The sequence below is a fragment of the Carassius auratus genome, chromosome 3, assembly GCF_003368295.1.
Source record: "Carassius auratus strain Wakin chromosome 3, ASM336829v1, whole genome shotgun sequence".
Lineage (NCBI taxonomy): Eukaryota > Metazoa > Chordata > Actinopteri > Cypriniformes > Cyprinidae > Carassius > Carassius auratus.
The window spans coordinates 9,942,081-10,014,169 of record NC_039245.1 but is presented as its reverse complement, the minus strand read 5'-3'; the positions used below and the strand labels follow the sequence as shown (position 1 = coordinate 10,014,169).

General features: G+C 36.6%; 4 protein-coding genes across 7 annotated transcripts; 3 read left to right on the top strand and 1 right to left on the bottom strand.

The window, feature by feature from the left end:
* The first annotated feature begins 25,902 nt into the window (after positions 1–25,902).
* On the top strand, positions 25,903–32,526 carry LOC113053966 (zinc finger protein 385D-like). The gene is made up of 7 exons (XM_026219134.1): positions 25,903–25,932; positions 26,016–26,340; positions 27,080–27,267; positions 27,981–28,079; positions 30,034–30,114; positions 30,195–30,284; positions 30,870–32,526. Exons 1-7 carry the CDS (start codon positions 25,903–25,905, stop codon positions 31,095–31,097), a joined length of 1,041 nt encoding a protein of 346 aa, XP_026074919.1. The 3' UTR covers positions 31,098–32,526.
* A 3,039-nt stretch (positions 32,527–35,565) lies between these two features.
* nkiras2 (NFKB inhibitor interacting Ras-like 2) lies at positions 35,566–38,466 on the bottom strand. Of its 3 annotated transcripts, none has more exons than XM_026208894.1 (4): positions 38,372–38,466; positions 38,031–38,185; positions 37,714–37,955; positions 35,566–36,678 (listed from the first exon to the last, which is right to left on the bottom strand). In XM_026208894.1, the coding sequence occupies exons 2-4, from the start codon at positions 38,122–38,124 to the stop codon at positions 36,436–36,438; spliced, it is 579 nt and encodes a 192-aa protein (XP_026064679.1). In that variant the 5' UTR covers positions 38,125–38,185; positions 38,372–38,466; the 3' UTR covers positions 35,566–36,435. The 3 variants fall into 3 exon arrangements, with proteins under 3 accessions (XP_026064679.1, XP_026064681.1, XP_026064682.1); XM_026208896.1 differs by having other exon boundaries at positions 38,031–38,166; positions 38,372–38,457; XM_026208897.1 differs by having other exon boundaries at positions 38,031–38,130; positions 38,372–38,431.
* A 1,346-nt stretch (positions 38,467–39,812) lies between these two features.
* On the top strand, positions 39,813–61,016 carry LOC113047298 (dnaJ homolog subfamily C member 7-like). Its single transcript, XM_026208659.1, has 14 exons — positions 39,813–39,970; positions 46,472–46,560; positions 46,878–47,002; positions 48,387–48,500; positions 48,615–48,689; positions 48,767–48,885; positions 55,740–55,893; positions 56,720–56,884; positions 57,068–57,159; positions 57,236–57,309; positions 57,388–57,534; positions 57,700–57,849; positions 58,758–58,829; positions 59,452–61,016. The coding sequence occupies exons 1-14, from the start codon at positions 39,813–39,815 to the stop codon at positions 59,487–59,489; spliced, it is 1,572 nt and encodes a 523-aa protein (XP_026064444.1). The 3' UTR covers positions 59,490–61,016.
* Positions 61,017–61,264: 248 nt separating this feature from the next.
* Positions 61,265–68,317, top strand: odad4 (outer dynein arm docking complex subunit 4). Of its 2 annotated transcripts, none has more exons than XM_026208680.1 (12): positions 61,265–61,496; positions 61,616–61,747; positions 64,086–64,239; positions 64,343–64,404; positions 64,557–64,704; positions 64,804–65,028; positions 65,302–65,418; positions 65,509–65,587; positions 65,689–65,775; positions 65,878–66,074; positions 66,338–66,438; positions 68,175–68,317. In XM_026208680.1, the coding sequence occupies exons 1-12, from the start codon at positions 61,380–61,382 to the stop codon at positions 68,208–68,210; spliced, it is 1,455 nt and encodes a 484-aa protein (XP_026064465.1). In that variant the 5' UTR covers positions 61,265–61,379; the 3' UTR covers positions 68,211–68,317. The 2 variants fall into 2 exon arrangements, with proteins under 2 accessions (XP_026064465.1, XP_026064464.1); XM_026208679.1 differs by having other exon boundaries at positions 61,266–61,496; positions 65,290–65,418.
* The last annotated feature ends 3,772 nt before the right edge of the window (positions 68,318–72,089 follow it).

The following is a 72,089-nucleotide window of genomic DNA, read 5'->3' as shown; positions in this document are numbered from 1 at the left end:
TTTAGTATTCAAATTTTTCGTCAAAGTTGTGGGGGCTTTTGGGGTCCTTAACATACTCAAAAACTCTTGAAAATTTGCGCACAGTTTGGAATCTGTGGCCTTTAGGAGCCTGCAGAGGCTGGGACCCGGGCGTGGCACAGGGGCTCTACGGCGCCCCCTGGAACACAGTCAGAAATGTTGATGTATAGCTCACACATACTTGCACATATTCATATGAAACTCAGTACACATATAGATCTCATCGTGCCGAACAACTTTCGTATTGCATGTCATAGGCTCCACCCAACAGGAAGTCAGCTATTTAGAGTTATGTAAAAAGCGCATGCTCTGGAATTTGAAATACTTGTCATAGGTTTTTTTCTCGATTGCCGCCAAACTCGGTCAACATGATCTCAAGACACTGGGGATGAAAAATTGCCAGGGGATTTTTGATATCTCGAACGGTTTGCTCGTGGCGAGGCGTTGAAATTATGGCGAGAAATTAGAAACAGGAAGTGTCTAATACCATCCACATACATTTCCTGATTTTAATCAAACTTCATCAGATTATTCGTTGTATGATGTCGATCGCATATATGTGACTATTAGGAGTCAAAGTTATAGCGCCACCAACTGGCAGAAGGAAGTGTGTCATTTTCAAAATGATTTGAATTCAGCATCTTATTATTACTCGATTTGCTTCAAACTTCATCAGAATAATGTTAAAACACAGCTGATATAAATCTGCAAGGGGGATATTGATATCTAAAAAATTGTTGGCGTGGCAACATGTCAAACTGGAATACTTCTCAGGTGATTTTGAGGCAAATAACATACTTAGAATTTCACAAAACTCTGAACACACATCAGTATTTCTGATAGGAACTTAAATTGTGAATGGATTTTGGATAGCTTGAATGGTTTTGCCGTGGTGATTTTTTTAAATGACCTTACAAAGGGAATCATTATTGTATTTTTAAATTGCAGCTTCCAAACACGTCAAAGAATTTTTTCATACAGATGAAAAAGTCATTCTGAGGAAATATGCATAGTTTCACGACTTTACAACACTGTATGGATAACAGAAAATTAAAAAAACTGTCAGACATCTCATCTCACTCTGTCCCTCTGTTTGAGTATATGTGCTTCAGACTTCCATTGTCTGAGAGAAATTGCGCCCCTACAGGTTCAATTCCCGGACTTTTACTTTCACTTTTAAATCGGTTAAAAATACAAACAAATACTTAGATTTAATTCACACTGACAAGCTAAACCAACATATCTGATTATTACCGGTTCAGGGCTCATGGATAAATTATTTCTGGCCAGAGATACGTGAGAAATAGGAGAGATGAATCACCGCTGTGATCACGAGCGTCTGGAGTAAAGAGCTCAGAGAAAACGAATTTATTCCTGTTTTAAAGCTTTTAAAAATAAATTATTACAGCGATATCACACAATCAACCAATTAGAACACACCAAGAGCTAAATTAAGATGTTTTTGAACTGTTTGTGTGAAAATGAAATATTTGCAGCTGCCTATCTGAAATCACCGCCTCCGATCAGCGCGTACAGTGTCCAGCTCAAAACAAACGAATTTATTCTTGTTTAAGAGCTTTTTTAAATAAAATATTACCACAAATGCACACAATAAACCCATTGTAACACAACAAGAGCTAAATGCAGGTGTTTGTGACCTGTTTAAGTGTGCAAGACTATTTGAAAGCGCGACTGGCAGAATAACATGTATCTCTCGAGCTGCAGGATTCTGCCTTTCGTCGTACGAACGAACACATAACGGACAAGATTATTTCAAAACACATAATAGCTTGGCGAATATAAACGAAAACAGCCACGTGAACATAAACTGGATCTACTGGATTTGAATATTAAAGTGACCACATTTACCACTTGCTTCTGTCTTCAATTTTAATCTATATAAAAAAGGAAACTCATTCGACTTGGCTGCTTTTTTAATGTGTGCGTATTTATTTATTTATCTTTTTATACATTTTGTATAATTTCATAGTTTGTGTATTACAATTATAAAAACAAAAATAAAATTAGCCACTCACATAGAAATAGCTTAGGCCTTAACCTTTTTCTGACAGTTTTAGGGATTTTTAAAAATCCTAAAAAAACCTTATTTGTGCTGCAAATAATAATTTCAAACTCATTTGATACTGACCTATGACATCCTGTGACATTATATTTATTTGAATTTACATAATCTCATGGATGTAACAGTAAATCTGTTCAGCTCACAGATCAATACTAAGCTGTAATACAAGCAGAACTTTCACAAATGCTTATGAGTCATTTAAGGATTTGATAACACTGTAAAATAATGTCTAATTTGTTAACATTAGCAAATGCATTGATAACACTTTATAATAACTGCACTCATTATTAAATAGTCAGTTCATGCTTTATAAAGCCTTGTCCCAATATTAATAGTCAGTAGTAAGCAGTTTATAAATACAGCTATAAATAGCTTGTCCTTGGTTTATAAGCACATTTATTAAAAATGAGAGTAAGGTAGTTATCTTCCTATGAAAAATAAAAGATAAAAATAAACAAACAACAACACAGATTGATACAGAACTCAGAAATTTTATTGTGGATTTATGATAAAAGCCTGCAAATGAATTCATACTCCTACTCATACTACTCCATACTCCTTTTTCAACATGATGCCAATATACTGAGATGTTAAATTGTGAATCGGTTTAGGATAGCTTAAATGGTGTTGCCATAGAGATTTATTAAAGTAACATAAAAAATACAATAGTTATTTTACTATATCTTTACAATTTTTCATTCTAAATCTTCATATTTTTTTATATAAGTAGAAGTCCTCATTTGAAGGAAGCACAGTAAGTTTCATAGCTTTATCATTTTCAAGAGCCAGCATAAAATTAAAACTATCATAACTTATAAATCAAGCTTGCAATTCTTAGTACCTATAATGGCCACCAGAGGGAGCTATAGGATTACTTTTAAATAATTATTGGAGAAACTAGTATGATTTAAATAATTTATAGAAATCTTTCAAATAAAATAATATGTATTTTAGGAATTTTACTGATAAAATGACCCTCACTTAATTAGAATAACAAGCTGAAGTATTGTGAACTGTATATTAAGAATAATTCTTAATAGGCTTTATGGACAGATACGTTTTAAGTGACTCTTGAAGGTTCAGCACCACATCCTCTTTTACCACTGTTTAAAGAATTAATCTTACAGAACAGGTGTGAATGAATTTTGGATAGCTTGAATGGTTTTGTCGTGGTGATTTTTTGAAATAATAGTAAAAAAGGAACCAGTAAAAAAAAGTGCAGCTTCTAAACACTTCAAAAAAATTTACACATAGAAGACAAGTCATTCTGAGGAAATATGCATAGTTTCATGACTATACAACATTATATGGATGACAGAAAATTAAAAAACATACATCTGATGTCACTCTGTCCCTCTGTCACTGTGTGTGTGTGTTGTGTGTTTTAAGTGAATTAGGTGTGAAACTATCAGTGAGCATTTAGTCTCCAGTGCCAACATTTTACAGAACTGCCACTTTCCTGGAGTCTCAGAATTACAATGTGTCAGGTTCTGAGAGATCTAAGATTCCAAAAAATTATTTAATTAGAATACCATGAAGTATTGTGAAATACTATATATTAAGACTTTATATATAGGCTTAATGAACAGATTAGAGTGACTCGTGAAGGACCAGCACCACCTTCCTCTTGTCCGATGGTTTGAGGAATATATCTTCCAGAATCTGGGATTAAGATTTAGGAGCTCATTTTTATTCCACCTCCTTTCCTGAAAGTCTGTCTTGCAGAATTGACTAAAAATTAATCTTCACATTAATTCCTAATTCTTTTGCAATTCTTTTGTCAGTTCTTCTTGACCTGTTTTTCTCTTCCAGCTTTCCTGGACTATTGTATAGCACTCATAAATGATTAAATAAAAAATAATGGTAGTTATTAAGATTGATATGGTTTGGAATTGGTAAAATGTGCTTGGAAAAAAATCACAATAAAACAATGTTTTAATGTTTAAGTTTGGAATATTAACTGACATGAATGAATGCTATATAAATATTGTTCATGTTAACATAATGTTTATAAATGAAATCTTATTGTAAAGTGTTACTAAAGTTATATATATATATATATATATATTGTTCTGTGAATGTGATTTTAAAGTCTAGATGATTCGGATTAACCCTTTAACTGCCATATCAAGTTCAAGTTCAAGTTCAAGTTCAAGTTCAATTTATTTGTATAGCGCATTTACAACAGCCTCCTGGCTGACCAAAGTGCTTTAACATAAGAGCAAGAATATTACACATACATAAAAATAGACCAGACAAAAAATTTAAAACCACCCATTTCAAAATGTAGCATAACACAGTAGTCAGTACACTAAGGAAAATAAAAAAGTTTTTAGCAAAGATTTAAAAATAGACAAGGAAGGGGCCAGTCTGATCTCTAAAGGCAGGGTATTCCAGAGTCGTGGCCCAGCCACTGCAAATGCACGCTCCCCTCTACGCTCCCCTCTATCCTTTAAAACCTCACTGCCAGAGGGATATTGTGAATGCATGTGCCCGCTGGGCACAGTTTACCTGATGCCACCGGGGTGGTGATGGCATTGGTGGCTTGAGCCCGCCATCGCTGCTTGCAGCTATATTTTATTATTATTATTATTTTTTTCCAACGTTACGGGGGCTTTTGGGGTCCTTAACATGCTCGAAAACTCTTGAAAATTGGCACACACCTTGGAACCTGCGGCCATTAGGGCTGGGCAGAGACAGATATACGGGCGTGGCACAGGGGCTCTACAGCGCCCCCTGGAATACTGAGGGCCATATATCATGCATACTTGCACGTAGACACACGAAACACGGTACACATGTAGATCTCATCAAACCAAACAACTTTCGTACTGCATGTCATAGGCTCCGCCCAACAGGAAGTTGGTTATTTAGGGTTTAGTATTCATATTTTTCGTCAAAGTTGTGGGGGCTTTTGGGGTCCTTAACATACTCAAAAACTCTTGAAAATTTGCGCACACTTTGGAATCTGTGGCCTTTAGGAGCCTGCAGAGGCTGGGACCCGGGCGTGGCACAAGGGCTCTACGGCGCCCCCTGGATCACAGTCAGAAATGTTGATGTATAGCTCACACATACTCACACATATGCATATGAAACTCAGTACACATATAGATCTCATCGTGCCGAACAACTTTCGTTTTGCATGTCATGGGCTCCGCCCAACAGGAAGTCAGCTATTTAGAGTTATGTAAAAAGCGCATGCTCTGGAATTTGAAATACTTGTCATAGGTTTTTTTGCAGATTGCCACCAAATTCGGTCAACATGATCTCAAGACATTGGGGATGAAAAATTGCCAGGGGATTTTTGATATCTCTAACGGTTTGCTCGTGGCGAGGTGTTGAAATTATGGCGAGAAATGAGAAACAGGAAGTGTCTAATACCATCCACATATATTTCCTGATTTTAATCAAACTTCATCAGATTATTCTTTGTATGATGTCGATCGCATATATGTGACTATTAGGAGTCAAAGTTATAGCGCCACCAACTGGCAGCAGGAAGTGTGTCATTTTCAAAATGCTTTGAATTCAGCATCTTATTATTACTCAATTTGCTTCAAACTTCATCAGAATAATGTTAAAACACAGCCTATATAAATCTGCTGGGGGGATATTGATATCTAAAAATATTGTTGCCGTGGCAACATGTTAAACTGGAATACTTCTCAGGTGATTTTGAGGCATATAACATGCTTAGAATTTCATCAAACTCAGAACACATATCAGTATTTATGATAACTAGACACTGGCAAAAGTTCATAAGAGGGCGTGGAAGAGGCACTCTATAGCGCCACCTTTTGTCAAAAGTGGGGGGGTTAGTTTTAGCTACAGACACCAAACTCGGTACAAAAATTGTTCTCATCAAGACGGACAACTTTCTAATTCACAGTCATCAGCTACGATCAACAGGAAGTCAGCTATTTTGATTTGAATGTGGATTTTTTTTTACATTTAGCTGTGAATTAATGCATACTGCTCAGAGGAGAGTAACACTATACACACCAAATTTTGTCTACATGATGCCAAAACATTTTAAACAACTTAAATTGCCAATAGATTTTGGATAGCTTGAACGGTTTTGTCTCTGTGATTTGTTTTAAATGACATTAAAAATGGAATTATTAATTTTCCTGCATTTTTTAATTCCAAACACTTCAAAACCTTTTTTCATACAGACAAAAAGTCATTCTGAGTAAATATGGATAGTTTCACGACTTTACAACACTGTATGGGTAACAGAAAATTAAAAAACTGTCAGACATCTCATCTCACTTCTGTCCCTCTGTTTGAGTGTATGTGCTTAGACTTCCATTGTCTGAGAGAAATTGCGCCCCTACAGGTGCAATTACCGGAGTTTTAGTTTCTCTTTTAAATCGGTTAAAATACAAATAAATACTTAGATTTAATTCACACTGACAAGCTAAACCAACATATATGATTATTACCGGGTCAGGGCTCATTAATAATTGATGTGTGGTCAGTGATACGTGAGAAACAGGAGAGATTAATCACCGCTCTGAGCAGGAGCGTGTGGAATGACGAGCTCAGAAAAAACGAGTTTATTCTTGTTTCATAGCTATTAAGAATAAAGTATTGCAGCGATATCACACAATTCACAAATTAGAACACACCAAGAGCTAAATTAAGATGTTTTTGAACTGTTTGTGTGAAAATTAAATATTTGTGCCTGTCTATCTGAAATTACCGCTCCGATCAGCGCGCACAGTGCCACAAGTTCAAAACTAACAAATTTATTCTTGTTTAAGAGCTTTTAAAAATAAAATATTGCCATAAATGCACACAATACACACATTATAACACAACAAGAGCTAAATACAGGTGTTTGTGACCCGTTTAAGTGTGCAAGACTATTTGAAAGCGCGACTGGCACAATAACATATATCTCTCGAGCTGCAGGATTCTGCCTTTCGTCGTACGAACGAACACATCACGGACAAGATTATTTCAAAATACATAATAGCTTGGCGAATATAAACGAAAACAGCCACGTGAACATAAACTGTTGAGAAATAAATCTGAAGTGGATCTACTGGATTTGAATATTAAGTGACCGCATATACCAGCTGCTTCTGTCTTCAATTTTAATCTATATATATAAAAAAGGAGACTCATTTGTCTTGGCTGCTTTTTTAATGTAGCGTATTTATTTATTTACTTTTTTATACATTTTGTATAATTTCATAGTTTATGTATTACGATTATAAAAACAAAAATAAATTTAGCCACTCACATAGAAATATCTTAGGCCTTATCCTTTTCTGACAGTTTTAGGGATTTTAAAAAATCCTAAAAAACCTTATTTGTGCTGCAAATAATAATTTCAAACTCATTTGATACTGACCTATGACATCCTCTGACATGCTATTTATTTGAATTTACATAATGTCATGGATGTAACAGTAAATCTGTTCAGCTCACAGATGAAGACTAAGCTGTAATGCAAGCAGAACACTTATAAATCATTTAAGGATTTGATAACACTGTAAAATAATGTCTTATTTGCTAACATTAGTAAATGCATTGGTAACACTTAATAATAACTGCACTCATTAGTAAATAGTCAGTTCGTGCTTTATAAAGTCTTGTCCCAACATTAATAGTCATTAGTAAGCAGCTTATAAATACAGCTATAAATAACTTTTTCTTGGTTTATAAGGACATATTTTAAAAAGGAGAGTAAAGGGTCAGTTATCTTCCTAAGAAAAATAAAAATAAACAAACACAACACAGATTGATACAGAAATATTTATTTCAATATGCAATAAAAGGAAACTGTACACTTGAATTATATATATATATATATATATATATATATATATATATATATATATATATATATATATATATATATATATATATATGTATATATATATATATATATATATATATGTGTGTGTTGGTATGTGGGAAGCACAGTTTTTGAGTGCACTGTAGACTTGCTCTCCAGGTGGATTCTGGTTGTATGCAGTCCATAAGGTATGGCTTTGTGTGTACATGTGAACAAGGAGAGGACACAAGACGTTTGAGATCATTTTTAATGGAGTTCAAGTAATAAAGAAAGACATTTGTTATGCATCTACATCCGTCTGCATGGACTCTGTACGTGTTTTAAACTTGCTAACCCCTATTATCAATGGCATTGGAAAGCCAATACACACACACAGACACATGTATATATATATATATATATATACTTGATAAAAAAAAAAAAATATATATATATATATATATATATATATATATATATATATATATATATATATATATATATATATACTTGATAAAAAAAAAAAAAAATTAAAAAAAAAAAAAAAAAATTATATATATATATATATATATATATATATATATATATATATATATATATTTTTTTTATCAAGTGTACAGCTGTACAGTTTCTTTTTATCCATCTTGAAAAAATATTTCTGTGTTCTGTATCCCTCTGTGTTGTGTTTGACTTTTTAGTTTGGTAGATGAATGTTCCTTTAAATCTCATTTGTGAATGATTTAAATGTATAAATAGTCTTTGCTTTAGATGAGCTCACAAAGGACTGTCACCATTAGGACTCCCTATGCATAGTGCATGTGCAGCGCCCCTGCTGACAACTAGAATAATGTTATAATACTTAAAGTATGAAAATACAATGATTGAACTTTATAGCTTAAGAACAAAACATTTATAGCTGTATTTATGAACTGTTTAATAATGCCTATTAAAGGAGTGCCATTATTATTTTTCAAATTTAGTTATACTGTAATGTTGTTGTTTCAGCATAAAAAAAAGTTCTGCAAAGTTACTAAGCTGAAAGTCCAATTCAAAAGGAGATATTTTATTTAACAAAAAACACTTTTTAAAAACTATAATGAACAAATTGTTTGGACTACAACAAATATTGTCCAGGATTTGTGATTTCACAAATATGGACGAATGGGATGAGAATTGGTTGAGCTGCACTATAGAAAGCAACGAGTGTGATACATATGTAGTTGACCATGAAGCCTGGAAGAGAAAAACAAAACTCCTTATATTCAGGTGTGAAGAATTATTAGGCATTTTTTCCTTTACTGATAAAATAAGCCCAAAAAAAGGTTTAACTCAGATTGAAAAATGTGTTTCTAAAGTTATATATATTGTTCTGTGAATGTGATTTCAAAGTCTAGATGATTCGGATTAACCCTTTAACTGCCGTATCCCTTAAAACCTGACTGCCAGAGGGCTATTGTGAATGCATGTGCCCGCTTGGCACAGTTTACCTGATGCCACAGGGGTGGTGTTGCACTGATGGCTTGAGCCCGCCATCGCTGCTTGCAGCTATATTTAGGGCCCGAGCACCGATGGTGTGAGGACCCTCTTGGAATTGCTCCGTTTATTATTATTATTAGGGCCCGAGCACCGATGGTGTGAGGACCCTATTGGAATTGCTCCGTTTATTATTATTATTATTCCGCTTCTCCAAAATGAATCGCATTTTTGAGGGCCTAAACATGCTCAAAAAGTCACCAAATTTTGCAGACGCCTCCGAACTGGCGAAAATTTACGTCTGATATGGGTTTCAGAAGTGGGCGTGGTAAAATGGCTCGACAGCGCCACCTATGCACATTCAGCGGTGTGCGCCTCGAGCTACCTTTCACGTACATGTATGAAAATCGGTACACACATGTAACACATCAATACCTACAAAAAAGACTCTTGGAGCAAAATTCTAAACCCAACAGGAAGTCGGTTATTTTTAATATTATGAGCAAATTTTGTGTCATTTTTGCCATTTCCATGCGTTGTATTTTAACGAACTCCTCCTAGAGATTTCTTCAAATCAACACCAAATTTGGTATGCCTAATCTAAAGGCCTTTGCGATGTTAAATTGCGAAGATTTTGAGTTTTCGTTGAAGGGCGTGTCTGTGGCGGCCTGGCGAATTTCGATGACTCGCCATGAAAAATGAAGTTGCTATAACTCAGACATACAATGTCCAATCTGCCCCAAACTTCACATGGTTGATAAGACTCTGGAACAGAATAGATTGACATGCCCATATGCAGTTATAGTCATAGCGCCACCTATTGGCAACAGGAAGTGTCATATTTTATGCTGCGAAGAACTACTCCTAGAAATTTTATGACATCAATGTCTTTTTTGTGGTCAGTCTAATCTAAAGGCCTGTGCGATGTTAAGTTGTGAAGATCTTGAGTTTTCGTTAAAAGGCGTGTCCATGGCGCCGTCACGAAGTTTGATGTCTCGCCATGGGAATAAAAGATGTTATAACTCAGGCATAAAATGTCCGATCTTCCCCAAACTGCACATGTGTGATTAGAGTCCTGGCCTGAACGCATCTGAAGGCTAAAATTCCATGAGGTGTGGCAAAATGGCTCGATAGCGCCACCTATACACTTTCAACAGAGTGCGCCTCGAGCTATGTTTCACGTACATGTACAAAAATCGGTATACACATGTAACACAGCAATACCTACAAAAAAGTCTCTTGGCACGAAATCCGAATCCCAACAGGAAGTCGGTTATTTAGAATTTTCTCTGCAAAATTGGCGTTGTTTTTGCCATTTTCAGGGGTTGTACTTTAACGAACTCCTCCTAGAGATTTATTCAGATCAACAACAAACTTGGTCAGTGTAATCTTAAGCCCTTTGCGATGTTAAATTGCGAAGATCTTTAGATTTCGTTAAAGGGCGTGTCCATGGCGGCCTGACAAATTTCGATGTTTCGCCATGAAAAAGGAAGTTGCTGTAACTCAGACATACAATGTCCAATCTGCCCCAAACTTCACGTTAGATAAAACTTCCGCCCTTAACAGATCTACATGCCCACATTCAGTTATAGTCATAGCGCCACCTATTGGCAACAGGAAGTGACATGTTTTACGCTGCGACAAACTACTCCTATAATTTTTTTGAGATTAACATATATTTTGTGGTCAGTCTAATCTAAAGGCCTGTGCAATGTTAACTTTTGGAGATCTTGAGTTTTTGTTAAAGGGCGTTTCCATGGCGCCATGACAAAATTTGATGTCTTTCCACAGCAAGAGAAGTTGTTGTAACTCAAGCATAAAATGTTCAATCTTCCCCAAACTTCAAATGTTTGATAAGAGTCCTGGCCTGAACACATCTGAAGGCCAATATTCCATTATAATGATAGCGCCACCTGCTGGCAACACAAAGATTGGCACATATATGGGATATACTTTGATATATTCCACTTATATTTAGGACATTAAATGCATATTTCTCAACGTTCACCTTTTTACTAAAGCAACACGATGGCGGTGAGCCCGGGTGCGAGGGCCCGTTCATCGCTGCTTGCAGCTTTAATTATTATTATTATTATTATTATTATTATTATTATTATTCTTCTTCTCCAAAATGAATCGCATTTTTGAGGGCCTAAACATGCTCGAAAAGTCATGAAACTTTGCACACACCTCAGAACTGGTGAAAATTTACGTCTGATATGGGTTTCAGAAGTGGGTGTGGCAAAATGGCTCAACAGCGCCACCTATACACGTTCAACGGTGTGCGCCTCGAGCTACGTTTCATGTACATGTATGAAAATCGGTATACACATGTAACTCTCCAATCCCTACAAAAAAGTCTCTTGGAGCAAAATCCGAAACCCAACAGGAAGTCGGTTATTACTAATATTATGAGCAAATTTTGTGTCATTTTTGTCATTTCCATGCGTTGTATTTTAACGAACTCCTCCTAGAGATTCATTCAGATCAACACCAAATTTGGTATGCCTAATCTGAAGGCCTTTGCGATGTTAAATTGCGAAGCTTTTGAGTTTTCGTTAATGGGCGTGTCCGTGGCGGCCTGTCGAATTTCGATGATTCGCCATGAAACAGGAAGTTGCTATAACTCAGACATACAATGACCAATCTGCCCCAAACTTCACATGTTTGATGAGACTCCTGACCTGAACAGATTGACATGCCCATATTCAGTTATAGTCATAGCGCCACCTATTGGCAACAGGAAGTTACATATTTTACACTGCAATGAACTACTCCTAGAAATTTTATGACATCAATGTATTTTTTGTGGTCAGTCTAATCTAAAGGCCTCTGCGATGTTAAGTTGTGAAGATCTTGAGTTTTCGTTAAAAGGCGTGTCCATGGCGCCGTCACGAAGTTCGATGTCTCGCCATGGGAATAAAATATGTTATAACTCAGGCATAAAATGTCCGATCTTCCCCAAACTGCACATTTGTGATAAGAGTCCTGGCCTGAACACATCTGAAGGCCAAAATTCCATCAGGTGTGGCAAAATGGCTCGATAGCGCCACCTATACACTTTCAAAAGAGTGCGCCTCGAGCCATGTTTCACGTACATGTACAAAAATCGGTATACACATGTAACACACCAATACCTACAAAAAAGTCTCTTGGTACGAAATCCGAATCCCAACAGGAAGTCGGTTATTTAGAATTTTCTCCGCAAAATTGGCGTTGTTTTTGCCATTTTCAGGGGTTGTACTTTAACGAACTCCTCCTAGAGATTTATTCAGATCAACACCAAACCTGGTCAGTGTAATCTTAAGCCCTTTGCGATGTTAAATTGCGAAGATCTTTAGATTTCGTTAAAGGGCGTGTCCATGGCGGCCTGACAAATTTCGATGTTTCGCCATGAAAAAGGAAGTTGCTGTAACTCAGACATACAATGTCCAATCTGCCCCAAACTTCACATGTTAGATAAAACTTCTACCCTTAACAGATCTACATGCCCACATTCAGTTATAGTCATAGCGCCACCTATTGGCAACAGGAAGTGACATGTTTTACGCTGCGACAAACTACTCCTATAATTTTTTTGAGATTAACATATATGTTGTGGTCAGTCTAATCTAAAGGCCTGTGCAATGTTAACTTTTGCAGATCTTGAGTTTTTGTTAAAGGGCGTTTCCATGGCGCCATGACAAAATTTGATGTCTTGCCACAGCAAGAGAAATTGTTGTAACTCAAGCATAAAATGTTCAATCTTCCCCAAACTTCACATGTTTGATAAGAGTCCTGGCCTGAACACATCTGAAGGCCAATATTCCATTATAATGATAGCGCCACCTGTTGGCAACAGGGAGATTGGCACATAATAAATGACTTTGATATATTCCACTTATATTTACGATTTGAAATGCATATTTCTCACCGTTCACCTTTTTACTAAAGCCACACGATGGCGGTGAGCCCGGGTGCGAGGGCCCGTTCATCGCTGCTTGCAGCTTTAATTAGGGCTCAAGCCCGAAGGGGCGAAGAGCCCTATTGTTCTTCTAAGGATTATTCTTCTTATTATTATTTTTTTTATTTTTTATTAAACCTTCCGGGGGTTTTGGGGGGCCTTAACATGCTCAAAAACTCTTGAAAATTGGCACACACATTGGAATCTGCGGCCATCAGGACGCCACAGAGACTGGGACCCGGGCGTGGCACAGGGGCTCTACAGCGCCCCCTGGAACACCTTCAGAAATCTTGAACCATAGCTCACACACACTAGCATGTATTTATATGAAACTCAGTACACTTATAGATCTCATTGAGCTGAACAACTTTCACACTTTATGTCATAGGCTCCGCCCAACAGGAAGTCAGCTATTCAGGGCTGTTTAAAAAAAGCATGCTCTGGAATTTGAAATACTCCTCTGAGGTTTTCAACCCGTTTGCCACGAAACTCGGTGAACATGATCTCAAGACATTGGGGATGAAAAATTGCGAGGGGATTTTTGATATCTCGAACGGTTTGCCCGTGACGAGGCGTGGAAATTATGGCTAGAAATGAGAAACAGGAAATGTCTAATAACATCCACATACATTTCCTGAGTTTGATCAAACTTCATTGGTTTGTTCGTTGTATGATACCGATCGTATATATGTGACTATTAAGAGTCAACATTATAGCGCCACCAACTGGCAGCAGGAAGTGTGTCATTTTCCAAATGCTTTGAATTCAGCATCTTATTTTTACTCAATTTACTTAAAACTTCATCAGAATAATGACAAAACACGGCCGATGTAAATCTGTTTTGGGGATATTGATATCTGATATAGTGTTGCCATGGCAACGTGTCAAACTTGAATGTTCTGTTATGGTGAGTTTGAGGCAGACAACAAGCTCAGATTTACATGAAACTCAAAACACATATCAGTATTAGTGATAGCTAGACAATGGCAAAAGCTTTTAAAAGGGCGTGAAGGAGGCACTCTATAGCGCCACCTTTTGTCAAAAGTGGGGGGGTTAGTTTTAGCTACAGACACCAAACTTGGTACATAAATTGTTCTTTTCAAGACGGACAACTTTCTAATTCACAGTCATCAGCTACGACAAACAGGAAGTCAGCTATTTTGATTTGAATATTTAAATGGAGCTCTGATTTAATGCATACTCCTCACAGGAAATGTTCACTATACTCACCAAACTTTGTCTACATGTTGAAAAAACATTGAGGAACTTAAATTGCGAACGGATTTTGGTTAGCTTGAACGGTTTTGTCGTGGTGATTTTTTGAAATGACAGTAAAAAGGGAATCATTAATTGTCTTGTATTTTTAAATTGCAGCTTCCAAACACTTAAAAAAAAATTCATACAGAGATCAAATCATTCTGAGGACATATGCATAGTTTCATGACTTTACAACACTGTATGATTAAAAGAAAATTTAAAAACTGTCAGACATCTCAACTCACTCTGTCCCTCTGTTTGAGGAATGTATGTGTGCTGACTGAGTGTGTGTGTGTGAGTGGGGGATGGGCATGAGCTGAGTGGCAGACACAATGAGAGAGAGATAGAGAGAGAGAGAGAAAGAGAGAGAGAGAGACTTAATCATCTCTTTAATCACCAGAAAAAAATGTATTTTAAATTGTTATTTTTTGTTGCTGTTGCTAACATTGCTGTTTTCATTACAGCTTAAGAAATCTCTCAGGCCGTATCCTTTTCTGACAGTTTCAGGAATTAAAAACAAAATTCTAAAAATACTTATTTGTGCTGCAAATAATAATTTCAAACTCATTTGATACTGACCTATTCCATCCTGTGACATGACATTTATCTTAATTTACATGATCTCATGGATGTAACATTAAAACTGTTCAGCTCACAGATGAAGACTAAGCTGTAATGCAAGCAGAACTTTCACAAATGCTTATAAGTCATTAAAGGATTTTATAACACTGTAAAATAATGTCTAATTTGTTAACATTAGTAAATGCATTGGTAACACTTTATAATAACTGCACTCATTAGTAAATAGTCAGTTCATGCTTTATAAAGTCTTGTCCCAACTTAAATAGTCATTAATAAGCAGCTCATAAATACAGCTATAAATAGCTTGATCTTGGTTTATAAGCACATTTATTAAAAAGGAGAGTAAAGGGTCAGTTATCTACCTATGAAAAATAAAAAATTAAAATAAACAAACAACAACACAGATTGATACAGAACTCAGAAATGTTATTGTGGATTTATGATAAAATCAGCCTGTAAATGAATTCATACTCCAAGAAGACACAAGTAGTTCACACCAAACTTTTTCAACATGATGCCAATATACTGAAGATGTTAAATTGCGAATGGGTTTAGGATACCTTAAATGGTGTGGCCATAGCGATTTATGAAAATAACATAAAAAAAATACAATAGTTATTTTACTGTATCTTTAACATTCTTCATTCCAACTCTTCATATTTTTTTATATATGTAGAAGTCATCATTTGAAACAAGCACAGTAAGTTTCATAGCTTTATCATGTCCAGGAGCCAGCATAAAATTAAAACTATCATAACTTATAAATCAAACTTGCAATTCTTAGTACCACTAATGGCCACCAGATGGAGCTATAGGATTACTTTTAAATAATTATTGTAGAAACGAGAATGATTTAAATTATTTATAGAAATCTTTCAAAGAAAAATAATATGTATTTTACTGATAAAATGACCCTCACTTAATTAGAATAACATGCTTAAGTATTGTGAAATACTGTGTATTAAGAATAATTCTTAATAGGCTTTATGGACAGATACGTTTTGAGTGACTCTTGAAGGTTCAGCACCACATCCTCTTTTACCACTGTTTAAAGAATTTATCTTACAGAAAAGTTGCGAATGAATTTTGGATAGCTTGAATGGTTTTGTCATGGTGATTTTTTGAAATAACAGTAAAAAAGGAACCAGTAAATGTCTTTTATTTTTTTAAGTGCAGCTTCTAAACACTTCAAAAAAATTTACACATAGAAGACAAGTCATGCTGATGAAAATATGCATAGTTTCATGACTATACAACACTATATGGATGATAGAAAATTAAAAAACTATCATACATCTGATGTCACTGTCCCTCTGTCACTGTGGGTAATGTGTGTGTGTGTGTGTGTGTGTGTGTGTTTGTGTGTTAAGTGTGTGTGCTGAGTTTGTGTGAATGTGTGGGAGAGGGGATGGGCTATGTGTCAGAGAGAGAGAGAGAGAGACAGAGATAGGGAGGGAGACTGAATCATCTCTTTAATCACCAGAATTATAGGTCAATAATATCATTACAAAACACTAATAAATTATTGAGAGAGAGAGAGAGAGAGAAACATCTTAGAGTTAACATCTCTTTAATCACCAGCAGAAAAAAATAAGTAATTTTGTGTTGTTGTTGTTGTTTTTTCATTATTACTGCAAATATCTTAGGCCTCAACATCAACAATTGCTGCTTTATATAGCCTTCTCCTAAAATTAATAGTCATTAGTAAGCATTTTATAAATACAGCTATAATTAAATTGTTCATGGTTTATATGCACATTTATTTTGAGGAGATTAAAGGCTGTAATCTTCCTAAAAAATTTTTTTTTAATAAATTAATAAATTAAAAAAAAATTAAAAAAAACAAACACAGAACTCAGAAACATTTATTTCAAGATGCAATAAAAGAAAACTTTACACTATATATATATATATATATATATATATATATATATATATATATATAAAATTGCAAAAGTTTATATTAAATTTTGTTATCAAGTTTACAGCTAATAATAATAATAATAATAATAATAATAATGCATTTTATTTGAGGCGCCTTTCAAACCACTATAGGTCACCATATAGCAAGTAACAACAGTAACAATATTAAAACAAAAAATAACGGCAAATAACAATGTCAATAAAAAACACAATAATATTAGAATAGCACAACATATTGTGGAATACTACATTAAGACTTTATATATAGGCTTTATGAACAGATAGGTTTTGAGAGATTCTTGAAGTACTAGCATCACCTCTTGTACGACGGTTTGAGGAATATATATTCCAGATAGTACCGCCACTCCCTATATGCAGAATACGCAGTCTTCATAGGGCACCAACTCCCAGAGGGGTCACCATCCCAGTTGCTCATAAAAAAAAAAAAAAAAACGCGCCATTCTCCCATCCACGCTCGCGACCGCTCGGACATTTGCGGATGAATGTTCGTAATTGATGGATGGACATCTATGCCCGGGTAAAGGACATCAGCAATCCGGCACAGAAAAAAGAAAAAGAAAGTAAAAAACAAAACAAAAACAGGCATAAAGTTGGCTTGACATTGGACATTCGAGAGTCTCAAATTTAGGGACCGTCTCTAAAGTTACATGTGATATTGTTATACATTTGTCTAACGTCAGTAGCATTTGAAGAGAATGACTTACAGTCATAAAAACAACTGTAATTGTTCATCTAGGTGACAGCTATAATGCACAATTAAATTGAATGTTTGATATTTATTAAAACAAACTGTAAGTCATATGTAAATTATGCTACTTTTTCAAATGGGCTCAAACGCAAATTTGAAGCTCAATAGCATTTGAGGAAAAAGACTTGCAGTCATAAACAATTGTAATGTGTTCATTTAGGCTTCAGCTACGACTTATACATTTTTTATATATATTAAAATAAAGTGTTACTAAAGTTATATATATTGTTCTGTATATGTGATTTCAAAGTCTAGATGGGTCGGATTAACCCTTTAACTGCCATATCCCTTAAAATTTGATTGCCAGAGGGTAACTGTAAATGCTTATGCCCGCTGGGCACAGTTTTCCCGATGCCACCGGGGTGGCGTTGCACTGACGGCTTGAGCCCGCCATCGCTGCTTGCAGCTATATTTATTATTATTATTCTTCTTCTCCAAAATGAATCGCATTTTTGAGGGCCTAAACATGCTCGAAAAGTCATGAAACTTTGCACACACCTCAGAACTGGCGAAAATTTACGTCTGATATGGGTTTCAGAAGTGGGTGTGGCAAAATGGCTCAACAGCGCCACCTATACACTTTCAACGGTGTGCGCCTCGAGCTACGTTTCATGTACATGTATGAAAATCGGTATACACATGTAACTCTCCAATACCTACAAAAAAGTCTCTTGGAGCAAAATCCGAAACCCAACAGGAAGTCGGTTATTTCTAATATTATGAGCAAATTTTGTGTCATTTTTGTCATTTCCATGCGTTGTATTTTAACGAACTCCTCCTAGAGATTCATTCAGATCAACACCAAATTTGGTATGCCTAATCTGAAGGCCTTTGCGATGTTAAATTGCGAAGCTTTTGAGTTTTCGTTAATGGGCGTGTCCGTGGCGGCCTGGCGAATTTTGATGATTCGCCATGAAACAGGAAGTTGCTATAACTCAGACATACAATGACCAATCTGCCCCAAACTTCACATGTTTGATGAGACTCCTGGCCTGAACAGATTGACATGCCCATATTTAGTTATAGTCATAGCGCCACCTATTGGCAACAGGAAGTCACATATTTTACAGTGCGATGAACTACTCCTAGAAATTTTATGACATCAATGTATTTTTTGTGGTCAGTCTAATCTAAAGGCCTGTGCAATGTTAAGTTGTGAAGATCTTGAGTTTTCGTTAAAAGGCGTGTCCATGGCGCCATCACGAAGTTCGATGTCTCGCCATGGGAATAAAAGATGTTATAACTCAGGCATAAAATGTCCGATCTTCCCCAAACTGCACATGTGTGATAAGAGTCCTGGCCTGAACACATCTGAAGGCCAAAATTCCATCAGGTGTGGCAAAATGGCTCGATAGCGCCACCTATACACTTTCAACAGAGTGCGCCTCGAGCTATGTTTCACGTACATGTACAAAAATCGGTATACACATGTAACACACCAATACCTACAAAAAAGTCTCTTGGTACGAAATCCGAATCCCAACAAGAAGTCGGTTATTTAGAATTTTCTCTGCAAAATTGTCGTTGTTTTTGCCATTTTGAGGGGTTGTACTTTAACGAACTCCTCCTAGAGATTTATTCAGATCAACACCAAACCTGGTCAGTGTAATCTTAAGCCCTTTGCAATGTTAAATTGCGAAGATCTTTAGATTTCGTTAAAGGGCGTGTCCATGGCGGCCTGACAAATTTCGATGTGTCGCCATGAAAAAGGAAGTTGCTGTAACTCAGACATACAATGTCCAATCTGCCCCAAACTTCACATGTTAGATAAAACTTCTGCCCTTAACAGATCTACATGCCCACATTCAGTTATAGTCATAGCGCCACCTATTGGCAACAGGAAGTGACATGTTTTACGCTGCAACAAACTACTCCTATAATTATTTTGAGATTAACATATATTTTGTGGTCAGTCTAATCTAAAGGCCTGTGCAATGTTAACTTTGAAGATCTTGAGTTTTTGTTAAAGGGCGTTTCCATGGCGCCATGACAAAATTTGATGTCTTGCCACAGCAAGAGAAGTTGTTGTAACTCAAGCATAAAATGTTCAATCTTCCCCAAACTTCACATGTTTGATAAGAGTCCTGGCCTGAACACATCTGAAGGCCAATATTCCATTATAATGATAGCGCCACCTGCTGGCAACGGTAAGATTGGCACATATATGGGATATACTTTGATATATTCCACTTATATTTAGGACATTAAATGCATTTTTCTCAAAGTTCACCTTTTTACTAAAGCCACACGATGGCGGTGAGCCCGGGTGCGAGGGCCCGTTCATCGCTGCTTGCAGCTTTAATTACAAATGTAATTTGTTTTTGTCATGGTCAAGTTGTAATCATTACTCCAGTCTTCAGTGTCACATGATCCTTCAAAATCATACTATTATTCTGACTTGGTGCTCAATTATTAATAATCTTTCTTCTTCTAATTTTATGATTATTATTATTTATTTATTTATTTTTTTTTATTATTTTTTTGGTGGAAATCATGATACATTTTTTCAGGGTTCCTTGATGAATGGAAAGGTCAAAAGAACAGCATTTGTTTTAAATAGAAATCTGGGTACCACTTTAGTTTTGGGCCCAAGTTGCTTATTAAGGACAGTGTCACATCTAAAGATATCACTCATAGAGCTATAACAGAAAAAAACTTAATTAGGACATAAAAAAATCAGAGGTTGCATTCCTGTGGAGTTTTTGTATGTAACTTGATAAAACATGCATAGATCTTGAAAAACCTCACAGAATTAAATTAAAAAGAGGCCAAATTTACCATAATCCATTGATCAGATCTGAACTGTAACACATTAAATCAGGCGGGCATGCTTCAGCTTGTGTTTTTATTCATAACTTCTCAAAACATACATAGATCGTAGAAAACTTTTCAAAATATTCTCCCGATTTTAAAGAGCCCAAATTTACCATAATCCGTCCATCAGATCAAATGATTTTTGTTCATAGAGCTGTAACAAATTAAACCAGACCAGCGTGCTTATACAATAAACAACTGTACTTCCAGTTTGCGCTTTTATTTGTAACATTATGAAACAGATAGTCATGTATCATATGTTATTTGAAAGGTATCATCGAGTAGAATAAAACAAGTATACTTGTTTGGGGCTTTGACTAAACTTGAGTGAGGAATTACTTCAAATTCAAAACAACAATTTCAATACTGTCAAGGGCTAAGAGAAAGGCTACCTTGGTTTCAAATGCTGTAACTTTTGATTACTTCATGATATCACCTCAAAATTAATTTCAAATACAGCACACATGTTGGGGAACATCACCAAAAATACATTTTCTCCTGCCTGATTTTTTTCATGAGATATTGAACGTCAAATAAGAATTACATTTAAAAAATTCCCTTGATCACACACATTTTCCTTACATTGTATCACCTATTTCTCAACATGAGAACATTGAAATGTTTAATATGCCCATGCTAAAAAAAAAAAGGATTTTTTTTTTCTTTTTTTATATCATACTTACCCCAAACTTTTGAATGGTTGTGTGATATGCGTTTCCCAAACATTATAAGCAGCAAAAACAGTTTTCAACATTGATCATAATGAGAAATGTTATTTAATGTGATCATAATGATAATAATTTGCATCACAGGAATAAATTCCTTTTTAAAATATATTAAAACAAAACAGTTATTTAAAATTGTAATAATATTTCACAATATTGGTTTTACTGTTTTTACTTCTTGTAAATTACTATTTGACAATCTTTTAAAAAGCATCTTGATTACATTAAATGCAATGAGAGAACATCTGGGCCAGCAAGTGTTCGTTTGTGACTACCTCAAGAATGTCTGGAGAAAACAAAGACAACTTTTTATTTTAATATGCATTTTGGATGAATCGTGCATTTAGCTTGCCTGTAGTTCCTTCACTGCTGTGAATATCCTCCAGTCCTGCTCTTCATGATCTGTCTTTTATATTAAGGAGATTTCATTTCTGAATAAAAGACTTGACTTTCCTCTTGTCACGGGGAAGTACTGTGACACAGAGAGCAGAACAACAAGCCGACAGAGAGCTTTGAGCCATCCCTCTCCAATAATCTCTACCTTTTTGTCCCTTTTAAACTCTTTCTTTTTCCTCCTCTGCCCAGCCTCTATAGAATATGATTTGAAAGGCAGCCCGAATATGGGCCCAAGGGATACGATTAAGGAAAAAAATGGAGAGAGAGGGAGTCAGAAACTTCATATCCTTCTGCTACAAGACCTTCAGTATGAAAGAAAAAACCAAGCGAAAAGAGAAAGAGAGCAAATGAAAGTGGATGGATAGGGCAAAAAGATAGAAAGCAAGAACAGCAAGCTCATCAAATCACATTTTAATATTCGTCCCCATTCATGGCAACACAACGGTGAGACGGAGCATACAATCAGACTGGAAGAAAAGGAGAGATTAGATAAGAGAGAGCTGGAGAGAGTTTAAAAGAGCTACAGAGATGGAGAATCAGAAGATTAGCTATTGCAATTTTGTCACAAAGCCTTTGTGTTTGGATTAGCTCTCATGCACATGCTAATGCATTCTTCATATTAACTATTTGGAAAAATACATATTTTCAAAATGGACTTACTAGTGGCTTGCATGAATCTCTAATCGGTCTTATAAGGGAGATATTCGAGTTCACCTGACCCCAGTTTGAGCAGTTTTTAGGGTGTATTTATGTTAGTCACATTTTTGAACTGCTAATAGCATTTTTTTTTATAATTAATGTGACTTTCTAAGGTTTCTACATCATTATGGTGCTTTTTTTTCTTTTTGTATATAATTTACTATATATCTTCTGCCCCCTGGTGGATTAGCTATGTGCTCTTGAAGAATTAGAAGAACTTAATGTGAAATCTTTGCTATTTTGATAAAGTAAAAGCAAGAATAACTTAAATATTGCCATAATGATTCATAATGCATATTTACTGGATTTAAGAAACAATATTTCATACATTATAAAAAAAGGGGTCAATCCAATGATACCGCTTGAGGCAGGCCTTTATTTATTTATTTCAGTCATTATTGTAGTGCCCCATTAAATGATTTTATATTTAATGTATGTGTGTATGTATCTATGTGTTTTGTTATATATATTTTACAATATTATTTATACATTTGTAGTGTATATAAAAAAGATTAATGATAATATTTTACTAAGATGTACTTAGACTGAAAACTTACATTTATTTGAATCTTTATATGTGATTTTTATTTTATTTAATGTGTTGTAAGAAACATTTCAACAAAATTTCTTACATCTATTTATTTATTTGTTATATATTCTACATATTTACTGTATATATTTAACATTTAATATATTTATACTTTTATAAAAAATATATATTACAGCACAGTGTGTGTGTGTGTGTGTTGTATTTTTTATTAAGAAACAATGCAGATAAACTATTCAACATCACTTGACTAGTGACCCATCCCTGCTTCAACATATGTGCATTCAGAGCATCAATCAGTTACCATGTGTTTTTTTTTTTGGTCAACTGATGAGTTGACTCTCATTTAACAGATAACACGCTCTTAAACCCAGTGTCGTCTCACATATGTTAACACACACGAGAGCTAATCACTCAGTGAATTCTGAAATGCTCTTTTGCTAACGCGCGCGCGCGCACACACACACACACACACACACAGACACTCAAATTGAGCTGATTGTCTGATGAAATTAGCACTGTTCTGTCATTAAGCTTGCAGCTGCAGGGGCCAATCACAACTCTGCAAGCATGTCAGCTGTTATTAACAGCCATAAGTTGCCTGAAATGGAAAGAGAGGATGGGAGGGGGGTTCTAGAAATTTCTATAGAGGAAGGGGTCCATTTTATAACAGCTATTGAAACACTTTGAATGCACTTGCTGTCAGATGTCATGGATCATTTTCATCATGAGCTTGCTGATGTAGTATAAATAAGTGCAGTATTTAAAAAAAATTTACAAAGCGAGAGTTAAATATAGCCATCATGCTCTTTCCTCTTCTCTTCCCTGTCCATCACTCCATTCTTCCACATCCATCCCCGTATGTGTCAAATTGCATGTCTTTGCAAAGAGTGAGCTGTCCAAAACGGAAAGATTTAAAAAGAGTTTTAGTCTTTGAGGATCAGTTATACAAGCATGCTGCAAGACACACACTCACTCCAAAGGGAGATGGGCACCGAGTGTTACCCAAGGCAATTCTCTCCATTTCATTAACTTTCACACATTTTTCAGGTGTGAAGGAAAACCTCCCACACACACAAACACACACACACACAGACAGTAGCACACAACCTTCCAATTCCATTTCCTGTTCTATTTTCCTTTTTTTTTCTGTTCTATTTTCTTCACACTCTTCCCCTATACCCCCTCAGAGACCCCCCTTTAGGAGAACTGGTATAATCTAAACATCATAGAGGCACAGAAGGATGAGTCTATCTGATTCCCCAGAGAGGGGGGAATTCAGCAGATCTGCAAAAACAGCCCATTGGGTCACTCCCAACAAACATGTTCACCAAATAAACACTTTCACGTGTTTAAATTCTTTGTTACTCAGCAAAAGAACTCCTACAGTGACTGTAAAAGTCATTTCAAATTTATAAACACATATTACGTGCCACGTAGGAGGGAGTCCTGCTAGGAGAGGTGTTTTATACAGACTTAATTAGCATCTGGAATAGTGATCATTTGTTATTAATTGTTTTTTTTAGTGTTGTTCTTGACTGATTTTGCTTCAGTAGCCCTTTTTTTAACATCAGACATCAAGTTTTCATACCAAAATGTATATATCTAAATATATATTTATTAATATTATCACACACAACCTTTTTATAGTTTTAGTGTTTGGTTTTTGGATGTCGTCTGGATTTCAATGGTTTATCAGCAGCCACTAATTCACAACAGAAAACACAATGTAGTCATCACAAACCATGTTTATCCTCATTTCAGCCTGTGTTTAATGTAGTCTGGGTTGTATTTTCTTTTCCCTTGTTCATGCTTTTGAAGAAGGAAAGCATGTCAGCCTGTCCATGTTGTCCTTTGACTAATTGGCTCTATACATTTTTACATTTGCTTTTATCTAAAACACTTCACATACTCCTGGACATTCCCTGCCAGATAAATATGATGAATTTTCACCATTTTATGTTTTTAAGACAATTTTAAAACATTCTAGCAAAATGCTAGTGTGGTACATAGATTTAACAGAACAATATGTAAAGCTGTGAGGCCAAAGGTGAACAGCCATCAATGATTATTCAAATTTGGGTCGAAATTGAGCCAAAATTCTATATTTAGGTTTCTATTAAACATTTTTATGTTTGTTTAGATGGTCAAAAACATGGTATTCATGGTTTTGAGAGCACCTCATTAGATTTTTTACTTCCCAGGCTGCTATGGCCCTTATCTTCTTTCTTAACAGAATAGATCAAATACAAGGACACAGCACTTGAGTTTCAAAGGCAGACTTAAAGAAAAGGTCTGAAGTTCAACACATGAGCACTAGTCTGTAAAAGCACTGCCGTAATAATGTTGCATAACCAAAAACAGTCAGTCTGAAAGTGTCTATATTAGTGTTTGTGTTCCTGTGCGCTGCACATTTCTGCCAATTTGGACACTAGCCCACAGCTAAATTTCAGCTAGCAGACATTCGGATATTTTTATGCTGAAATACTGCTGCTCTACTGCTGGCTTTCTGCCTTCACTTACTTACTGTTAGACTGTTCTTCAGCTAACAAGTAAAATAACACATACACACACAAGTAACTTACCAATGTCTCCCAGATGGTTTATTGTTATTCTTTGTCTGTGTCTGCCTTTTTGTGGCATATTTCAAATCATGGTGGTCTAAAATACCTGGAAAGAGCTATTGGTTAGATTTCCTGTTCATCTCAATGATAGTCACTCGTTTGCTCAGTAGGTAACTGATTTGAAATCTGCTATTCACAGATTCACATGCTTTTAAAAAGGGATTAAAGGAATAGTTCTCCCAGAAATGATGTACTGTACACTATTTTCCATGTCACCTAAAACCATTTGACCAATATTCAAATCTTGGTCCAGTAGAGGTCATGATAAAGTTTGATCTATTGATAAAACAGGTTTGAACTGGCATGAGTGAGAGTAACTATCCTTTGAATAGAAACTCAAACACTTAAAAACTCAAACATGCAGTAACAAATAGTCCATCACTTTCTCTCTCTCTTCAGCTGCTGTCTGTGACTCCGATCCTGTCCTGAAGGTGGATGATGCTCACTCTAGTTCGGTGGTCCTGACACCTATATCAGAGGTCTCGTCTGCAGACCTGTCTGTGTCCTCCCCTCACTTCCAGAACCCGGACGGTCCACTCGAACCCACCGCTGCCACCAGCGAGACAGGTGCACAGCAGGACAACCCTACGGAGGACACACCGGCAGAGAAGGACCCCAAAAAGACCAAAAAACATCTGCATTGCCCCGTCTGCAAAGTCACAGTTAACTCCACCGTTCAGATGGATGCTCACAATAGTGGTGCATATATTCTCCTTTCTTTTTCTTGATTTCTCTGTTTCTCTGTTTATTTATTTATTTACTTTACCATACTTTACTTTACCATTTGAATTCAGTAAAAAATTAAAAATAATAATAATAATCAAAAGTGTCAGTAAAGATGACTTCAGCTTTACATTTTTTACAGCTTTACAAAATAAATAAAATAGAAAATATAATAAAATAGAAAACAGCTGTTTGAAGTTGTAATAATATTTCATAATTTACCGTTTTAATATTATTTGTGATCAAATAAATGCTTAAGAGGCTTCTTTCAAAAACATTACATTCTTACTGACCGTACTTTTGAATGCAAGTGTATTTTTACTTATTTTGGTTTGAAAACTCATGAATCAACCCCATAAATTAATAAACAAATGTGAATAATCTGAGAATAATCTATGAGATCTTTTCACCATACAGCATTAATATTTCATCAACTCTATAATAAACAATAATTGCAATATAATCTAACAAAAAGTGTATCTTTTCATTAAAACATTTTTTAACAATCAATATTGTAACAATAGACGCCATTATAGAACATTATTGCATACTTATTCAAAACCTTGTTTTTAACACTTACATAAATTTAGTAGTTGTTTTACACATTTTTGATCTCAAGATAATTCCATAAATTCACCCCATATATTTAGTTTATTTGTGCATATAAATAAGTGAACTTTGTCATGTGAATTCCTTGCCTTTTTGAACGTCACAGGCACCAAACATAAACTAATGATGGAAGGCCAGAGTGTGTTGCCACGGCGACGAGGGAAGACACTGTCGTCCCGCCCCTCATGTAAAAGCAAGCGATTGGCCAGTAAAGGGAGTGTGGGCGTGGCCAGCAAGAGCTTCTACTGTGAAGTTTGCGAGATCCATGTTAACTCTGAGACTCAACTCAGCCAGGTAACATAAAACTAATTTGCACTTATGTATGTGACACACTAATATCAATAAAAATGTAAAGTAACATGGAATGCCATTTTAGGCTCAAATTTAAATCTAGCCTCTTTCACGTTTCCTGTGTTCTCTACTACCTAACCTAGCCTAACTAGCTGTGTTTTTAGAAGCAGGTAACTACATTTCAGACTTATTTTATCCAGTCAGGAATGGACTTCTAGAAATTGACAATCCCTTGCTGCTGAAAATCATTTACACCATTGACAGGCACATGATTTATTATGTTGGCATTGACTGTTTGTCTTTTCTCAGAGGAAACACATCTACTGTGCCACGTTTGTTATCTGGTATAGCTGGGTTGAGTTTTCAATGTAACAGTAACACACTAATCAGTCCGAGATGAGTCATTATGCTTGTGTGTGTTAGTTTGGTGTCTGCTCAGGCCTGAGGAACCTGACATTTAATGGTATTTCATGCTTCCCTTAAGTTGTTTCTGAAGTGTAAAGTAAACAACATGAAGCCTGTTGAAAAAGAAAGAGGGGAAGGAAAGAGGTGAAAGGTATTAAAAGGTTTTTTAGGAAAATATTTTTTAGAAAAAAGGAAACACTGCTCTTATTTTATCTTGACCAAGTATCTCATTATTAAAACACCATGGGTGTGATATGTCAGGCTTGAAAATGCACAGTTAAAAATAAACCTTTATTTCTGTATTTGTTTAGCATATGAACAGTCGAAGGCATAAGGATAGACTGGCTGGAAAACCCCCGAAGCCCAAGTTCAACCCTCATACCAAGAGTCAGCCTACCTCAGCAGCCTCGGTGAGAACGGGATTTACATGCTAATAGTAAAGATGTGTTCCTGTAGCTCAAACAGTAGGATAGCATGGTGCCAGCAATGACAAAGTCGTAAGTTCAATTCCCAGAGATTTCATGAACTGCTGATAGAAGCACCCGCCAAATATACAGTATTGTTCAAAATAATAGCAGTACAATGTGACTAACCAGAATAATCAAGGTTTTTAGTATATTTTTTATTGCTACGTGGCAAACAAGTTACCAGTAGGTTCAGTAGATTGTCAGAAAACAAACAAGACCCAGCATTCATGATATGCACGCTCTTAAGGCTGTGCAATTGGGCAATTACTTGAAAGGGGTGTGTTCAAAAAAATAGCAGTGTGGCATTCAATCACTGAGGTCATCAATTTTGTGAAGAAACAGGTGTGAATCAGGTGGCCCCTATTTAAGGATGAAGCCAACACTTGTTGAACATGCATTTGAAAGCTGAGGAAAATGGGTCGTTCAAGACATTGTTCAGAAGAACAGCGTACTTTGATTAAAAAGTTGATTAGAGAGGGGAAAACCTATAAAGAGGTGCAAAAAATGATAGGCTGTTCAGCTAAAATGATCTCCAATGCCTTAAAATGGAGAGCAAAACCAGAGAGACGTGGAAGAAAACGGAAGACAACCATCAAAATGGATAGAAGAATAACCAGAATGGCAAAGGCTCAGCCAATGATCACCTCCAGGATGATCAAAGACCGTCTGGAGTTACCTGTAAGTACTGTGACAGTTAGAAGACGTCTGTGTGAAGCTAATCTATTTTCAAGAATCCCCCGCAAAGTCCCTCTGTTAAAAAAAAGGCATGTGCAGAAGAGGTTACAATTTGCCAAAGAACACATCAACTGGCCTAAAGAGAAATGGAGGAACATTTTGTGGACTGATGAGAGTAAAATTGTTATTTTTGGGTCCAAGGGCCACAGGCAGTTTGTGAGACGACCCCCAAACTCTGAATTCAAGCCACAGTACACAGTGAAGACAGTGAAGCATGGAGGTGCAAGCATCATGATATGGGCATGTTTCTCCTACTATGGTGTTGGGCCTATTTATCGCATACCAGGGATCATGGATCAGTTTGCATATGTTAAAATACTTGAAGAGGTCATGTTGCCCTATGCTGAAGAGGACATGCCCTTGAAATGGTTGTTTCAACAAGACAATGACCCAAAACACACTAGTAAACGGGCAAAGTCTTGGTTCCAAACCAACAAAATTAATGTTATGGAGTGGCCAGCCCAATCTCCAGACCTTAATCCAATTGAGAACTTGTGGGGTGATATCAAAAATGCTGTTTCTGAAGCAAAACCAAGAAATGTGAATGAATTGTGGAATGTTGTTAAAGAATCATGGAGTGGAATAACAGCTGAGAGGTGCCACAAGTTGGTTGACTCCATGCCACACAGATGTCAAGCAGTTTTAAAAAACTGTGGTCATACAACTAGATATTAGTTTAGTGATTCACAGGATTGCTAAATCCCAGAAAAAAAAAATGTTTGTACAAAATAGTTTTGAGTTTGTACAGTCAAAGGTAGACACTGCTATTTTTTTGAACACACCCCTTTCAACTAATTGCCCAATTGCACAGCCTTAAGAGCGTGCATATCATGAATGCTGGGTCTTGTTTGTTTTCTGACAATCTACTGAACCTACTGGTAACTTGTTTGCCACGTAGCAATAAAAAATATACTAAAAACCTTGATTATTCTGGTTAGTCACATTGTACTGCTATTATTTTGAACAATACTGTATGTGTGTAAATATAATGGTCATATTCAGCTGACCATTACAGAGTACTGAGTAAAAAAAAAAAAAAAAAAAATTATAGATTGTATCATGATGATGTAGTACAAATAGATATTATAACCCAGAGTTCATTATAAACAATAGGACTGATGATGATTGACAGGACAATATAATTAAGCAAACCTTTTCTCAGCATGACAGAGAGGAAAGGAAAAAGAGAGAGGAAGTTACACGGGGGAGGATGCTAGGAAACAAGCTCTTCATGATACAAGGAGTAATTTTGAATAATTAAGACAATTTTAATGTCTGCTACACAAACATGATTATAGCAGCTCTCCTGATCTGTTCCAGCAGGGTGTCAGATGGAACAGTTATGCGGGAGGCGCAGTGTCTGCTCTGAAGAAAGTTATCAACCAATGCAATCTCTCCTCTCTGTCCTCACAGGTGAGCGACACAACTTAAACCCCATTAGCAGTCTCTTAAAGATGTAGTTTATAACCTCTGCACCATATCACAACTTTAGATTAACCAACGGCATGACTATATATATCAAAATTACAAAAAAGAGAAAATGATAGAAAATGACACAAAATGAATCGTGGTTAATTCGGTTTAATATACAGTTTCTGTTAATAGAAATAGTTTTGTCATAGTTGCAGAAGAAATATTAGAAATACAGAAAATATTTTAGCCTATATGGAGGGATCATTGATTTTGAAGAAAATATTAATAATAATGAAGTTTGAAATACAGATTATACAATTATATATATATATATATATATATATATATATATATATATTATGATTATGATTTTGTTTTAATTATTATCATTATTTTTTACAAGAACATACCATTTCAGGTTTTACTAACAATTTCTGAGTGCAAATTGTTTCACCACCAAATTTTCAGTGTACAGCAGTGGCAAAGAAATCTGCACCATTAAAAATATCTTTGTGACACGTTTTTTTTTTTTTTTTTTTTGCATAATGATTAATTCTGTATCTCTTTTTTCTCTCTCTCTCTCAGACTAAACTGGCTCTACAGAAGCAATTGACAAAAAATTTGACCACCAGCTTCCTTACCTCCCCCATAACTCCACCCACCCTCTGCGCAGTCACAGCCAATCATCTCGGACTGCGACACCCGCCGGGCACTACTTTCATTCAGACGCCGATCCTCGGCCCTGCCCTCTTTAGGCCAGCGCCCGGACCTCTGAGAGCAACACACACTCCCATCATATTTTCCCCTTATTGATCACCTCGAAACCATGCAAGCACGCTCTCACAACAAGGGGCACATTCACGTGATTTAGTCTTATGATCAGTTCTCAGTACTGACGGTCTCTGTGCAAACTTTGTCTGTGCTCCTTCTCTCTCCAAACTGTATACACTTAAGTATATAAACACAAACACACACTCCCATAGTGTTCCCTGTCCTCCTCAAAAACTGTGACTCTGAAAGAGTCACTCTTGAACTATGCAGCAAAGGGAGAGAGAGTGTGTGAGAGGGAGAGAGAGAGCAAGACCATATATGGGAATATGGGCGGGGCCTCATTGATAACACCAGCCCACTATGCAGATGAACGCTTTAAGATAGGACAAGACTCATAAAGGAGTGAAAGAGCTATAAGAAGGATATTTAGTTTTGCTTTATGAGATATTTATCATTATACAGATATTAATCAGGTTTTTATTCTAGAATTTATTAGAGGAAAGATAATTTTAGAGACCTATTACTGCATTAGCTGTTTGTTTAGTGAGGAGATGCAAACATCCCTTTACTTGATCCTTTTATTTTTAAGTATTTTAAATTGTTATCAGTCTGTTTTCTTGTCGTTCCACGTGGATATATTGCCGTTGGTCTGTGTATTCGCACACATTTTGAGTAACCTCATCTGACCGGCTTTTGTTATAAACACAAAGCTCATTGGTCTGTCAGTTTACAGATGCCAAGGCTTTCTGTCATGGGTAATAACAGAATAACACAGAGTACTAGTCTAATATATGAACTTGACAGTTTGGTAGCAAGGCAACACACACACACACACTTGTCCCAATCAGTGTCGTAATTTTCTCAGTGTTGATGCATAGATTAGATGATTTGAGATTGCAGATGCACACACACACACACAACCTCAGATGAGATGATTACGGTTCAGTCACAGTTTGACGTGGCCTTTTATGTCTGCATATTTTGCTCTCAGTATTCCTTCTTTACGGCCTCACAAAGGTCAGTGTGCCTGTCAAAAATCTGTCCACATCCCATCTTTATTTAGATCTAAAACGTTACCATGTTATTTTCTTGTGTGTGTGTGTCATGAGTTCAGTACTCCTGATCTTATTCAGAATAACATTTTCGATTCTAGAAGCATCATTGATTTATTTACATAGAAGAGCCATTGCCAAAACATAATGGCGGTCACTGAAAATACATCAGTACTGTTACAATGAGGATGCAGGTGTAATTTCAAATTACACTTGAATAGCAACGTGTTAAATTTCAGATATATTAAACTCTCCTGCTACAAGTCTACACAAGTATTCCTGTCAGTCTGAACCAGGTCACGTTGCTTTGCCTCAGATGGTTTTGGATGGACTAAGACTGATTTTCTGTCTTCAGACATGTAGAATTAGACATTACTGTTGAGTCTGTTGTTTGATTGAAACCATTTTTCACCATTTTTTTTAAACGTGCCCTTGCATAAAGAGCTTTTTGTACATATTTTATGAATACAGCTTTTAAAAGTGAATCATTAACATTTATAATATATACAGTTAGAGTAAATATGTAGAATTTTATGAAATGTTTAATGTAGATTCTTTATCTGGTTATTGTTATTAATGTGATAATAAGAACGTGCTCTACTTGAAGTTATTACTTTTTGTCACCATTTCTGCAGAGACATGCATACTGAAATAAGGAGATAATCTAATGCGAAGTAGATAAGATTATGTAGTTTTTACGTCAAATTGTAAATCAAAGTGCTTGTAAGAAAGCAACGGAATATAAGAAATATTGCTAAAAACGGGCTGAGACTCGGACACCCAGACAAGGCCGCAGAGCCTGGAGTCACGGGTGAGGCTCAAGCCCACTCAGGGCTCCTGATTTTCAGAGAATGGTTTGCCCTTGAGGGAATGAAGCCTGGGGCCTTGAACAGAGCTTACTATCAACAGCCATATTGACACTTCAAGAGGCACAACATGGACAAATTCTGCATTTTTTTCTGTGGACACTTTAGAACAAGGACTTTGCTTGGACATGAATCAAATCTCTTATTTGTGTGTGTGTTTTGATAACTCCTAAATGTCAAACTGTTCTCCATAAGTTCCAAGAAAAGACTAGTGAATGAGAAATAACACTGGTCCATCAGTGGGATACCTTCATGCTTTCTTGAGGCACAAGAACACATAACCGCACCATTCCTAGTTGTCGTCCTCATGAGGTCCATAAAGCAGATATGGCTGTTTATGATACATATGACTGTGACGCTGGTCTCTGGTAGGTGGCTGATTTTACATGTTGTCCAAAAGTAACAGTTCCAAAATATCTTCAAGGTTGTTTGTTGGGATTTTATGTTTCTTTTTCAGTTCAGTGAAATTCAATCTTTAAGCAATAATGACGGAAACTGGAACATTTTTAAGAAAACAGAAGATTACTCTGTTTCTTTCTCTCTCTCTACCTTTTGTGTACATGTTTCTTCCCTGGTTCTCTTAATGTTGTGAGTGCTCTTAATAGTGTGCACACTGTTCCTATCACCAATCTGGAGGACAATGTTTTCTCCCTTTATTTTACACAACGATGGAATCTGTTTGTCCCAGGACATTCATGAAGATGTCCATGCCAGCAGTGACCAGATAGTGGATGGCATTTCTAATTTCTGCCATGTTGGTTTGAGCTAATTTGACTATTCGATTCACACTCCCTTTTACCTCCTGCTCTAGTTTGCCTGCCTTGTGCCAAAATATATACATAGATTTTTTTTCCAATAATCTAATAGACTGCACATACAACCTATGAGAGTGAAACTCTCTTATGATCAGAAAGCACAAAAAAATAAATCTGTTTTCCCATGAATCTTTAAAAATCATTAAGCCTCCTGTGAAAATGTATGTGTGCGTGTAAACTGAGAAATATGTGAATTGTGTCCAGTGTTTCTGGAACATGAAGATTTCAATAACGTTTAAAAAGGGACATGGCCAGTATGAAGTAATTTAAATAACAACAACATTTATGTTATTTGTTCTCTGTGCTAAATACATTTCTGTCTGTGACTGTTCTGAACTGTCTGCTGACACAAAGGAAAACGTATTTTCATAGGATTTTGTGTCTTGGTTTTCGGACTCATTTGCTCGTTCTCTGTACAGGGTATGTATGAATGCGTGAAAACGAAATAAAGCAGAGAGAGATAGAATTAAATCGATTAGTCTTCCACCCCAGTGCTCTGGCTGTTCTTTTGAGGGCTTCTGTGACTCGTGGTTATTGACCAGAGGATGACAGCTTGTCATGGCGTCTTGCTTTATAATGACAAACGTTTTGAATCTGCCCAGTTCACTGTAAACCCAGCACATCCAGCCAAAAAAATCTATCCACTGTTATTCACGATGATACACACAAGCGTTCTTTTTCATTCCAATCGTTCACCTCAAGAAGCGTGCGCCACCTTGTGTTTACAAACGAGAACGGCAAGAATATGAAAGGAGACGGACAGATTTTCACAGGTTTTACAAACTGGGTTTTTTTTTTTATATAATTTTTTATATTTTTAATAACGTTATTTTTAATAACGTTTTAATAACGTTTTTAATATTTTATTAACGTTATTTTAATTTTTATTTTACGTTATATACGTAATTTTTAATAGCGTTATAATAATAATACTAATTCTCAAATCGTTATAAAAAACACGTTATTTATTTTTATTTTTTTACTTTTTTTTCTGAATCATTTATTATAAATTTCTTCGACGTTATTTTAAATGTTCCTATTTGATTTAGAATGTTCAGGAAACGTTTAAAAGTTTGCAAATGTCCCCTCAACGTTTGCATAACCACGCAAAAGATAAGTAGGTCTAACGTTTCATAACTTAATAGAAATGTTAGCAAACGTTCTCCAGCTCACGGCCTGAAAGCATCCAACTTATGAAGTTCCCAGAGACCCTAATTGAGAGTGATATTTTTGAAACCATATGTTGGGTGATGTTTGCCATGTGTGTCGTGTTTTGTTTAACAGTGGGTAAAAAGTACATTTGCATAATGTGAAGCATTTGATCTGTGATCTGTAAACTGTAAATCTGTGAATTGATGCACGCTGATGCAAGCCTCATGAAATGAAGGGTAGCTTAAAGTAAGCATTAACTTTCAGACACACATTGTTCATTACACACAGACACACTCTCTCCTCCCCCTGGCAGAAGTGGAGAGCCCTCGATTATAAGGTCACTGCAGATCTAGCCATGAACGAAATGAAATATCTACTCCGTAAAATGATAGATAAAGGGCAAATAAAACCAATTCTCCCATTTCCTCCCCCTGAAGAGAGACTGCAGATATCTCAGACTCGGACTCATTCGTGTGGAAGACGGCTGCTGTGCTGTTTAAGCAGACGAGCTTTCAACTGTGTTTATGTGCATAAAGCAGATATTGTCTTTATTGAACATTAACATTATTTCTGACCATTGTATAAAGCTCTAAATTAGCTTTAGATTAGAAAAGTTTCTTGGGTAGTAAATCATAGCAGTCAAGCAGCTTTATTAAGATTTTAAAAAGCTGTTCATACAGTCTTTGCTTTCAGACAAAAATGCTTTGCAATGCTTTTAAACATGTCCAAATATATTTTAAAGCAATCTCAGCTATAAATAAGTAAAATCTTCACAAGTCATACGTTTTCCATGAAAAAAATAACAGAAATATATTGTATACATTCACAACTGAAAGCAAACATTATACAATATGAATGACTACTCACAAAATGCATTGTCATCAGGGTAAAGAGCAGGGGTGAAGTCTCACTCACAATCAAACATTGGAAACGTGGAAGGTTTCACTTATTTTGCTGTTCTTATGGAATAAATCAGTCAATTTCTAGGAATGTGTCTGGTGCAAAATATGAACATCTGAACATAAGTAAAACATCCATGCAGTCCATTTAAGACATTCTTCTGTCAAGTACATCTCATAGAAAAGAGTAGCCATCATGGCACAAACGTCATTAAATACATCAAATCATCCTATAGCTGATTTCACATAAGATGGAACAACTTGCAATGTAGAGGTATATATACATATATATATATTTCAGTGTAAAAGCAGTATTTTGTTTTGTCAGTCAGTTGGTTCAAGATAAGCATGTGATAAATAGATCACAGCAACACATGGATTCTATCCTGTATGTTTATAATATAAAACTTCATTAATGCAGTAACTTCATATAGTGTGCTAAACTTATAATGTCACTCCAAGTTCAAATGTTTTGAATGATCTCAAATTGAGCGTCTGTTAATGTCACTATTTAGAGATTTGCCTTCCATCTCCTATCTAACATATCTTCTCTTTCTGTTACTCTGTCAGCTCTTGTTGTCTCATCTTCTCCATCTCTAGCTGTCCTGGGAGCCGCTGCCCTTGTTCTTGTTGCGGCTGAGTGGGAAGGTGGATTTGCTCTGAGGCTGGGTCATTTTGCTGGCCAGATGGACAAAGGGCTCGATGAGCATCCGTCTGTCGGTCACAGTGACCTCCCACAGCCGGACCTTCTCCTGCCGTGCCCACTGCTGAGCCGCCTCGCTGTCCACCCTCCTCTGATCCTGCAGGTCCAACTTATTACCCACAACAACAATAGTCACCTGTGAGACAGAAAGAGAAATATGCTTTACTTTTTTTTTCATGATGTCCACTTATAATGTTAGTAGTTTTTTTTTTTTCATGTATTATATCAAAATATCAATTAAAACTTGATTCCTCATGATTTGACACTATATTTAACAAAATTTGGGGTGGGAAGATTCTTTTGTTTTGAAAGAACTGTTATGCTCACCAAGGCTATGATTATTTGATGAAAGAAAAATACAGTAAAAAATGTATATTATGAAATATGAGCAAAAACAACAGTAGAGCATTGTGCTATCAAGCGCAAGGTTGGGGGTTCGATTCCCCGGTAACACATGATAGGCAAAAATGTATAGCCTGAATTCACTGTAAGTCGCTTTGGTAAAAGCGTCTGCTAAATGCATAAATGTATTTTAATATATCTCACATTACATACATAAAATGTAATATATTCCTGTGATGCAAAGTATCATCACTCCAGTCTTCAGTGTCACATGATCCTTCAGAAATCATTCTGATATACTGATTTGCTGCTCAAGGAACATTTGTTCTGCTTTGTATTTTTGTACCCAGCTAACAAAAAAATTCAAATAACGTTTTGCTAATATTAAGGGAACATAATATTATATCATTTTGCTAACATGATGGAAATGTTATTTTTAAATTCTAGATGGTCTGAAACAAATAGCAACATAGAAAAACATATATAAGAGGACTTTTTATCCAGGAATGATGTATAAATAATGTATAGTGCTATCATTCTGTTAATATTACTAGAAGAACATTTGCTCACAGCTGTGAGAGAATCTTGTCAGAACAACTGGGTCAAAAGTGCCACACATTTTTCAGGATTCTTTAATAAAAACAATACTGTAAAGCTCACAATAACAGCATTAAATTGAAATCGAAAACTATTTCAACAATATAATTGTCTTTACTGTCTCTTTTGATCAATTGGTCCTTGATGAATAGAAGTATTGATTAAAGAATCTAATCATATGGAGCCCAATCTTTTGAACGGGTGCGTGCATCCTCATAACAAACACACAGACCTCTTTCTTATCGCGGCAGCGGTCGATCTCTTTCTTCAGGGCCTCCACGCGTTTGAAGGACTCTTTGCTGTCGATGCTGTAGACGAGCACGAAGCCGTCGGCGAAAGTGAAGTAGTGCCGCGGAAACTCGTGACCGTCGCGCAGACCGCGCGTGTCGTAAAAGCGCAGCTGCTCTCGGGTGCCGCGGTCCGTTTCCACAGAGCCGATGTAAATGTCCTCCAGTGTCTCCATGGTCTCTGAACCTGGCAGACGGGTCCTGTGTGAATTAACTCTTGAATTGTTTGTGTTTGAGACATGCCTGCGGTCACAACACTCACCTGCGACATGATTGGCGTACAGCAGTTGCTCCAGGACAGCAGTCTTCCCCACGGATCCCTGACCACACACCACCACCTTACAGCTCTTGCCCATGATCACCTACAAGCGCCCAGCTCAGTAAAGTATAGAAAAAAACTAGACAAGAAGTAGAAACCTGTCACAACAAGAGAACAACTGATGTGTTGTAATAATGTTTTATGCAACAGTCAAGCGCATAAACCTGCTGCGCCTTTACGTCATTAGATTACTCCATAATTGAATACTAAATTGTATTCACCTTTGATAAATATTAAAATACGTAAAAAAGATAACAAAAGCAAACGTTTAAGGAAAGACTTACCTCACCGTCCTCTCTTCCTGTTTATGTCAATTTCAGCCTTCGACGGAATTTGACACCAGTTCCGTTGAGCTGCAGGGCGCCCTCTTCTGTTCGGAGAACAGCAACACATGCCGAACATGCCGTTTCATATGTCTAATAAACCAATAAAAATTAACTAATAAACTAAATTAACTAAACTGAGGTGAAAACTTAAAAATTATGCGCGGAACAATAAATAGTAACAAAAAAAAAGAAGATCTAAGTTCATGAGAATATTTAAGGGCATTTAATAGAAAACTTCAAAGAAAACACACACAAGGAAAAAAAACAGGCCTATATAAGCAAAATATATAAACAAATTAATGAATAAAGTAAAAAATAATAAATACATAGGCCAATTAGCCTAACTACACTAAACTAATTAATTAAAAATTAAATACAAATAAGTAGGCTAAGTAAGAAGAAAGATTAAACATTATAAACAGTATCACTAAAATGTTTTATATTGTTTCGGGAATCTGATTTGTTATCAATAAGACTAGACACGTATCCTACATATAAGGTCATACTATTGGTTGCACCTTGTCAAGGAAAACGCTTCCATCAAATTTGAATAATAGTCAAACTTGAATTTGACTCCGTTTTTACTGAATCGACTGAATGAATGAATGAATGACTTATTTATTTAGCTGACCACTTGTCATCTTAAACAGGGTCACTTATTACATGAAATTAAATGAAAATAACATACTAGCACTAAATTAGGTATATATATATATATATATATATATATATATATATATATATATATATATATATATATATATATATAAATCAACAACGCAGTGCCTATCAATGTCATATTTGAAGAATATTAAACTGTAAAATATGTTAAGATGGCTGGTCCATCACAGGTTAATAGACCAATTTGTAAACATTTATGTTATTTTATTTTACTTTTCTTATGTTTATTTCTATCTTTTGATTATTTTAACCTAAAGTACCCCATGCCTGTATTTTTAAATCTTTAAAACCAATAAATAAATAGATAGTATACGATCCTATGCCACATTCAGAAAACACGGTCATTTGTCGCCACCTACTGGTCTAACGCAACGCCACACCTGCAAGTACAGAGCGAATCTTTTAAGTGAAATGATTCAAAAGACTCGAGTCACTGACGTGAATCGAAATCCCTTCCGTAATATATAAACACATTCTTTAAAATTTTCACATATTTATAATAGTTAGGCTAGATGTCCAGAGATATGTGTGCAGTTTCTATGGTTTGAAAACAATATAAGGAATGTAAAGGCCGGTTTTTAAAAAAAGCCGTTCATTTGAACCAACTAGACAAAATGCTTTGTATTAAGTTTTAGTACGCTTTTATTTCTGAAAATTGTTTCTGCACACACTATGCACACACTATGTTATAGTAGGTTCTCGTATCCGTTGACTTACTATGGGCATACGTACCGCGGAAGGCGGAGCTGAAGGCGGTATGAAAGGCGCACATGCCCCGCATCTTCCTCCGCCTCTGGACAGCAAAATGGCGACTGTTGACTTCGACTCGTCCGCGGATCCAGAGATGGACTTAACCAGCGACGAGGAGTTAGAGAGGTACCCATAAGAGCGACTACTTTAGTCTGATGCCGGGCGGTCTGTTCGTGAGGTTGCTGTGTTTCGGAGAAGACTTGATCGGGCTCACGGTTGTATAAAGACCCTGAGATCACGACTGCCGCATAACTTGAAAATCAAGGGGTGTCTCTGGCCTAGCGTGCCAGGCAGCTGCTTTTAGTGTTGGGGCGCCTTGTGATTAACTGTTATTCTTAGCATCTTTTAAGTGAGTTTTGTCCTTTTAAAGCGATGATCAAGTGTGCCACATATCGTGTTATTAGGACAGATGTGCAGTTCGCCGTGACACAGTTTTAGGGTGAGAATTTGGTTGAAGGCAGCGTGATATCATTGCTCTCAATACAATGCAGACGCACTTAAACCCGCACACATCCAGTGATTCATCGCATTGTTTTGTTAAATATTTGAAACCTTAATAGTCGTTGATTGATACTCTTAGTAGGTGACTACAATGGAAAAAAGTAAGAGAAAACGCACATGGGTATAGAGGAAATGACGTTCTGTCGCTGCGGGTCACTTATATTTGCAGGCCACTACTTTTGACACTTGCTTGGACATTTTGTCATTTTGGAGTACGAACAGTTATTTTAAATGCATCTCTGGACAGCTTCATAAAATACGGGCGTTCTGACATCGTTTAAACTCTTGGATGCCAAATTTAGGTCACGTTAAAAAAGATGACAACCTTTTTTTTATGTAGAAAGGACATGTAAAGAAAGTGGATGTTGAATGAGTCTGCCTGACATCTACTTCAATGACCGAATTTTAGTTTTCGATGTACTGTCCCTTTTAGTCCATATGACGTTTCGATTGTTTATTAGGTGTCATTAAAGTCAATACATGAATTTTGAACCCCTATATATATGTATGTATGTATGAATGAGGACTAGCAGCCAATAAGCCGTCTACTTCTGGAACTTTCTATTTGTCTGACGTTTCTGTGGGCGGACGGAAGCTTGACGTGAACTTGGAACGTTGAGTTGGAATGATCGGTTACCGAACTGTAACTGGACGCGCGAGAAGCGCAGTTAACCTCGAGTCTGACGTAACTTGCTTGCCCCATGTTAAGTGTGGTCAGAGTATTATCTGTTAAATTCGCACACTTCTCTCATTTTACAGTACAAACCTTATGTTCCTGGTGAACTTTAAGTACTTGACTTGAGATTTCTACTATAACTTTTTACTTCATAGTTGGCTGTTTTGGTTAATGGCTTAAACTATTAAACAGAATTAAGAAAAATGAATGGGAAAAACACTTCTGGATCAAAGGCTGTTGAAGGTGGGCAGCCAATAAAGCACTCTCTATAGGAAACGCGTCAAGACTAAATTGTGCATATGATCTAAAGTATTATCAGCTCTATTAATGATTCAAGTCATTATGTCATTTCTCTCAAAGCACCAGTCTGGTTTTGGTTTCCAGATTAACTGGAGGGTGTGAATGTGACGTCATGCTTTATGTCTTAATGAAGCTCTATTTGCATGACCACACAGGTGGCACAAAGACAAAGACCGATCACTACAGCTGCTCTCTGACAGAGGAGAGTGAAGTTGAACATTGGTGTGCGATTAAGTGGGCTCAGCTGTTGACTGGTGTGTAGAACCCTCTCGAGAATATTCCAGAGATAAAGTCGTCATTGACTGATATTTCAGCCGTGTGATATACAAGCAGGTTTTAATGAAGTAGATGCTGACATGCTTTGCAATTATGAAGGGTGTGTGTTAAGTATATTGTCTGTCTTATAGTCAGTGATTTGCAAATGCAAGTTGAACACAATGTCATTAGGCCCTTGGTCAGTTTGACCCGAAACCAGGGTGAAAATAAAGCAAGGGAATCACTCAAGATTCACAAGAACATCTCTTAAAGACAGAAAGAAAAGAATAAAATCTGTTTTCTAAATGCATGTGGATATTCTACTTCACTTAAAAAATAGAAACCAAATTCATAATCAAAAGCTGCATTCATCTTGTCAGCCCAGATTTTGTGTATTTATTATGTGCTCCCATCTCAGAATTCAAAGGGACGTGGACCATCTGTATTTTGTAATTTTTCCACTCAACTCTTAAAGTGGTCATATGATGCGTTTTTTTTTTCTCTCTCTTAATTTCTTTTCTCTTTGGAGTGTTACAAGCTATTGGTGTATAAAGAAGATCTTTGAAGTTTCAAAGACTAAAGTCTCAAATCCAAAGAGATATTTTTTATAAAAGTGAACCTTCTTCCACACACCTCTAAAATAGCTCGTTCTACCCACCTCTACATCACTATGTGGGAAGATTTACATAATGCCGCCCAAGAAAGGCGGCGTACCTTTTATTATCGTTGTTGCCTCTGTCGTGTCGTTTAGACGCTGTGTGTTTGTTTGTGAAAGCAAAACTACTTTGGCCTTCCATAAGAGGACTATGCCGCTTCGTCGTGCCTGGAGCTGATCCGTACTGATCGCAGAGGAAATGCATCAAGTTTGCACTGTGGATCGCTGGATTTGCTTTCACTGTGGACTAAGAGGAGTCCAGCCCGTGGTCGTCACATGTGGTTGCCGCAAGCTCCTTTGAAGAATCCACTAGCCGCACTGTCCTCAAGTTGGCCCAAGTCTGTGGCTCACTCTAGGGTCACTAGTCACGGCTCACTCTAGGTCTCTGGCCTTCGCTCACTCAAGCCAGACGCAGCTCACTCTATGTCTCTGGCCTTCACTCTCTCAAGACCCCGGTGTGTGACGCTGTTTCACTGATGAAGTGAAACTACTTTGTTTGGCCTTTCAAAAGAAGACACAACTAGAAATCGTGTTTATATCATGTTTATAATGGGGTTTAATGTTTAAGTCTCATCGCCCCAGACGGACAGGGGATCAAAATATGATAAGGGACATAACATGCTTGAGGTATTCAGACAATCACAACACACTGGATAGCTTGCCACCGCACACTTCACTTTTTTTTAGACTGATGAGCCAGTGTTGAGTACTCGAGACTTGGACTCGGTCTTGGACTCGGTCTCGAGACCGTATTTTAATGGTCTCGGTCTTGTCATGGACTCGTGTGCATTTTGACTCGGTATTGACTCGGACTCGAACATATTAGGAATCGGACTTATGCCCGAGTCCACTCGAGTCCCAATCCAAATATTTCATGATTATTACTGTATGTTAATGTTTATTTAAATTGATGTATGATTGACACATCCAATGACTGGTGATTTTCTTTTGACGTGAGACGTTAGGCCAGCGACACACTGGATGCGTGGCGCAAGCGCCTCAGCTGCGTGGCGTGTCTGTTTTGAATTCGGCTCCCATGTTAACAGGTTAGATCTTGCAGACTGCCTGCGTGAGACGCGCGGAAAATCCGTGCATGCTAGAAATAGAACCGACGCCTATTTTTCACGCGACACGCGTGCATGTTGGAAGCGTTTCCAGGCAAAATATACTAGGAAAATATGTTTATATGTCATTTTGTACACAAATACATATTAATTCATGACATTTTGATATTTGAAAGTCTATAGGTTGACATAAATTCAGATATAAATGTAATTTTAAAAATAAATTAATAATGGTCGATTTTCAAATATTGCACCTGTCAAACATACTCTATTTTGCCGTCAATACTGTTGACGGTGTCTTATCAGTAGGTGTGTAAAAAAATAAAAAAATAAATTTGATATTGTAATAAAAAAAATAAAGAGCCTGGTTTTTTTGGCGGCCTCCCTCTATGTCACCTACAGCCGCAGCAGCGCGCCAAGCGCCGCGTCAGGCACGCTTCTGGTGTGTAAAGACACAGAAAACGCGAAGCAGCCACCACGTTTCTGGCACGCAGTAGAGACGCCACGCAGCCAGTGTGTCACCGGCATTAAGTTACCCTCCTGCCTCCGTAACTAAAAAAACTTCGACTAGTGTGTATTTTACCCTGCATTAAAACACACCATCCAGGGAAATTAGCATTAGATTATCCGTTGCTGTTACAGAAAGTGATAAAATGGTAACTGTTGTCAGTCCCCGCTTCCTCTGCACCAGTAGAGTGTTTTTAGTCGGGGTGGATTGATCATGAGACCACATCGTGCTTGGTCGGGTAGCTGGATGGTCTCCTCACTTATTTTTTTGAAAAGTAATTATGCCCATCTGTAATCTTCACAACATCTAAAGTGCACATAATCCAAGACATTGTAAGGATATTAGCAGTCATTAGTTAAGCTTCAAGGTTAAAAGTTATGTAAAAGCTGTTACAATTGAACATTTACAGGTATAGTGGTACAGTAATGTTACTTGTACTAGAAAGGTTATATGGATGTGTATAGTGGTACAACGATGTTATGTGAAAATGAGCACTTAATATTGACAAGTAACACTTCATAATACTAATAAAATTACCTTTACACCACATACTATGTGGCCCTTTTAACCTTTATTGTTTCCACCAAACATTTGACATACTCTTGAAGATTTCTTTAGGTCTTGTCTCAGACCCAATCTCTCTGGTCTCGGTCTTGACTCGGACTCGACCCTTTCTGAACTCGGTCTTGACTCGGACTCGACCCTTTCTGAACTCGGTCTTGACTCGGACTCGACCCTTTCTGAACTCGGTCTTGACTCGGACTCGACCCTCTCTGGACTCGATCTGGACTCGGACTCGAATGAGCTGGTCTCGACTACAACACTGTGATGAGCTTTGTAAAAATTTATTTGTTTCAGAAGGCGGGGCATTGAGGAGAAGCGATGTACAGTGTGTGGAAAATGTGTTTTTTGAACCTTAAACTACATAAACCTATTTCATTACACCAATTACACAAAATAATGTTCTTTTAACCAACATCATATGACCCCATTAAAAACGTTGTTTTTTCAAAGATATTGAGCATTTTTGTATAATCAATGTCTGATGTGTTTAAATTTTATGTGGCACGAGAAAACGACGCAAAATCAGATCATAGTGGTCAGACAAAATGGATTTCACAGAACTGCGAGAGAAGGTGTTTCTCAATGTCAAGGAAGGATCTTCGGAAGCCAGTATTTCGAGGATGCTACATCATCGACATTCGTCGAAGGACTGTTCCAATATCCAGGATCCTCGGAATTTCAACCAAGGACTGAGTCCTTCGTTCGAAAAATATGCCATACGCAGGAAAGGATGCACATGTGTATCCTTCGCGCTCTCAAATCAACCACTATCCTATGCGTGCAGCTTTGCTATCTTGTGGTCTTAAATTAAAAAATGTCGAACGTTAGCAGAGTCAGAGCGTTAACTGTTTTTATTTTACGTTACCAAACATTTGTTATAACTGTAGTAAATAGAAGTAAAGTTTAACGTTTAAATGCCAGTACAAATTAATACCATATTCATATTGTAAATTATACAAATACAAATGGTTAACTGAACCGGACATGTCATTTTACAATTGTTAACTTGGTTGCGTCATCAGCATTTTTTTTAAAAATAACTACTTAAGTTGTCAAAAGTAATTTAACGATACTATTCACAGCGTTATTCAAACAGACCTTTTCACTGACGCAATTACGTGCACTTGCTAGCCTGTTCCATTTACGTGTTCTCCGAATGCTAAAGAGGACTCTCGCCTAGCCTCTGAAGGAAGTGACTTGGAAGGATCAGTCCTGCCAAGGAAGTATCCTTGACATTGAGAAACGCTTAGAGAAACTAGTGATTTGACTCTTTCTGATGTTGCAATGTGAACTCGAAGTTGCTTATAATTCATAAGTTTTGCATTCTTTTTGCTTTTTTGTTTTATAACTTTAGTAATGCTCATTGTTGTATAGAATAAAGCCAAAAAAATGTTTCCACAAAAAATACATTTGAAAAAAATCGTCTTGATGTTGTCATTAAAAAATGTTGATATAGAGGGCTTATATTGCCCTTGTTACCCACAGTTCCACTGTGCTCTGAATCCTCAGAGGAATAAAGTTAAGCAGCTCTACAGATGGCCTTCACTGTTGCAGAATGGTTTTCTTTAGCCCCACTCTTATGTTTTACTCTTCAATATAGATGGGTAAAGTTAAAGCTGGTAATGTGACAATCATTCACTAGTCAACTTTGAAAGTATACCCCATCCTGCGTTGTTTCCCAGAAAGCACTCCAACCCACATGATGACGGATTTAAAAAGATCTGTGTTTAGCAGCCTAATCCAGACACCTATAGTACAGAATGTAATGTATTTGCTGAATACACACACACACTTTCACTGAACTGGATGGGCTTCTCCCCTGTTAATATTGTTTTTTGGAGCATTTATTACACCAATGTTGGCAGGTATTCTAGTACTTGAGTCCTGACAATGCCCATTTTTCAGAGGTCTCACATATTCGAAATGTGATCTGCATATGCCAGCAGTGTTTTCTGATCTATATCGTCTGTTTTTGAGGACTTGTGCCATCTGCGTCTCAAAGCACAAAGAGGATGATGAGTTTTGGAGCCGTTTTCTAACAACTGTTCTGATCTTCTGTTACTGGAGTAATATTATCATTTTTGTTTCTGTGTTGAATCTGTAGGGAAGCTGAAGGTTTCAAAGAACAGGGAAATGCGTACTATGTCAAGAAGGACTACAATGAAGCATTCAACTTCTACACCAAGGCTATCGGTAAGAACCCTTAAAAGTTTCCTTGGCTGTCTATGTGGGTTATCTGTCTGCGTAGATTTCTGTAGGCATCTTTTGCATTTATGGGTCTGATGTGTTCCTACACACTTCTGAATCACATACTGACTCTCACAGATTCTCATTTTTCCACATGTTTTCCTTGAGGGCTGTAACATGATTACCAGAATAGATTTTGTCATAGCAACCGCTTGTTTTAGAAATGTTTTGGTGACCATTTCCATTCCGGGTGTAACAAAAATAACTTCCCCTTTGTTTACTGAAGTGTCTGTCTACATCTTTTGTTTGTGTCCTTTTAACAGACCTGTGCCCAAAAAATGCCAGTTATTATGGCAACCGTGCGGCCACATTGATGATGCTGAGTCGCTACCGAGAGGCACTGGAGGACTCCCAGCAGGCTGTGCGACTAGATGACACCTTTGTGAAGGTTAGCTGTAAAGGGTTGGTGGAGGTGGTAGTTGTTTGTTTTTGTTTTTTGATATTTCTCAAAAGGTTCCTGTTCGAGGCATTGCTTTTGTACAAGGAATCCCAAACTAGGGTTCACGAGGGAACTGCAGGGGGTTTGTGAGTTGATGCAAGCTAATAATGGATGTCATCTTTGGAATTTTTTAATAATTGTAAAACAATCAATACTAAAAATAATTAAATATTTTGTATTATTAAAACCCTATTTTATCCTATTTATGCAAATTCCGTTAAGTGATCAACATGATCAAAACTTGAAAAACCTGACAGAAGCCTTTTTTTTTCGTCTGATTGTTTTACACTTTTATTAGGAAGTTACTTTTATATTTTTAATATATGTTATATATGTTATGTTAATATGTTTTGTTGAAGGTTTATTTGTACTTTATTTGTTTCTCTGTTGTCATTGTATTATGTTTGACCCCCACATTAAAAACTACAGAGCTATGATCATAAAACTAAGCATTTAAATAACAGCTTACTAATTCATGTTATTGAGAAATATAGTGTAACAACTCATTAGGGGTGTGACAATACGGGTTTTTCTTATTTTTTTTTATTTTTTTTTTGAGTATTGATTTATTATGTGTGTGTGTGTGTGTGTGTGTGTGTGTGTGTGTGTATCACTTTAGTAATTAAATTCAAGTCTGGGCTCTGTTGTTAATTGTAACTTTTATAGTAATGTAAGTTAGAGCAGAATCTGAGGTAGATTTTTATCTCGAAGAATATTTTAATTATAATTGAATTTATTTATAGGGAGCAATTTGTTCAGTAAACTTCTGTTTAGTGTTAAATAAATATATAAAAAAAGGCAATTTTATGTTTAGTTTTTTCCCCTTGCTGTACCAAAACCATACTGAACAGTGACGTCAAAACGGAGGTACGTACCGAACCGTTGTTTTTGTACCCTACAACTGATATTTATATGCATTTTATGCAAGTAGTCTACTATAAGGTTAATATATAAAGATCTCATTGATTTACAAAAAATGAGCTAGAAATTTTGTTGAATAAATTAAGTATGAGCTCCATATTTTCACTGTCATTATGAGCAAAACAAGTTTGGCGTATCAAAAATTATACTGTAGTCAAAAGAAAAAAGTATTTTGTCCAGAGATTCAGTAAACCACTTATTTCATATGTCAGGCCTTACAGGGTTAACTTAAAATCTAAAGGGTATTTGAAGTAAATATTGTAGGTTGAAGTTTAGAATTCATGAACTGATAAAATGCATACTTTAAATGCAATTCACGTAGCTTTGGATAAAATAATCTGCTAAAGGTAGTCTCAATTCTTTTGAGTGTTTTAAACTGTACGTCACTAATCATTATCATTTTGTTCCACAGGGCCACATGCGTGAGGGCAAGTGCCACCTGCTGCTTGGTAATGCGATGGCTGCCAGCCGCTGCTTCCAGAAGGTTCAAGAGCTAGAACCAGAAAACAGCCAGGCACAGCAGGAGGTACATTGACTATAAATACCATACACGATTATGTCTCATTGCAGGCATCTACAATTGCCTCTGAACTTTTGGCATGTGTCATTGATAAGGCCTGACCTCCTGTGTCTCTTGCAGCTGAAGAGTGCGGAGTCCATTTTGGAATTTGAGCGACTGGCTGAGATCAGCTTTGAGAAGCGAGACTTCAGGATGGTGCGTGTCTTTGTATTACTCTTCTAGCTGCTGAGAGACTGATAAACCGATGAATATGAGTGTGTGTCTTTCTGTAGGTGGTGTTCTGTATGGATCGGGCATTACAGTCTGCATCTGGATGTCACAGGTTCAAGGTGTTGAAAGCAGAGTGTCTGGCTTTGCTGGGACGCTACCCAGAGGCCCAGTCGGTTGCCAGGTAACTGCATTAGTAATTTAGTAGTGGTTAACTGATAGGGGGTTAAATGGGGTTACAAATTAAATGTTGATACAAAATTATACAATGAAAGCAAGTGAAGGACAATTAATTTTTTGCATTATAAGCCAATTATAACAGTGTGCTTTTTAATTTTTATATAGAATTATAATTTTAAATAGATGTTTTTAAAGGTTTTTGCCATGAAAATACCACGCTACCCTTTTAAGACTGGCCCGTACAATGTATACTGTCCTTGCCAGCAGCATAGCAGCAAGAGTTGCAGAAGAAAAGAGGACTGGATTAAAATCAGGGCTGCCCCCGACTAAAGATTAATTACTCAAATACTAAACCATAACCAGCCATATTTTGGCTAGCTATAGCCAATAGGACTGTGACGGTCGCATATATCTCTGAAATCAGCCCAGTACTGTCTCATAGCCTGCATACTCATTATAATCAATGATGCTACATTGGATGCAACACAACATGACAAATTCAATAAACTGCAACCGTAAACTGCCTCATCCTGTTTATGAGGCACTGACACGGAGTTCAAATGTTTTGTGTAGACACTAGACAGATAAGACCTGTTATGATGTGGTGGTGTTGTGTCCAGTGAAGACATGATTCACTGTTCCGCTGCCAAGCAAGTGCCGCCTTGTTAACATCTTTAATTTATCTCATTTGTATTTGTAGGGCCCTATGATTTTTTTTTTTCCGGAATTCCGTTTTATTTCTTTCCAAAATCAGTTTTTCAGTTTTAATTTTTCTGGATTCCGTTTTTTTTCTGTTTGAATTTCTCAACTTATGAAATGTTTTTTTTCCCTCTGAAATGCTGTTTTTTATTTAAAATTTTCTGGTTATCAAATGAAGGCATAAAACCGTCATTTAATTTATCTTTTAATTTTTGAAAATTAAGCAAACTCTATTTTTTGGTAAAAAAAAAAGGGGGGGGGGGGTTTACTATTAAAAATAAAGTAGTAGTAGGCGGCGTAGGCTATGTACATTCTGCCAGTGGTGGACAGTAACGGAGTAGCTTTACTTCGTTACTGTACTTAAGTACATTTTTCAAGTATCTGTACTTTACTGGAGTACTTTTATTTTGAGTAACTTTTACTTCACTACATTCCAAAGTATAAAATCATACTTTTAACTTCACTACATTTCATAAAACATATCATTACTCCCTATAATATATCACGTGCTCCGACACGCAGAAGCGGTGTCTGATTCATCATGAACGAACTGAGTCTTTTCAAAATAAAGCTTTAAATCGGATCGCAAATCGCACCAAATGATTATATTATGAATTAGAATGGTCCGATTGCAGCCTACTGTCTATGGATTGCAGCGGTTCTGGAGTCGACCCCTCACTGATTCAAATGAACCATTTAGTGCGAGTCACCAGAAGTAAGAACCGGGAGATCTTGTGAGCGCGTGTGCGTCTGATGTTGCTAAAAGTAAGTTAGTAATGTCAAAATTTTGGATTAATTATTGTAACTGAAAATCATATTTAGTTCAAAACTGCCAGTTGTTTGGGAACTAAATCCGTTGTAAAGCGTGATCCATTTAAGCCCACTGAAATGCTCCAGTGCAGACGATGCAGTGCGTGCGTGCGTGCGTACGCCGGGGTGTTTTTAACAAACTTTAAAATACTTTGTTCTTACTGGTGAAAATCAGATGGTCATCTCTGTTTTCTCTCAGGTACATCACAGTGTAAGCTTCACAGTTAACATCTCTCTCATCAGCGTAGTCCATATCAACAACAAAAATATATCTTGACTCCATATAGTGGTTATTTTGGAAAAAATCCCAGGTATTTTGAGCAGTAGGATTATAAAAAATAGGCTATGTGCTAATATAAAATTAAATTAAGTAGCGTATATAAAATTGCAAACATCTATCTTTCCGTACTTTTTTTACTTAAGTACATAAATCAAGTACTTTTGTACTTTCACTTGAGTAAAAGTGAAAAAGGAATACTTTTACTCTTACTGGAGTAATATTTTATTATATGTATCTGTACTTTTACTCAAGTACTTGATTTGTGTACTTTGTCCACCACTACATTCTGCTGAACATTTCTGGCAAATACTTGTCTTTAAACCGGACTTTTATTTTGACAGATTGCTGTGAATACCTTTGTGTTCTGTGTATGTGATATGACGCTAGTTTTACTCGAATCAAACGATTCAATTGCTCATGAAGTGACTCTCAGTGCAGTTCTGGAGATGTTGTTCATATGTTTACGTCCTCATTTATTGAGATGAAAGACACTGAAATCACCGCAAGTGTCACGCATGCTTCTGTGTGTGTAATAAACGAGGGCGTGCTTCTGTGTGTGTAATAAATGTAGATGCGCTTCTGCACCATTCATTAACACAGACACTCATAACATGCATGATTCATATTTAAATAGACTTTTCTGGCTTAATATTTACAGATATTAGTCCATATCGTGATTTGATGTAAGTGCAATGATCTACTTTTGATTAATTCATTCAAAATTTGACAAATTCCTTGACATTCCGTGTTAAACTGTAAATTCCGTTTTTTATGACCGGATTCTGTGATTCCTCATGTTTTCTGCATCACGGAAATCATAGGGCCATATATTTGGCCAGTTTGGAGAAAGCCTCATCAAACCTGACCAGGCAGGCGTTTGCGATCACAGGAACTTGTACAAACGTGGATGGGTGACCTGAATAGAGATGGCTCCAGATTGGTGATGTAGTATTTGGTTTCCCATAGGGGTGCACGATTAATCGAACGTGATTATTCGCAATTGTCATGCACATTTAGTCAGTAAAGCCGGTTCTGTGATTAGCAGCAAATCTCCATCACCTGCTTTCAGGTGGCGCAGCATTTCCTACACAGAGCTGTAGTTCTCTAACAAGCTATGCAAAATCATGTTCATATAATCGCAGAAGATATAATGAAATCGCTCCCTATAATGACAGCCTTTTCCGTATCTTCTCAAGGGACCATGGTTCTGTGGAGTAAATGCTGCTCCATCTGATGGCACATGAAAATACCACATTTAATGTTTTACTCAAGTTACTTCATGATAGGGCTGTCACTTTGGTGAAAATCATTTTCGATTTTTAAGACATAAGTGTTCATTGAATAGATTGTAAAATCGATTTTCCATGTCTAAAAAAAAAAAAAAAGTTTCCTTTTTTCAACCTCAAATAACGGACGAATGCAAAGAGAGCGCTGGAAACACACAAGTCAGCAATATTTCTTATTTATTGGCATGAAGTTTCGTGCAGAACAGCAACCGGAGTGCAACATTTTTGAAAAAAATATATATGCAGAGAGGACGGCTGCCATAACAAAAGAAAAACATTACTGCAGACTTCAATCCGGCTGCATTTATGATTTAGGCAATTCAAAAATTTCCAAGATTATTTTAATTAATAATTCAACCCATTTCAAACAACTGTTAAAATTTTTTTAACTTTAAATGGACTTGAGAACAGGCCATGTGGACACTCGGGTACAGCTGCGCAAGGTGGGGGTATTACCGGTCAGCTTGCAATGGTCCTTTTCATAACTCAGAATCTCCTGTAACTAGATGCGCGAATGAGGCGAATTCACGTTTACCGTGCCGCGAGACCTCTAGACGCGCGTAAATGCATCTTCACATTGACTTACCATTGAACTCATTCACGCCAGACGCTATATTCGTGTTTGGTGTGAACGCAGAGAGGTCTCTTTCGATGTCCCTGTGTCTTGTAGGTGTGTAAAATTGCTGGTATTTTCTGTCTATCTTTCGCAATGCACACTGCACTTTCGGAATTCTTTTTCTTTTTCTGCTTGTTTGTGAGTTTTGTTACATCTATATTTTTTAATCGTTTAATTCTTTTAAATTTAATAGTGTGCATATTTGGTTAAAATCGATTTCCTATTTTCATTTTCGAAACTTTTTTTGTTTTGTCCGATCGATTGTGCAATCGATTTTCGAACTAAAAGTGACAGCCCTACTTCATGATGTCAGTCAAGTGTTTGAAATAAATCCTTCTGTGAGATGATGTGGCTTCATAAAACGGAATAATTAAGTCACACAATATTTCATTGTATTCTAAGCAGTGTTAAGCAGTCTATAAGCATTTCATTATAGATATACTTTATTATGATGAATCATAATAAGAACTCAGATAAACCATATATTCCTGTTGTCATGTTCATTAGTCAGGTTGAATCAATGGAAGCAGTTAAATCTTGTTTATTTAGCATGCTTCGATAGGCATTTCCTGGATTTCTTGTTTGAGGCATTTCGGATTTTCAGCGCGAGAGCCAACACAAAACTAATTTGCTGAATGCATAAACTGCATTTTCCTCTGCTCAAACCTGCCAATTTAAAGGAAACGGCGTGTATGGTGTTTGAGGTCTTTTGTCAATTACCATAGACTCAGTCGAAATAAAATAAAAATTGCAACTATTACTGTTATTACGCGGTTATTATAACTTCAAATTATGCTTCTTGTATAGTGTCATGTCACGTGCACTAGCAGCGGTGGCAACAGAGCTGTCATGGCAAACGCCAAAGCCCTAAAAGCCTATTCTGCATTCAAACACACTGCAAAAGTAATTCTCATGAAGGTGGTGGTGAGTATAGTACAGAGATATTGAAACTATTTATCAATAAACTAGTGTTTTCTGAATCTGTGTCGTGAAGATCCTGACTCGCCATCTCCACATTGGACGCACCTCTAAAGAGAGAGTTTTTGGTTTGAATTTAGTTTTGTAGTCATTTAAAGCTTTCTATAGATATTTATCATTTCTTTGAGGCAAGTATTCACTGAGTTTGGTACATTTTTGTGAAGTGCTTCTGTTCAAGGAGAAGCACATTCTTTTTATTTTATTTTACGAAAGCACAATATTAATGATATTGTGAGTGCACATAAATAAGAGACCCTTTGCAGTTGCAAATTATTAATTACTCTTATCTGTATAAGTAAAAATGGTGTATTAAGGTGTTTACAGTGTTGGTAAGAAAAAAGTGCAAGTGACTGCACTGATGCTGCCATGTCCTGCAAAGTGCGCTTTAGCCTTCTCTCTTAGCACAATTTTTATTTTAGTTTTTGGCAAGTTGTGTTGATTGACGTGATCAAATTCTTGTGTGCTGCTGGCAGCTTGGTCAACATTTAAAAAAGAAAAAAACTTGAAACCCTCCAAACATTTTTCTAAATTAACTTGATAAAGAAATCATGGGGGGAAAATGTATCGCTGCATTGGATCAAGAAGGATCATGTGACATTAAAGACTGAAGTGATAGCTGCTCAAAATTCAACTTTGCCATCACAGTTACACATTTTAAACTTGCACATTAAAATTTATAATTGGTTTACATTAATATTTTCCAATATTGCTTTTTATTGTATTTTCGTTCATGCAAATGCAGCCTTGGTCAGCATAAGAAGCTAGTTTTGTAAGGGTACACAAACATGACTGTTCGTACCTCGGTTTTGATGTCACGGTTCAGTTTCAGTACAGCAGGGGGTAAAAACTAAACATGAAATTGCTTGTTTAATATTAAACAGTGGTTTACTGAATAAATGTCTCTTTGAATGTAATTAGAAAAAATTCTTAGGGATTTTTTTTTTACCTCAGATTCTGCTCTAAAATATAGGGAGCGCTTTACTTTTTTTATAAGGTTACAATTAACAACAAGAGCCCAAACTTAAATTTAATATCTTCTTATAGAATAATTAACTTAAATTAAAAAAATGTGAGCAAACATGTAAATTGTACATAATGCAGTTTTTAAATTAAATTCTAAATTATAAAAATATATAAATATAATCGTAGTGGCTATCATAATTTTCACTTAACATTTATTCAAACATTAAGACCTCTCTAAAGGCGTGCGTAAACTGCGATTTTTGCTGTCGTACGAGCTCGCAGACAATTCTTATTTTTTTTCTCTCGGGAGAAACTCTCAGATGCTCGCATGGTCACGGCTTGTACCCTGTAAGAACAATTACAGGCCGATCCAAGAACTTTACGAGCACCTCATGATAATTTTCAAACCGGTAAAAAAAAAAAAAAAAACGGACACTGACCAATCAGAAGATGATAAAACCCACATATTGTGTGTATATATATTTATTAATAATGTTAGGTTATTATACAGCTTTATTTTTTATTTATTCCGAATTGTGCCAAATTTGCCTTTCAGCTGTATGAATGAATATACCGGTTGAATTTCCAGCAAAATGACTAGAAATTCAGAAATAGCCTTGTCACCTCGAGTTGTTTATGAAGAACAAAGTCCATGTTTTCTCTGCTTTTCAGCCATTCTTTTTGCCATGTCTTCGTTTATTTTTTTGGACATCACAAGCCATAGCTGCCACAAAGAAAAGTATTTTATCCTTAGAAAACATATTTTCATGAATGGTATGAAATGTAATGCTTACATCAGAGTTTGTAAAATCGTAGTAAATTCACACTCAATCGTGACCTGTGCGAAGGCTCACAAAGTTCTGACCTTCAGAATCGTACAGTGTATGGCCGCCTTAACGGGTAAATAAAATATGCGTATATAGTGTAATATTTTTTTTTTTTAAAGCTCATCATTGCACTATTTCTCTAGCGAATAATAAATTGTGGACACTTATGACTTCCTGAGGTAAATTAATTGCTACATGATGTTTTGTTTACAACCTGTTTTTTTTATGTGTTTCTGCGGTTGAAACACTAATTGAGCTGCTTGGCAAGCTGCTTGCTCAGGCAAACAGAAGTCTAAAACTTCAGGCTGCACATTTTGTTTTTATCGTCCATTGAAAAATCCGTATCAGTTGACCACTAATGTATATTTTCTATCTCGCTCTTGCTTTTTGCATCTTCAGTGACATATTGCGGATGGATTCTACCAACGGCGATGCCCTGTATGTTCGGGGATTATGTCTGTACTACGAGGACTGCATTGATAAGGCTGTGCAGTTTTTCGTTCAAGCGCTGCGCATGGCACCAGACCATGAAAAGGCCCGTCTGGCATGCAGAGTAAGTATAGTTCCTTGCATTATAAGTATTCAGATTAAAGGTATACTTGACCCAGAATTGAAAATTTGCAGAAATGTTACTCTGCCTCAGGCCATACAAGTGAATCCTCTGTAGTGAATGGGTGCCGTCAAAATGTGTTCAAACATCTGATTTAAAAACAAAAATCCCATTTATCCACACGGTTTCTGTTTATCAGTGAAGCAACATACTGTGTGTTTGTAAGAAACAAATCCATTTAATACATTTTAATTTTAAAACCGTTACTTTAGGCCAAAATGTAAGTCAATGATAATGCTTCTTCAAGTGGAAAGGTCCATCTCCTGTTGTCTTCTCTCATTATCAACCATAGACATCACTTCAGAACTGTGTTGGACTGTTTTTACTTGTAAATGGTGCTTTGTGTGAATACTTCACTTCTGATTCAGAGGACTTTATCACTGGAGAAAGCAATTTTATGGATGGCAGGCTTGTATTTTAGCCTAAAGCAACAGTTTAAGGTTAATAACGTTTTAATGATAGATTACAATCATACAGATTTTTGTTTGGCAAGCTTTTGATTTACTCGAATCGTGTGCATTACTTGTGGATTTTGTGATGTTTATCAGCTGTTTGAAGTTTTATTCTCACGGCACCCATTCACTGCGGAGGATCCATTGCCAAGCAAATGATGCTATGCTAAATTTCTTCAAATCTGTTCCAGTGAAGAAATAAACTCCCCTCCATCTTGGATGGGCTAAGGATGAGAACATTTTCAGCAAATTGAATTATTCTTTTAAGTTGTTTTAGTACGGTCTCTTTTAAATGTCTCATTGTTTCTCTGTTATAGAATGCTAAAGCCCTAAAGGCAAAGAAAGAGGAAGGAAACAAAGCATTTAAAGAGGGCAGCTTTGGAGAAGCATATGACCTCTACTCCGAGGCCCTGACCATCGACCCAAACAACATCAAAACTAATGCCAAGCTGTATTGTAACCGAGCCACAGTCGGATCCAAGGTCCGCGTTTGAGATACTCTTTGTTTTGGTGTTGTACTTTTGTAGACATCGTTTCAATGTATTATCAGCTATGGAGTGCCCCACAAGTCCAAACAGTAGACCCTTTACCCGCTCAGAAGCTGTGTCACCTCTCATTTTGGTCATTGTTTGGCACCAAAGCATGATGTTTCTCTGTTTCTTCAGTTAAACAAACTGGAGCAGGCCATTGAGGACTGCACGAAGGCTATTAAACTGGATGAGACCTATATTAAAGCTTATATGAGAAGAGCCCAATGGTAGGTTTTTGTTTCTACACACTTTAAACTTTTGAAACTTTTATTTGTTGTTTAACCTGTGCATTTTACGCTCTAGTTACATGGACACAGAGCAGTATGAAGAGGCTGTCAGAGACTATGAGAAAGTTTATCAAACAGAGAAGACTAAAGGTGTGTGAATGTGCATTTAAATGATTTAATTTCCCTTAAAGATGTGCCAAATCTCATTTGATTTGTGGTGTGTTTCAGAGCATAAGAACCTGTTGAAGAACGCACAGTTAGAGCTGAAGAAAAGCAAGAGGAAAGATTATTACAAGGTCCTTGGGGTGGATAAAAATGCCACTGAAGATGAAATCAAGAAGGCCTACCGTAAACGAGCCCTGATGCACCACCCGGGTATGTATTTCTTTGAAAGAATCACAATATTTTCTCTGTACACGGTCTACATTTGTGAATCACTCATGAACTGTAGGCAGTACTGGGATCACCAACATGTAAAAAATCTCAATTTTTTTTTTTTTTTTTCCTGATTCTCTAACAGTCTCTCTTATGTTTTCTCAGACCGACACAGCGGAGCAAGTGCTGAAGTGCAGAAAGAGGAAGAGAAGAAGTTTAAGGAGGTGGGAGAGGCCTTCACTGTGCTCTCTGACCCCAAGAAGAAGTCCCGCTATGACAGTGGCCATGACCTGGAGGATGATGACATGAATATGGGTCCGTTTCATTCATCTAAATGTTATGTGCTTCAGTTATTACTCGGTAGAGCACGTTTTATTAGATTTACATATAGTGTTAGGGCTGGGTGGTATTTCGAATTTGTGCGATATATCAGTATACTTTTAATGGGCAATGTGGTATGATGCAAGACCGCTTATCTCGATAGACAGTAGCTTGCTACAAGCGCGTCTGAATAATAGCAGAGGATCGAGTGAGCTGCTGCAGAGAAAGTGCATCATACAATTTGTCCTAAACCTGAGAAATGCTTTAAGGGTTTTTAAATAACTGGTAAGATTTAGTTAATATGAATAATTGACAAATATGAATAGGCTCTCCCTGTCAGATGCTCTGACAGACACGCGTGCTACTGACAGATCGACTATGTGCGCTGTTTAATGCGTTTGAGATGGGCTGTGTTCCTCAGTGCATAACTTGCATTGCACAGGTTTCACAGGTATTCTCCATCTGTAAATGTTAAGTCATGGAAGTGTTTCCATTTTAGGAGCGCATAGTGCCATATGTAGTGAGTTTTAAACTTACAAGTAAGTGTATTTAATGATAGCAGATAGCAGCTTTGGGTTGATCAAAAATAAAATGCAATTTATCTGTGCTCTTGTTTATTTACATTCATTTTTAGTTTTAATTAATTGAACTTTTGGCCTTAAAAAGCTTCATTTTTGTTTTTAGATAGTGTTAGAATGTAATGTATTTTTTTGCACGTAATGAATTGCATAGCCTACTTTCATAAAAAACAAAAATGTATTTATCCAAATAGAAAATGGAGAGAATACCAAGATATATACCGTATATATCACACATCAGCCACAAAATACAGTGATCTTATTTATTGCCCAGCCGTAAAGGCGACTAATGATTTTATGCTTTGTTTTTATTTGCTTTTTCAGACTTCGATGCCAATAACATCTTCAAAGCTTTCTTTGGTGGCCCTGGCGGGTTTAGTTTTGAAGCTAATTCATGTAAGGCAAACCTTGATTTACTTCTCATAATCATTTGTCAATTCTATGTTCAGACTGTACAATAAACCACTAAATTAACCGTACTGTTGTGAAGTTTGGGGTTAGTTCACCAAGGAAGCAGTTGTTTGATCAGGAATGCAGTAAAAACAGTTATATTGTGAAATGTTATTGCAATTTGAAGTTGGTCAAGGCTGTATTTTCAGCATCATTACTCCAGTCTTCAGTGTCACGTGATTCTTCAGAAATCATTCTAATATTCTGATTTAGTGCTCAAGAAACATTCATCAGTGTTGAAAAGTTGCACGGTTTAATATTTTTGTGGAAACAGTGATACTTTTTTCACGATTCTTTTGAACAATGTTTTAAAAGAACAGCATTTATTTAAAATAGAAGTCTTTTGTAACATTATAAATGTCCTTACTGTCACTTTTGATCAGTTTATACATTGTTGAATAAAAGCATTAATTTCTTATTGAACCCAAACTTTTAATTGGATGTTATAAAATGAATACAGTCTATAGCTTTTGTGATGTAGCTCATTTGTGATTCATAATATTCTGGTCAGTTCTTTTATTATTCACTTAACTTTTTTTCTGTCCTTTTTTTTGTTTTTGTCCTGCAGCATCTGGACCTGGAAATTTCTTCTTCCAGTTTGGCTAGGTTGGCAACTTTAAGCATGTATGCAGTAGTTTCACAACCTCTGAACCGGACTCCTCCCCTCCATCCCTGCTCTCTGATGTACTACACTCTGGTGTAACAGGCTTTCGGGCTCCACAGTTGGATCTGCGTCTGTGCCATTGACTTGTTTTACTGCATACACACAAAGACAACAACGGCAGGGGCATGACCATTCTGTACCAGAAAAACAACATGATGCATTGCACACGTCTCTTTTTGATCGGTGTCCTTTTGGCCCTTGTAATCCAGGTTTAGTTTTATTGTTCTGCAATGTGTTTTTGTTTTGTTTTTTTAATCCACACTATTGATTGTACCCTGAATGCATCATCATTTTTACATTTTTGGTTTACATTTTCGAAATCTTCAGCTACAATTTAAGTTGATGTTTGAGGGAACCTAAGACGGTGCCACATGCAAATGTTTCTCCCTGACACTTAATAGGAGTACTTAATACTTTACTCTAATGTCCCCAAGCCCATGAACCGCCCCTTTTCCAAGCATATTATGGATCGTAAAATGGTCCACATCGCCCAAAGCTTGTCAGAAAAACACTGGTTGGTACAGACATTCATTACTGCTAGTGTCCTATAGATTAAGCATGTACAGACTTCAAAATATAAATCACACAGATACTATATTTATGCAACATTGCAAACCATTTTAAAGACCTCAGCAAACTATTATGTGAATGCAGCACCTAATGCCAAATCTCACTGTAAGAATAACGCTGGTTCTTGATTTCAGGATGCGTGTGGATTGTTTGACTACTGCATACAGAGGTTCAGAGAGCGAGTACATTGACCTGTTGACCATGTTCCCTCTCTGTAAGATTCATTTGTCAATGTTGCCATTCAACCCCTTGCTGCATTGTACATTTTACTGGAATGTAAAGTGTTTCTTTGTGTTGATAGTTTGACTGTTTAATTTTTTTAACTACGAAATACACTCACATTTTTGATATGTATATTTATTGTAAATTCATTGGATGTGAGCTTTGGATGGATGATCTTTCAATACACTAGGATCTACACTCTTATAAGTTAAACCCAGGGAGAGACCATATGTTGGCCAGCACGTTTATTAACTTCTGAATTAAAGAGCCTCCGGAGGGAGCTATGTCAGAGGAGCTGATTGATCTGGTTATTTGTAGATTTGATGCCATTGATTCCACAGTGTGTGTAAGCTGGATCTATGTAAACTGCAGGCATGATCAGTGAGCCATGTTTGGTGATCTCTACCGTTTTAACTAAATGTTCCATTGGGTCGCCGAAGATTCGTTGTGTTCCAGCATTCTCCTGCGGTCTTTGATCGGACCATGTGCTGTTAGGAAATGTGCGATTTAAGCGTTTGTCCGGTATCTGTTAATGTTGCTCATCTTGAAAGATCTTCAGTGTATTCAAAAGACAATGTCCATGCTGACTTTGCTTGCTCCTCTGGAACAGTCTTGACTGTGGACCGTTTTTCAAAAGCCATGTAAATAAAGTTAGCCTCTTTCTGTTTTCCCCTTCACCGAATTCTTAAATTTTGTCTCCTCTTTTTTTTCTTAGATTAGATTGCATCACCTGGCGTTCTCACATTCTTACTCTATTTATATATACGTATGTTAAAAAACAGAAAATACTGCAGAAAATTATTATTTTAGAATATATTTTATATTTTGGAAATTTATAATGTTACACCTAAGTGTTAAAGATATAATGACGTAGTGTGTACTGGGATGTCAATCAAAGGTCCTCTCACAGTTCATTGGTCACTCCGGATTTTGTTGGTTGCGTTGCTAGGATACATAATTACAGAGGACGACACCGACCAGGAACGTCTTTTCTTGATGTGTGAAAGGTTTTGATATAATTTTGTATAAATACGAATAAAATGTCCGATAACGAGGAAGTTCAAGGTCCGAAGAGTACCTTTAGCACCTATGTAGCTGAAGGAGACCAGCTGTTTCAGAAGGGAGAGTACGTGAAAGCTATTGAGAGCTTTTCCACGGTAAGCTAATAAACATGACTGGGGTTTATTCGAAATACATTTTTCTTTTCTCACTTGAAGGCGAAGATAAACGGCTCTTTGTGTAACACTTTATAAGCGTCTTCTCTGTTGTTCCCCAGGCTCTTAGTTTACAGCCGGGTGATAAGAACTGTCTGGTCTCCAGATCCAGGTGTTATTTGAAACTAGGGGACGCAGAGAGCGCGCTGAAAGATGCTGAGACCTCACTTCAGGACAACAAATGCTTCTTCAAGGTGTGTTCATCTGCTGCTCATTTGTGTTTGATCTTCTCGTTTGGTACAGAAGGCCTCGGCAGGTACAGCTTAGAGTTTGTATGTTTGTGTGTAATAAGATACTTATCCTGAAGGTGGCGCACTTACATTTACATTTACACATTTAGCAGACGCTTTAATCCAAAGCGATTTACAGTGCATTTAGACTATAATTTTTATAATTTAGACTATAATTTTTTTTAAAAAACCAGTCTATATTTTTTTTAAACAGTATGTGTTCACTGGGAATTCTAACGCAACGCTCTATCAGTGAGCCACAAGAACAAAATCTGAAACTAATCCGATGATGATTCTGGCAAAATACTGGCATTAATTTGCTCCAAAAAATGTATGTGGACACTTGTAGCACACTTAAAAACTGATAAATATTACTGCATTAGGTAACTAAATATTAAACCACGTGACAGTTATGTCACAAACACACGTTCTGATACAACTTAAATAATGTGACTGATTTCGAATAAAAAAACAAATTAAATGTTCTGTTTAAAAGTAAGACTAAGTTGTATGGGCACGTCAAACTAGTGAAACGTGAGAGACCATCCACTAAAATCACCCAAGTAGTGGCAAACTGGCCAAGAAAAGCGTTGAGGGTTAATTTTAGAGAAAGTAATCTTTAGATGACATAGCTTGGTATTTTGTTGTGTAATACATGTAATGCAATGAAATTCATACATTTTTAAGTGTTGCTTAAGTATCTAAATTATTTTTGGAGCTACTTGATATATAAACCCTCTAAATTATTAATGATGTCCACTCCCATCTGTAAAAGCACAGCTGAATTTATATATATATATATATATATATATATATATATATATATATATATATATATATATATATATATATATATATACATATACATATATTCACTACTGTTCAAAGGTTTAGGATCAGAACCAATTTTTTTTTTTTTTTTTTTTTTTTTTAGTTTCTTATGCTCATCAAGGCTGCATTTATTTTATCAAAAATACAGGGAAACAATTTAATACTGTAAAATATTCTTACAATGTAAAATATTGTTTTTCTATTTTAATATACATTAAAATTGAATTTATTCCTGTTATGAAAAAAGCTGTATTTTCAGCATCATTACTCCAGTCTTCAGAGTCAAATGATCCTTCAGAAATCATTCTAATATGATGATTTATTATCAGTGCTGAAAACTGTTGTGCTGCTTAATATTCCTTTGAAACCTGGGTTCTTCGATTAATAAAAAGTTAAAAAGAAGAGCATTTATTTTCAATAGAAATCTTTTTTTAACAGTATACACTACTGTTCAAAAGTTTATGGTCAGAAAATTTCTATTCCTTCTTTCTTTTCTTTTTTTAAAGAAATTCAAACTTTTATTCAGCCAGGATGTGTTAAATTGATAAGACATGATAGCAAAGATTTATATTGTTAGAAAAGATTTATATTTTGAATAAATGCTGTTCTTTTGAACATTTTATTCATCAAAAAGTCCTGAAAAAAGTATTGCAATTTCCAAAAGAATATTTGGCAGCATATTAGAATGATTTCTGAAGGGTCATGTGACACATACTTGAGTAATGGCTGATGGAAATTCAGCATTGCATTAAATAAATACATTCTATAAAAGGATATTAAAATAGAAACCATTATTTTATATAGTACTTATATTTTGCAAGATTACAGTTTTTTTCTGTATTTTTGATCAAATAAATGCAGCCTTCATGTGTATAAGTGGCTTCTTTAAAAAACATTACAAGTCTTACTGATGAAAACTTTTGAACGGTAGTGTGTTTATATATATATCTGTGTGTGTGTGTGTGTTTAACAACACGGTTGTTTTCAACATTGATAATAAAAAAATAAATGTTTCTTGAGCAGCAAATCATCATCAGAATAATTTCAGAAGGATCATGTGACACTGAAGACTGGAGTAATGATGCTGAAAATTCAGCTTTTTCATCACAGGAATAAAATACATGTTAAGATATATTATAATGGAAAACAGTTATTTTAAACTGTTACTGTAGTTATACTTGATTAAATATATGCTGCATTGGTGAACACAAGCTACATCTTTATATGCATGGATTCACAATTACACATCACATTAAATTAAATCTTTTTAGCTGTCTTTTACCACACAGCATATGGTGTCATGTAGGAATCATGAAAGAACAATGACAAATCAGAAGCCTGTTTGGTGCCATGATTGTATGTTCCTCTAGGCGTCCATTCCCTTTAGTTACTGTAAACTGCTTTGTATAAAAAGCTTCTTCTAGCAGATAATCTATGATTCTCCTTTCGGTCTCCATCATGTGTCCTGCAGGGTCTGTATCAGAAAGCGGAAGCCCTCTACACTATGGGCGATTTTGAGTTTGCATTGGTCTACTACCACCGAGGCAATAAGCTGCGTCCAGAGCTGCAGGAGTTCAGGCTGGGAATCCAGAAAGCTCAAGAGGCAATCGACAACTCAGTGGGCAGTAAGTCCTCAGACACAACATGATGATTTGGTTGCCAAACAAACATATCTCAGTTACTTCATCAAAGATTTCAAAACCCACATCTCTCACCTCAACCCAAAAGGTCCTTCCTCTGTGAAGCTGGAAAATAAAGGAGACTTGTCTTTTTTCCACAAGACTAATGGGGTAAGTTGGCTATTTTATCTTTTCTGTCTCTTGCTCCCTCTCTCATTATACCAGCTGCCCCCATCATTTGCCCTGCCATTGTTAATGCTTTACGGTTACGTTCATTTCAGTAGTTAGTAATACATATTTGTTTGTTTGATACAATCCCAAAGGTTCGTCCCAAGCATTTGAATCCTTCTCATAAGCGGGAATCCAAAAAGCATGGCCGGAAGATAGACAAAAGTGAAAAAACAGCCAAGGAACTTCTGGGAGAGCTATACAGTGACAGAGAATACTTAGAGAAACTTCTACAAGATGAGGGTGTGTCTTCCAGGGTTTTTTTGTAGATCTTTTAAAATGTCAGTTTGCATCTGGGAAAGTGCATGTTCTATATAAAGTATCACAATCTGCTCCATACAGATCTTATAAAAGGTAAGATAAGAACCGGAGAGCGTGTACAAGATCTGATCGTAGGCTGTATCTCATATCTGGACACGCGGACTGCATTCTGGCAGCAGCAGAAGCCCATCTACGCTCGTCAGCGAGACAGAAAACTCATGCAACAGCAGTGGAACCGGGCTCTTCATAAGCCTCCCTCAGACCCCACTCGATACGTCCTCAACAGTCTGGAGGAGATTGACACAGGTGAACCTCTGCAGAGTTTGGGTTCAGTCAAAGTTCGCTGTTTAGGCTCCTAGCAGGAAAAAAAACATGCACTATTGTTCAAAAGTTCTGAGGCTAGAATTTTTTTATTCATTTATGTATTTGAAAGAAGTATCTTATGTTCACCAAGGCTGCATGTATTTGGTCAAAAACTTTTGGATTGGCAAGCACTACTCTATATAATTTTCAGAAAATGTTTTGTATGTTATAGGAATTTTTGAGTATTGTTTCTTTAATTAACAGCCTTGAGTGCAGGCAATACAGAAAGCAGCCTGAAGAAGGCTCGTGAACTCATGAAGGTGGTGAAGGAATGGTCTGAGGAGGTGCTGCCCAATAAGACAGAAGTGCTTGGGAACCTGCACAGCTGCATTGGTAGGCATAAACTTAAATATATAATATCAATAGCACAAAAACCAAAGATATGAAACTTTATATTAAAACATTCTCTTATATTCTATGTAGGCAATGCACTGATGGATCTTGGAAATATGGACAAGGCTCTACATCATCATCAGAAGGATCTGGAGCTGGCCAACAAAGGGTATGTGACCATGAGAGTAGGAAAGCTACCTTTCTGCATTTCTTGGTTGGTTAATAAACTACAATTCATCTGTTGTGTTTGGTCTGTGCTTCGTTTCATAGCGACCTGTTGGACAGTAAATCTAGGGCTCTGGACAACATTGGCCGTGTGTACGCACGGATTGGCAAGTTTCAACAAGCTATAGAAGTGTAAGTGCATTTGCTTTTAATTAATGTTGACCTTGGTATTGATGTACACAGAAAAATCTATTGTAATAGTCATTTAATTTAGTTCTCTGTGTGTTTGTGTAGCTGGGAGGAGAAGCTGCCTCTAGCTTATGGCGGGTTAGAAAAAGCCTGGTTGTTCCACGAGATTGGCCGCTGTTACCTGGAGCTGAAACGCTACAGGGAAGCACGAGACTACGGCTCCCGCTCGCTCATGGCTGCAGATGACATCAGCGATGAAAAATGGCAGCTCAATGCCAGTGTGCTCATGGCGCAGGCAGAATGTAAGTAAAAAAACTACATCGCTCAGAATCCCAGGAAGTGATGAATAATCAAATCAATAATCAAATTTCCCTCATCATTCGTTATCAGATGTAGTCGTTAGTTAACAATGTTCACAGTGCATTTCCCTGGAATTAATTGCACACCTTAAAACGTTCATCATCACATCAGAGTCAAGCATTCAATGTCCTGTAGTATAAGTATATTTAATCCATGCCATGCTGCACCATTAAATCATTTGGCATCCTCTTTCTCTCTGACACAGTGAAGCTGGGTAACTACAAGGCCTGTGTGTCACACTTTGAGAGGGCACTGGACCAGGCAAAACTGCTGCAGGATGACTCTGCCAGCGAAGCCATCCAGAAGGTCAACACAGACATTCCTATCCTGCTCTCTCACTCTCTTCCTCATCCCTCTCACTATCCCTCTCGCCTGTGGCCTCTACTATAGTCCCATTCAAACTACACTAATGTGAATTAGATTCAAAATCACCCAGGATGCGCAGTTTGATTTATATCACAGATGACCAATATGGCAATCATTGATTGTTTGACTTAAGGTGCTGTGCGGTCATATGTACCATTGCTCTGCAAATATTTATCCAGTCATTTCAGTAGGAATTTCGCATAAGGATGCTTTTCACTATACACACCGTTTAAAAGCAACTTTACAGAAAATCATGGTGTTACTATTTAAAAGACCTTAATATCCTCATGTCATATAGTTACATTTTGCGGATTAAAGCTGTGCAGAAATATAGTTTACAGTTTGATCACTGATCACCCCCTCTTAAAAATGACACGTAAACTCAATCAGGTGTAGCTAATCACTTTCTCAATGGCACACAAAGCCATTTGACTTTCAGCTGTGTTCAGTTTGATAAGCTCAGCAAGAAAAGAGCTTTCCTGGAGTATTTTAGTCCTTGTTTCTGCAACTGAAGCAAACAATTATCTAACGATGGCAAGACACCATCAAAAGATCTCCAGGATACAGTTGTGGAGATGGATACAAAAAATATCAAAGGCTTTATCAATGATCTCAGTGAAGTCTATTATTAAGAAGCGGAAGATATTTGGTACAACACAGACCCTCTCTGGATCAGGACCTGACTCCAAACTGGATGAAAGAGGCAGGAGGAAACTGTTCAGAGAGGCGACCAAGAGACCTACAGCAACACTGACGAGTGGTCATTGTATGCATGTGACAACAATATCACAAATTCTGCACAAATGTTGCTTGTATGGGATGATTTCAAGAAAAAAGCCACTCCTCAAGAAAGGCCACATGTAGTCACGACTGAACTTAACTTAAAAGCCAAAATGCCCCTTGAAGATTCTGAGGCAGATGAGACTAAAATGTAATTATTTGGCCTCAACACCAAACGAAATGTCTGGCAGAAATCCAATACAGCTATAAGTTATAACTTGCACTGAGTAAATGCAAAAAAAACCATGTTCATCTTCATTTCAGGCAGCAAAGCTACAAAATGTGATTATTTTAAAGGAGGATGATTCTTTTCTTTTCGCACTGTATGCAAATTTCTTTTATCAAGCGCTGTATGACAACATAACATTTTGCGAAATTAAAACAAGCAGTTTGTCACACACATTTCCTTCAAAATACTGAACACAAAACAACATGTGATAAAACATTCTTCTCTTCCATGTTAATCCAAGTTTCTTTCATAACTAACCACATCAGGCAACACTATATTTAGCATTTTTGCTTCTTTTTATTTTTGCGTCATCACACCTGGTGGTTCTGTCAACAGTAAAAACTCAGTGGACAAAAATCCTGCTCCTTGTGCATATTAAACATTAAATGTACAGACTGATTGTGGAAGCTAAGAAACATCTGATATTATATAACAAAACTTCCATAAGGAGAGCAGTTAGTTAGAACATGGTTTTAAAATAAATAAATACTATTTGTGTCATAATACAAACAGATAATTGTAATATTTACATGCATTCATTGATCAATTTTCATTTTCTTGTATGTTATCTGATTCTTGACTACCCCATTCCTCTGTTATCAAATTTTTGCATGTTACTCTTACTGTACATTATTTGATTCACTTTAATCAGTTTCTCGTCCTGCAGGCTCTTTGTGAAGCAAGATACAGAGTGACTCAGTAAGATGGCCCCTCTCAAAAAAATGGCTGCAATCGACTCCATCTTCCTCCAAGACAAGTCAGAACTAATGCATCCTTACTAGTGGAATAAAGTTTGCCTGAGGAACTTTGTGTTGGATTGCAGTCAGTGTCATTGGTGAAGGATTACGTTATGACGGCCTTTTCTGTGCTTGTTTCCATGGATAAAAAAAAAGATATTTTGCATAGTTTTACATAAAAAAACTCAAGTTTCAGAGGTATAATAAATCATGTTTTATATTTGGGATGCAGTGTCCGAGCGATGTTGCCCAGATACTGTTAATGTTTTGCAAAAGACACAGTATTGCTTTGACCTTCTGTTTTTTAATTCATAATCCAACCATAAAGATTTGAATTGAAAATCATCAAAATGAGTTTAGCTTTAACCTCCAGTTTTACACTCCACTTTATTAATTGATATTGACCTTCATTATGTGCTCAACAAAATCTAACAGAACTGACAGAATGCTTAACTACGCATTACTGCCAGTTTGTGTGTGAGAATGTTTGTGTGGGTTATATCTGTTAATTATGCGAACACACCACAAACACTTGTGAGGAAGCAGCCACCGCCAACCTGCGTTTGTTCTGAACTTCACTGTGAGAAGCTGAAGCAGCGATTCTTAACTGCAAAACCTGTCAGTCGGTGCAATGTCAGAACACATAACCACTCAGAAACCCTGCATACTTTTCACACGTCTCTCACGGATATCAACAAGACACAGCATGAACACTGCAGCTCAGGGATGTACACAGACATTTTGAGGGGCAGGGGCTCAAGTGGAAAAAGGGCACTTCTCATATATATATTTATTTTTTCTTAACAAAATGCCAAATATATTGACACACCTCTGACTTACTTACTAATTTATTTGAATTACCTCCCACTCACCCAATTCTTTAGCATTCACTAATTGTATAACAAGAACATGCAACAACAAAGGAAACTAAGCTAGTGTGCATGTTTTCTTTGCTACTACTTTCAAAGATATAATTAGAATACATCACTGCACAAAGGAGAGGGACATATTTAATCATATTTAATTAAACATACTAAAAATTTGATAATACATTTTTTTTTGTTCTTTTGGTGTTATTGTAATATATAACACTTCAAAATCACACTAAACTGAAATAGGCAGTTGGTGCTAATTACTTTTTATTTTTATTTTACAGAGAAAACACTGCAAAAGTAATTAAAACACACTAAAAATTATATTTTACTTATAAAAATAAAATAGTTTAAGGCATGACACTTCATGTACTGTTCAATTTTGAGATTTTGGTCTATTTTGCTTTCATGTCGTCTTTTGCTCTAATGGAAAGGAAGATTAATAATAAACATTAAGGTGTTTGTTTTAAGCCTACTATCCTACTATCTGTTTGCTTGTGTAGACTTCTTCTAAATTATCCAAAAAACAGCTGTCTGCATATTTAAACATAGCATTTCAAGGGAAAAGACTTGATGTAAGTCATTAACTGATAACTGGGGAAGTTCTGTGGTGATATGCTGTAGTTATTTTGTTTATTTTATTAATCTGCAATGCCTTGTATCAAATGTATGCAAATTAGCACATTTTAATTACTTAATGCCTGATTTGCATATCAATTTGGCGATTTCTGATGACGTTATTAATCTTACTGAATTCAGCTGTAGTTTCTCCATTAAAGGGTTAGTTTAGCCAAAAATGAAAATGATGTCATTAATGACTCACCCTCATGTCGTTCCAAACCAGTAAGACCTCCATTCATCTTCAGAACACAGTTTAAGATATTTTAGATTTAGTCTGAGTGCTCTCAGTCGCTCCATTGAAACTGTGTGTACGGTATACTTTCCATCTCCAGAAAGGAAATAAAAACATCATCAAAGTAGTCCATGTGACATCAGAGGGTCAGTTAGAATTTGTTGAAGCATCGAAAATACATTTTGGTCCAAAAATAATAAAAATTACTACTTTATTCACCATTGTCTTCTCTTCCGGGTCTGTTGTGAGTGTGTTCACGACGCTACTGACGTGTTTTCTGGCGCGCCAAATAACAAAGATAACACATCAGCAGTTATCACATGGACTACTTTGACTACATTTTTATTACCTTTCTAGACATGGACAGTATACCGTACACACAGTTTCAATGGAGGGACTGAGAGCTCTCAAACTAAATCTAAAATATCTTAAACTGTGTTCCAAAGATTTGAAATGACATGAGGGTGAGTCATTAATGACATCATTTTCGTTAGACTGTATGCCCATGATATATTGCCTTAGCTAAACATTAGCTAACTTATTACAAGGTAGCTCATGAGTCATGGATGTTACAAGACAAATTAACTATATTTGTCTTTTAAATAATTAGCTGTAAATTCGTAGCTTAGTCTGGCCTAGTCACACTTGCCTTCACACAACACAAACACAACTGGAAGAAGAGTATTTTGTATTAGAGCCCTGCTAGGGACTGCTGAGTTTCTGACCATTATCGCCCGCTCCTGTTCCGCTCCTGGGATTTTCATGCTCAGTGTAAAGGAAGATCAGATATGTGTCAGTGAGCTCAGGATCTGTTGAGCAGCAAATCCTTTAGCATGACCCGGCCATCTCTCCTCTCAACCCACGATCAGTCAAATCTGACTCCTGCAAGGTCGTGTTGGATGCAGAGTTATCAAGGCCATGTTTTTTTTTTTTTTTTTTTTGGCTACATTTAAACTGTTGCCATGGGTTGATTTCTTCCGTGGATTAAGGGTTGCATTTGCCTGAAATGCTTGTATTAAAACATTTTGTATTCTGCCTATGATAAAACCCTGCTGTTAAGTTTTGTGAAGGAGGGCCACTGGTAGGAAACTTTTTAGCTGTGTTTATGTTCAATAACAGTCACTGTAAAATATGTATTTTAGGTATAAGACAGAGGAAACCAGGACAACTATAGCCCCAGATACAGATCCCCTGTAAAGACCTTGTCTCAGACGACCACCAGGACAAGACCACATGAAACAGATGATTCTTCGCACAATCTGACTTTGTTGCAGCCTGGAATTGAACTACTGGTTTCGTCTGGTCAGAGGAGAACTGGCCCCCTACTGAGCCTGGTTTCTCCCAAGGTTTTTTTCTCCATTCTGTCACCGATGGAGTTTTGGTTCCTTGCCGCTGTCGCCTCTGGCTTGCTTAGTTGGGGTCACTTCATTTACAGCAATATCGTTGACCTGATTGCAAATAAATGCACAGACACTATTAAACTGACCTGAGATGACATCACTGAGCTCAATGATGAACTGCCTTTAACTATCATTTTGCATTATTGACACACTGTTTTCATAATGAATGTTGTTCAGTTGCTTTGACAAAATCCTTTTTGTTTAAAGCGCTATATAAATAAAGGTGACTTGACTATGGAAATGACATATTTTGAGGGTTGATATTTGGGATATGGTCATTACACTGCTTAGGGGCCACTACCAACCAACCACACCCCAGCCCACCTTTACCCACTGGCCTCTTTTTGGAAAACTAAATATGGTCACCCTACATTGCTGAGTCTGCTTGTGCAAGGCTTGAAAAAACTTATCAATTTGTTTGCCACTGTGTCTTCTCAAAAGACATTTTTATGCAGTAGGCCTAGATACAAATCAAATGCAGAGGTCTGAATTCCTTTAATGGCCTACTGAATATCTGTTTTCAGTCAGTGACAGTGCACAGTATAAAAATGGCTTTACAAGTAGCCTGTACACCAGGCGGCAAGGAACTCGACCGGAAGTTGAAGTCGGGTGGGAGCTGCCATCTTTTAGCAGAACTTCACTTGCGTTAGCATTCCCATTGACTCCCATTCATTTTGGCGTCACTTTGACAGCGAATAACTTTACATCTGAGGTGTTTAA

What these genes read in the sequence shown, in the direction of transcription:
- LOC113053966 (XM_026219134.1), top strand. Translation starts at nt 25,903, where the DNA reads ATGATAAAGTTTGATCTATTGATAAAACAG. An exon ending in TTGATCTATTGATAAAACAG is followed by an intron (nt 25,933 to 26,015) that starts GTTTGAACTGGC and finishes AGTAACAAATAG; the next exon opens with TCCATCACTTTCTCTCTCTC. An exon ending in TCTCCTCTCTGTCCTCACAG is followed by an intron (nt 30,285 to 30,869) that starts GTGAGCGACACA and finishes TCTCTCTCTCAG; the next exon opens with ACTAAACTGGCTCTACAGAA.
- nkiras2 (XM_026208894.1), bottom strand. Translation starts at nt 38,124, where the DNA reads ATGGGCAAGAGCTGTAAGGTGGTGGTGTGTGGTCAGGGATCCGTGGGG. An exon ending in GTACGCCAATCATGTCGCAG is followed by an intron (nt 37,956 to 38,030) that starts GTGAGTGTTGTG and finishes CCCGTCTGCCAG; the next exon opens with GTTCAGAGACCATGGAGACA. An exon ending in GCTGCCGCGATAAGAAAGAG is followed by an intron (nt 36,679 to 37,713) that starts GTCTGTGTGTTT and finishes TCTGTCTCACAG; the next exon opens with GTGACTATTGTTGTTGTGGG.
- LOC113047298 (XM_026208659.1), top strand. Translation starts at nt 39,813, where the DNA reads ATGGGCATACGTACCGCGGAAGGCGGAGCTGAAGGCGGTATGAAAGGC. An exon ending in CTTCTACACCAAGGCTATCG is followed by an intron (nt 46,561 to 46,877) that starts GTAAGAACCCTT and finishes TCCTTTTAACAG; the next exon opens with ACCTGTGCCCAAAAAATGCC. An exon ending in TAGATGACACCTTTGTGAAG is followed by an intron (nt 47,003 to 48,386) that starts GTTAGCTGTAAA and finishes TTTGTTCCACAG; the next exon opens with GGCCACATGCGTGAGGGCAA.
- odad4 (XM_026208679.1), top strand. Translation starts at nt 61,380, where the DNA reads ATGTCCGATAACGAGGAAGTTCAAGGTCCGAAGAGTACCTTTAGCACC. An exon ending in AATCGACAACTCAGTGGGCA is followed by an intron (nt 64,240 to 64,342) that starts GTAAGTCCTCAG and finishes TCAACCCAAAAG; the next exon opens with GTCCTTCCTCTGTGAAGCTG. An exon ending in CTGGAGCTGGCCAACAAAGG is followed by an intron (nt 65,588 to 65,688) that starts GTATGTGACCAT and finishes TTCGTTTCATAG; the next exon opens with CGACCTGTTGGACAGTAAAT.